This window comes from Triticum urartu, chromosome 7A (genome assembly GCF_056163025.1).
Source record: "Triticum urartu cultivar PI428250 chromosome 7A, HENAU_Tu73, whole genome shotgun sequence".
Classification (NCBI taxonomy): domain Eukaryota; kingdom Viridiplantae; phylum Streptophyta; class Magnoliopsida; order Poales; family Poaceae; genus Triticum; species Triticum urartu.
Window position 1 is genome coordinate 709,718,980 of NC_141879.1, and position 71,522 is coordinate 709,790,501.

The window sequence follows — 71,522 nt, forward strand, 5'->3', positions numbered from 1 at the left end:
TTGTTTTAGTGTCTTGAACACTTCATTTCGGTTCTAAAGTCACACATGTGAATGATACACCGTGAATTGGTGTCTTTGAAGTTCTGCTTCGTGTTCTAGTACGAATTAGTTCTTGATGATGCTCGACTCCTAGTTCCGATTCACAGCACACCTCCTGTTCAAAGCTCACCAGTTAAATTCTCAGCAGAAATAACCGAAATGATGGATGCTATGGACCACGATAACTATCGTGGCAGTCATACAAACTACAGAAAAATAGCACCATAAGTCAGTTAAAATCTTCAGTGCGATGACAAGCACACATATTGTGTCACAAAGCGGGCAGCAGTACATCACACATAACATGTACTTATAATAATTGTCATAAAAGGTCCACGATAACACAAAATGAGAAAGACATGGACACCTCTTGAGCACACTGAATCCAGTCGCGGCATCGACGGCTCAACGCACAAAGGGATCTGTCAGATCCAAATCACGAACGTGGCGGATATCCCAAATATCCCGAAGACATCTATCGTCCGTGAAGTGAAATTCAGCACCCCTTGATGCCCTGTTCTCTACCTGAAGCAACCTCCGCTGTTTCGCGATGAACTCCTCGTCGATGGTTTTCACCTGAAACGTCATCGACTCTAGCACTCTCGCGTTCAGTACGAAGAATGCGGCGAAGTTAACTTCCGGCAGAACCCCCCGATAGGATTCCAGTACTATTGTCTTGAGATGAGTATCAAGGCAATGTGATGTTTGCGACGCCAGTAATTCTTCGGCCCTTTCTTCCTTGGCATTGACCGGAAAAGAGCATTATACTCAGAAACAATTAACAAGTTCAAAAGTTAGAACAACCCAAGTATATCAAAGGCAATGCTGGACAATATGAATTGTCAATGAAGATTGCATTGTCACCTCATTCTGTATGTACAGCTTCTCCAGGCAGGGAAAGAGTCTCATGAAGTCGACAATCATATCCAAACTAAAAAAGCGCACTCTAAAAGCCAAGATCTTGACGTCGTCGGGCTATCAGCACCTACATGCTTTATGAAACGTGAAGCACAATATCAGGCCAACCGACATGCCATTAATTTCACTAAACAAAGCAAATGGAGCTCAGAAGTGCGTACCTCGACAATCCTGTCGAAGCTGAAACGATCGTTCTGAACGATGCAGAAGGTCTCCAGATTAGGCGCGTCGATCACCGATACTCGCAGGTCATCGCGTAGATTGAAATGGAGCAGCCTTTCAATTCTCGATTACGACTTCATCCAAGTTGGGCATGCCCATGGAGTTCCAACCAACTAGAGCGATAACGCCGATGCTTCTGATCCGAGGGGAGCTGATCCAGGCGCGACGGAGTCCGGAGATGTACCGAAGCAGCAAGCACTCCAGGGCGGGGCACCCGGCAATGAGGCTGCCCAGTGCGCCCTCCGAGATGACGGCCTTGACGAGTGCGAGGTGCTTGAGCTGGGGAAAATGAAGCGATTGGACGGCGTCACCGGGGGGGTGGCATAGTTCGATCCTGACAAGGCGGAGCGTGGCGGCGAACCGGGAGGCGGACGCCGGCAAGCGCGAGAGGATCCTGTTGGGTTGTTGAACTCGAGCTCCTCAAGGTTGTCGAGGGCGGGCGACCGGAGCCAGGATTCCAGCTTGCCGGCCTTGCGGCCGTTCCTCCAGGGCGCGCAGAGGCGGCGCCCCGGGCCCGTGTGGGCGGCGAGGATGCGCGAGACGAGGCGATCGAGATCGGAGTGGTGGGTTAGGATTGGGAGGAGGCCGCCGCAGTCGAGGTTGAGAGGGGCGGAGCGCCAGAGGTGGCGCCACCGGGACGCGAGGACCTGGGTGCGGGCGCCGTCCTTGGTGGGGAGGAGGGAGACGATCTCGCCCAGGACTGCGTCGGGGATCTGGCTGATGCGGTCCTCGGCGGCCCCTTCGTCTTCGTCTTCTCCCGCTCCGGGCTGCGGCCCTTGGTTGCCGGCGGCTCTGCCCCCTGCCGCCGCCTCGAGCAGCGCACGCTTCCTCTTCTTCCTGCCGGAACCAGGTCCGCGTCCGCCCGCCTCCGTCTCCATGGCCGTCGGGTAGCCTCGTCGGCGGCGGCAACCGCTAAATAGCCCGTGGAGGTGTCCATGTTGGCCTGGGCTCAGCCTGTGTGGTGGCCGGGTCGTGGGCCGTTTTCACGTGGTAGCAATGTGGCTCACCACAGCAAGTTTGACGTTTTTCTCAAAAAAAAAAGCAAGTGTGACGCAGTTGCTAAAAAAAAGCAAGTGTGACGCATTGCGCTAAAAAAAGCTAGTGTGGCACATTCTCTAAAAAACCAAAAAAAGAAAGATGCAATATAGTATGATCATGGTCTTCAGTTATTTTCTGTTTTGTCTCAAAAAACATTGTTTTCTGTTTCTACAAAAAATAGTTGCTTTCTTTTTTCCCTCAACAAAAAAAATAGTTTTTTTTAAGAAAGACATCAAAGGCATCTTAGATATGATAATAATCAAGGAAAACATCCAGTACCATGGAAAGACACCTGGACTAAAATGACCAGTAAAAAAAGAGAATTACATTAAAAACACACTAGCCTTCTTCCTCCAATTGATTGCGGCCCGCCGAAAACTGAAAATTACACTGAACCAACAGTAAGCGAAAGAGACACATGTAAACTTCCCTGCCATAATCGAGAAGCATTAACATACGCATCAAGGGCGTAGCCTCGCGATGTCCACGTCGACACAGGTACGACAAGAAAATCGGATGGAGCTAGCGAATGGGTTGGGCAGCAGCGCGAATAGTTTGACTTTTTAATCCCACACGCATCCTCTCTCCTTCTTTCCACCCACCTGCTAGGGTTTCCGTCGTCCCGGCCACCGCCGCCGCCGGCGGCGCCCGGCGCCGCCATCATCCCGGCTCAAAGGTCAGTACCGCCGCTATCTATCTTGCTCACGCTTGTAGCTTCACCATCTCCCTCCCTTTGAATCAGACTCTGCCTCCTCTTTCCCCCTTCCCCACAGCCTAATGTTCCCTCTGCCTCCATCCCCACGCTTGCAGCGGCGACCCAAGGAGGAGCTCCGGACTCGGCTGGAGGAGCTCGAGCAGCGGTGGTGGTCCACAACGCCATCAACGTCTTCCTCGGCAGACCAACGTAGGCCGTACATACGTCCGGCTCCGTCCTGCTCTAGTGGCGCCGCCTGTCCACCCAACGAACAAGAGAGGATTAAGGAGGAGATGCACGACGGAGGTGCACACGCTCTTCCCTGTGGGATGACGGTGGTGTTCTTGCTCTAACCAAATTCCACCCCCTCGATCCCAAGTCAGATTCAGGTTCGCTTTTCATCAGTCAGATGACAAATATTCCTGTTTGGTTGACGGTGGTGATCAAGGGGTGGAATTAGTTCATGCGTACAATTTATTAGCACAGCACCACACCAGAGTACTTATGGCGACGATGATGACGAAGCAAGCTGACTTCTACTTCCGGCATACTGTTGGCTGATGCTTCGTACAGCAGCAATGCGTACTCGACCTCCGATTCGAATTTTGATCATTGCACAGAGCTGGCTCCAATAACTTGGATACTCACGAACACAATAGCCTCTGCCGATCGTTTTTGTGGCCGGCCATAAACGCTATGGGCGCAAACAAAATCAATTGGACACAATAGCCTCTGCCACAGGTGCTTGCTGTTTGCTTTATTACTAAATTCATTCATGGTATGCAGGGTACATGCATATATGAATCCATACTTGGATGGTTGGACTGTTGACAGAATAGGTTTGTATGTGAAAATAACATTAAGCATTAGAGCATTATACTTATTCAGATTTGGTCAGAACATACATATACCAGCTAGGCCAATTGCTTTCTTCATGCTACTGTTAGCACGAACTGATGTAGCAATATTCTAAAGGAATGTAAGAAGTGTCTTGCTTGACATCCTCTTTTTGTTACAAGGAAAAGTGGTTATTGATGTAAACTTGGCATCAAGACTATTTAAGTATATTTAGTTCAGGGGATGTTAAATATATTGCTATTTGTGATTTAAGTACAGTATCTTTTTTGCTAAGGTTCTCTTTGTGGTTTTTCATGTAGCAATGGCATGGTTCATTAAATCTTTGGCACACAATGAAGTGTTTAGGAAACTCGATCCAGTAAAGCGGAGTGTTAATTTATCTAAATACGTCCAGTAAGTTCATGATGTAGCAAAACTTACATGGTAATGCCCAATCTTTTGCATTGCATATGTTAGATAAGGAGACTCACATAATATGAAGGAAATTACACCATAAAGTTTGTCATGATAGTATACTTTATCAGCATTATTTTCATATATACATTATTATATGCTAGACATTTTTGTTCAGCTAACTGAGAAAAACATCAACTGAGAAGACTACATAACTCAATAGTTAATCCAGTGTTTATCCAACAGAAAAAATAGGCCACCTGTAGAAGTAGACTCGTTACAGAATCTTTCCAACAATCTGACAAGTACATCATGTATCTAACTCAGCCAAGTAAATTACACACTCATATCTTGGGTTTTAGGTACATTTATGTTTAAAATCGAGGCAACAATAGCTAACCCAGTATTTAATCTCTTTTATCAAATTGTGCAGAAGCATTCTACTCCCTCCGGTCCTTTTTACTCTGCACGTTGGATTTGCTGAAAGTCAAACTTTGCTAAGTTTGACCAAATTTATATTAGAAATTATTAGCATTTATAATATCTAATAAGTATAATATGAAAATATATTCCAAGATGAATCTAATGATATTGGTGTTGTTATGTGAATGTCTACAATTTTTTATATAAACTTGGTCAAAGTTGGATGAGATTGACTTCAGACAAACCTAATATGCAGAGTAAAAAGGATTGGAGAGAGTATATAGGTTTATCTGTACCATAGCTGATATATTAAAGTGAGTAGCTTGAACTACATCACTTGTAAAGACTCCCTAAATTATAGACATATCCAAAACAAACTGCAGTACTCCTTCCTTCCCTATAGTATTTTATAAGTATATAGTATCATAAATGCTTCTTACTATTTTGGTTACCGATTTAATCAATTCGTTTGATGTACTTTAGTAATAGCTGAAAGTTTTGGTGTCACCTCTATTGTAAGGGGAGAAAGAACTATAGGTCAAAGCCTCCTCATATCTGATGCTGATATATTTAGCTTTAGAATTATGGATTTAGATGTCTTCCTGATTCCCCTCCTCTTTCAGTGCCCTACTTTTAGAGCTTCTCTTCTTTGTTTGTGCAGATTTTGTTTCTCTATGTCTTCCTGATTCCCCCCTATTTCAGTGCTCTACTTTTAGAGCTTCTCTTCTTTGTTTGTGCAGATTTTGTTTCTCTAAGCCTACAAGACGATCGCAGAAAATCCAAGAAGATTGACATGAGTGACCCCGGACCCGGAGGCTGTACCAATCATGTTTATAGCACTACAAACTTGGAATACGTCCAGTATTTATTATCTTGGTAATTCACTGCACATGAAGAAAGGACAACCGTTCATGGGTATGTATGCCCTCATCTATTTCAGGCCACATGATACGACATATGCCTTTAGAAACATTTGTTGAATATCCATTGGGATTACCAATTTGGTCTTTAATCCCATAATTGGATATTTTTAACAGTTTTGTTATGGTCTTTTCCATTGCAGACCCATCCCAAGAGGTATCGATCTGCAGAAACTTACATCTGGGTGTTTGTCCTGAACATATATGCATAGGAGGTGATGGTTACATTTAAGGTAGAGAGATTCTTAGAGCTATGCACTTGTTCACAAAAGCTGAGAAAAGTCAGGCGATATTCTCTATCTTGTCACAGCTGTGATGATTTTGCTTAGGAATTTTTTGTTAATTGACAGACATTTTTGTTAATTCGTAGGCACTTTTGTATGTCGTTCATTATGATAATTTTGCTTAGGAAGTTTGGAATGAAAGTTCTGGCACTTTCAATATTCACTGTATTCATAATCGGAAAGTATTTAGTCTACACGTACTGTTCATGTTCATGGTGATATATTGTAAATATTAGTGCTTAGTTCATGTCCTTGATGAACTTTTTTGAATTTTTGGTCCTGGTGGTGGTCGAGCTCATCTGGTGGTGGTTGTTGCCACTCCTTCTCTCCACGGCGTAGACCTTGTCGTCGAGCTCATCTTCTATCCTAAGGTGTGTGTTGTCTTCCTCTCTGTTGTAGTTACTTCCACATTATTATATGATCTAAGGCACACATGATATATTGAACGTCATGAAGTCAGATTTATTTCCATTTCTTCAGTTTGTGACACAAAGTTCCGTCCAGTAATTGGAAAGATTATTTTTTGACGGTTGTTCTCTGGAGCTCATTATTTTAGTCCTTTTCTCTTAGATTTTGACTAATCTGGCTGCTCTGGTGCTCCACTTTTTTATTTGCAGGTGATGATCTTTCTGCAAGTTGCTGCCTGGGTTTATAGGTTGGTGATTCTTCTATCCCTTGATCTTCTTCTGTGCATGTGTCATATGTGCTTACATCTATGTTGGGTGCTACTGCAGTCCCGTTCGTTTCTTTACAAGACACAGATGACAGAAATGCCGCAATGGGACCAGGTCGTTACCTTTTTCCGTCTCTGTCCACATGTATCCATACAATTGTTTGTTCGTCGTTTGCCCACTTATATGTGTATATATGCTTCTTTCTAACAATGGTCGTTTGGATGCATATGCCCATATTGCCATTTTTTGTGAAGTATGTAGTATAACCACTGGTTATTCCTTGTAATATCCAAATGGTATAAGAGATTTTGTTAGTGCACCATTAGCATATTCTTTGTTACTGGATCACTTTAGAGTTTAGACCAAATATTATTGACAAAATGTTACTTTGGTTTTTGTTCTAGAGCACTTTGCATAATGTCTGAACTAATAGGAGATTTGTTTTACGAAAGAGTTCAAATTAGGATGAAGAGGTGTTCTTCCATGGTGGCCAAAGGTGAGGCGCTTCTCCGGCCAGATCCATGGCCACCATGTTGCCATCGACGTCCACCGTCCTTGACAGATCGATCGAGCGTGCATCATTGAGCTGCATGGCTTCCCCCATCACTGAGCTGCATGGCTTCCCCATCTCCCAGTTATCAGAGGATGTCATGTAACCTTTAAGAATACATTCTCTAAGCGTGTTGATTTTGCACATCTATATCTTAAAGTTTTACATACTTGCACGTACCAGTACTAAATATGCATGTATTTTGAGTGTGATGGAATAACACACCTTGGTACAAACAAGAAATTGGAAAGGGCACTTCCCAACCTGGCACCGCCCCAACTTCGTCTCAGGCGGCGCCACCGGGTGGCGCCCCAACAACTAGTAGGCTTTAAAGACCGCAATAGCCACTTGCCGTTTGAGACAAGATCTAGAAATTGTTGAAGAAACATCAGCTGGCCCATCACTCTCTGTGAAGTACAAGCTTACAATAATATCAAATGCCTTGATAACATTCTTCGAGCCAGAACCAGGTCTGGGTCCGCCCGCCTCCCTCTCCATGGTTGTTGATATGTGCAGGAAGGGGAGAAGACAAGGGTAGCCTCGGCGGCGGCGGCAACCGCTGAAGTTGTTTCACCGGTTGCTCGCCAGCATGTTATGAATTGGTGTATTATGGGCTTGGAAGTTGCTTCAAGGCCATGGCAGGCTTTGGTTACAAATCTTTATAGGACAAGTACATTACCATGGTTGAGCGGAGCTAATACCCTCGACAAATCTTTATAGGACAAGAACGCGATTTGAGGTTCATCATGGTCGTATGGCTTCCTTCTGCCTCGGCACGTGGAGTGGGGACGAACCATTCAGTACTAGGTTTCCTGACTCTTTGTGATTTTGGAGGAGCCCAAGGCTTAAGTCTCCCATGTATGGGGCGCAGGGGCGGAGCCAGGGGGGACGAGCAGGGGCCTGCCCCCCCCCCCCCCCCCCCCCCCCAATGATCGACAATTTTAGTAGCAGCGATGAGTAATTACCAACGAGATTAGATCAATATATGTACTCAGCCCCCTCTATACTCGAATCCTGGCTCCGCCACTGATGGGGCGGGGGCAGATGACCGCTCGTTTTAAGCTTCGTTGGACTTGGCGGAAGGGGATGAGTTGGTCAGAACTGGCAGGGATAAACATCTTCGGCGGCTAGGATGCAACTAGTTGGAAACTCGAGACCATTTATCTACGAGCTCCTTGTACAAAGAGATTTTCAAGAAGTTTGGGTTTTGTGACAGTATGAATATTTGGAAAGCGTGTATCCAGCTAAAATCATAATTTTTCTCTAGCAGATTGCTAGAGATCGCATCCTAGTGGGAATCAAGTCCTTATGCGGCATCGGCCGACCGATGGAAAGTGTGTGTGGTGTGGTCGGGATGAAACCTACGATCACATTTTATTTCGATGTGTTGTGGCTTAGTTTGTGTGGAGTGCGGTTCAGGAAGCAACTGGTGCTATTTAAAAGTCGACTGACTTTACTGACTTCGACACTCTTGTTATGGAAACCTAGGGCAGTGATCACAAATTAGCAACGAAAGCGTTTGCCGCACTTTCTTGGACGGCGATGGAAAGCTATGTACAGCCTGTTAGGCTATTATATGGGCTCGGGCATGCACTACATTTACAAGCCTGGGGCTGGACCTCTTTAAGTTGATAAATACTGGAAAAAAATAACTGGATGTACAACTAATTTTTGGGCCATGCCTGGGGCTATAGCCCCAGTTGCCCCAGGCCCAATTCCGCCCCCGTTCTTGGTTCTTATGAACTGTTAGGAGCAAAACACCTTCTCAGGGGATAGATTTTAGGGAGCTCCTATGCGCCGCATTTTGCGGCGAGTAGCCGCACGACGCACAGAGGCAGCTAACTGGGCCGGCCCAACAGCGGAAGTGCATGTGGAAAATCCAAAAAATAAAGCGCTATGTCGGGTTCGAACACAAGACAACACAGACTAAGTGCGGGCTGATCACCAGGGCAGCTGAAGAGAGTTGTTGTTCAACATCTAGTATTATTAGATCGAACGTCTGCTGAAAATTCAAACACGATTTTTTTGGAGGAAGTAAATACTTTTTGAAAAGCGAAATATGCAAAAAAGAAAAATCAAACAAAATTTTAGAAATCTGAACATTCTGCCATTTTTTGATTTTTTTTGAAAATGTAAAATATTTTTTGGAATTCAGAATAAAATAAGAAACACAGACATTTTTTAAACTCCAAATATTTTTGAAAACATGAACATTTTTTGAAGTATGTGAACAAAATTATAAAATACAAACATTTTTGAATCTATGAACAATTTTTAAAAACACGAACAATTTTTTGAAAAAGCTAGCAATTTTATGAATTTTTTTTGAAAATACGAACATTTTTTACATCCACGAACATTTTTTAATTTGTGATTTTTTTTGAGAATGGGAACATTTTTTCAATTCTCGATCATTTTTTGTTAAGCGCAAACTTTTTTTGAATCTGTGAACGTATTTGGATGGGAAAAGTTTTCTGAAACTCCGAACAATTTAGAAAAAGAAGTTATTTTTTGAATTTCGAAAAAATATTTGAAATTCTCAAACCTATTTTGAAGAAAAAAGGAAAAAAGAAAATAAAACAGATAAAACGGAAAAGAAAAAGTAAAAAAGAAATAGAAACAGAAAAGGAAAATAAATAACCAAAATAGATAAAAACCGGCTGGGAAACTTCTAGAAAGGTCCCAAAACTGGCACTGCCTACAGCAGGAGATGGGCCGGCCCAGTTGATGGCACTACTGTGCGATCGCTCGACTATTTGACGCAAAGGGCGTCAAATAGGGTTTTCCTAGATTTCAACCATCCAGGTGATCTTATCTACAATATGCTCTCTCTCTTTTTACAATTTTGGAGGGCATTAGAGTGACGCGGGGAGTTACCACCACTTGATCGGTTCCTCGCCAGTATGCGCACAAGGGTGGCAGCCTTGTGAAGGGCATGCTTCAGGGTGACATTGGCTAGGGGAGCCTTGGGGAACGAGATACCTCTACTTGTGTTTTGCTGCTCAGTACCTTGTATTGTTCTACATCGCTACGTCACTGTTTGGTCTTCGTGACCTTGTATCAAACCATTGCATTCCTTGTCTACATGCGCTGCGCTACGTCGCATGTGTTTGGCCCTTTGACCTTTTATCAAACCTTTGTCTCAAACCTAAGGGCTTCATCTTAATGTTGGGAAACATCCTTCTCTTCTAAAAAAACGATAGGGTCCCCAAGCCCGTGAAGCAGCCTCGAGGCGCCAGTGTCGAGCCCCTGCAGGAGCCGACCACCACCATGCCCGCCATGTTCAAATCCATGGTCCGCCGCCGTGACGAGCCGGAGACGGTGTTCGACGGCCTCGTCTGGGTGACATTACCTAGGGTTTTAGCCGTCCATCTTTATTTGTGTACTTCTTTTTCTAGTACTATCATGCTCTGAATTTTGGCACCAACTACTCATAATTGTTTTTTTACGTAAAGATCAGATCTATCATAAAGATTCACCGAAAGTACAAAATACATCAAACATAATAAAAATTACATCGAGGTCCATGGACCACCGAACAACCATTGCCGCCGCCAGAACGAGCCGCCGATACGCTGCTGTTGCCGCTCCCGTACTAGAGCCGGCCTGACCTTGTTGATGACAGCCAAGAAGTCTTCATGCATGTACTCCCTAAAGACAGCGTTCTGGAGCCACAGTCGTCGTCGTTCAATCCTCGAATTGATCTAAAGAATTAGACATTAAATATGGCCGCTGCATACGTACGGCGAGAAACCTTAACCTTAGCTCGGCCTTATCCGTCCTAGTGGACAAACTTGAGGATGATCGGAGCCCAGAAGATCGACTCGAAGAAGAAGTGTCGCTATTCGTCTAAACGCCGCCCTGCGAGAACTAGAACCCTACCTATTTACTAGCCTGGGACAAGGCACCAGAAGTCCCCTCTCCGCTACCAGCCGCCGGAGCAGCAGGCAGAGGGAGGCAAGTTCACGGGCTAGCCAGTGGAGATCGAGGGAAGGAAGGCTTTCCCAGGAGCAGAAAGATTAAATACTCATAATTGTTTATGTTTAACTAATAAGAAAAGAAAAGAAAGGAACTCTGATTTGTTTTGGAGGGAGCTATACTGAATTGTTCTTTTTTCTGGTTTGCTATTTTTCAATCGACCAACAAATTAGTCAAATATCAATTGACACTAAGCATCATCGATCTGTATTCTGGAGTAAAAATCCATGCAAGATTTGTCTTTTCAGAGTTTTGCTTTGAAAACAAAAACACTATAATTTATTTCACTAGATGATCAATTTTTTATAATCCAGTGTACTCTTTTTTAATGTACGAATAATTTTTTTAAATCGTAAATTATAGTGTTTACCTTTTTATCCATGATTCTGCTCTAATTTAGCCATTGATAGGATAGAGATAGAGATCCAAGGATATTTAATACGTGAAAAAAATTAACTAAGAACTCAATAACAAGATAATAGTCGATCGAGTACACTTGTTTAAAAACCGAACATTGTAGTATTTGTATACCACACAAAACATATCGCAAAAAGCAAGCCGACGAACGAAAGGAAAGTCTACAAATATGTTGAAGCAAAGCTATACATCGTCTAGCTAGCACTACTTCAACGAAGGGAACTCGTTGATGTCATATAGGCTTGGTGGCGACGGCGGAGCAGCCGGTTGGGGAGCCGGCGGCGCCTCCACGACTTGTGCAGGGGCCGCGGCCGCCGGGTAACGCGACATGTTGCGCTGCTGCCTCTTTGGAACTTCGAACCTACCCGGCATGTCGGGTTGCTGGCTCTTGTCACCACCAGAAACTCCATTGTTTGCCTTCGCTCTTGCCTCCGCCTCGGCCCTGGCCTTGAACTTGGTCTGTCTCTCCAGCTGGTTTTTCCTGATTACGTAATCCCGTGCGGTAGGGTATGCCTGGGCCAATAGATCCTTGGTAAGACTGGCAGCCGGCGCCGCCGTCTTCTTGTGCTTGGCCGCCGGCGCGTCTTGTTTGGCATGGGCGTCGTCGAGGTCGATCACGAGTTTGTCGCCCGGATCGTTGCTGTCGAGGAGCGCGAAGAGGTTGACGCTGGGCTTCAGTCCCGCCATGTCGATGGATCGAGCGAGGACTTTCTCGTTGCTTGTTGATGTGCGATTCGTGACTTGGAGGCTGCGCAGGAGGCTTGCATATATATAGATAGCTTGATTGACGCGCTCGTATAATCCGAGTCCAATTAGATAGTTGCTTCATTACGGGAAGAGCTAGGGCTGGGTCCGCACATTGTACGAAGTGGAGATGGAGAAGGACTAGGACACAATCCTCCGACTTGGTTGCAACAGTCCGGCCGGGCTTCAACTTCCGGTGTACGTGCAATTTTTTGTTAGGAATCATGCCTGGAAACTCTCTTTTTTCAAATGTTCTACGCCCCACTAGCCAGGCACTGTTCTTTAGGTCTTCGATTTGACGGATAAAATATGTATAATATGCCACAAAAATTATATAGTTAGAAACTTTATTTGATGACAAATCTAAAGACATATTTTTTAAAATTATAATACATATTTCCTTATCATTTGTTAAAATGAAGAGCTAAAAACTTGTGCTTGACTTATAAACTTACCGGAGGGAGTATTCTATGAAACCACTAAAAATCCGACGTCAGATTTTTAGTGGTCATGGAGCGAATCCGTGGACAACTATCAGATGATCTGCATGGATCTCAATGCAATGCCTAATGCCACATCATAAAAAACATTTGATTTGGGGCGAACGAAGCGGCCTTATCCACCTGACCCCCGCAACCCCTCTTGAACTCGTGTTCCCCCTCCACCCCATTTCCTCCTCCCATCCCGCCTGACCCACACAACACATCTCGCACTCGTATCGACAAGGATCAAGTCCTTAAGACACATGGCGCGGCTGATGGTAAGTGTGTGTGGTATGGTCAGGATGAACCCTGCGACCACATTTTGTGTAGATGTGTGATGGCTTAGTTTGTGGAGTTTGGTTCGGGACTTGAACAGTGCTACTTGGAAGCCATCCGACTTCTTGCTATGGGAACCTAGGTTGGTGATCCCAAATTAGCATGGAAAGCGTTCACCGCACTTTCTTGGTCCTTATCGACTGCCAGGAACAAAACATTGTTTGAAGGGATAGATTTCAACCATCCATCTGACCTTATCTACAAAATGCTTTCTCTTTTAAAACTTCGGAGGCTGCTGGGGAGACATTGAGAGTTACCACCGCTTGATCGGTTCCTCGCCTGCATGTGCGCAAGGGCGGCAGCCTTGCGAACCGCGATGCTTCAGGATGACATTGTTTAGGGAGCCTTTGTGGACCAGATGCCTCTACTTGTGTTTTGCTTCTTACATTAGTAGAAAAAGGGTCAAACGTGAAGCACATTAGTGCCGGTTTGATTTAGGCCCGGTACTAATGGTACCATTAGTGCCGGTTCGAACGGATTTGCATTAATGCCGGTTCGTGTTGAACCTTTGGCAGGCTGGCGTCAGGCCGGGGCCCCACGATCACCTTTAGTACCGGTTCCTGGCACGAACCGGTACTAAAGGTCGCACGAACCGGTACTAAAGGTCGCACGAACCGGTACTAAAGGGGTCTGACCTATAGTATCGGTTTGTGACACAAACCGGCACTATAGGGCAATTTTCAAACTCTACCCCCCCCCCACCCGTGTGCGCCATTTCAGTTCTGAAAAAATCAAAAGAAAATGATAAAAACTTCAAAAAATAAAATCCTTCGAGAGGTAGTTATATTACTACATCTACTAGTTAGGAAAATTTGAAAACTACAATTTGGACATGTTTTGCAAAAAGTGTAGTGAAAATGTAAAACGGCTATAACTTTTGCATACGATGTCGAAAAAAAATATATAATATATCAAAAAATTCAGCACGAAAATCCGCATCCGTTGGAGACCGCCTACGGCCTGTTTGGAATTTTTTAGAATCCTCAAATTCCAAAAGGAAAAAAAATATGGTCAAATTTCAGTTTTTTTAAAAAAAATTGGTTAAATCTGGTCAAACTAATTATTCAAGAAGTATTAATGTTACTACATAATTATTCAAGAATATTAGTGTTACTAAATAATTATTTCAATTTTTTGAATTTTGGTCAAATCTGGTCAAACTATGGTCAAACTATGGTCAAACTTATTCAAGAAATATTAGCGTTACTAAATAATTATTGTTTTTTTAGAATAATAGTTTCAAACTCAAACGGTGAAATGTGTGACTTCATGCTCAAGCTAAACTCCTGAGGGTTAATAGGATTAACATCTTACTATTGTTAGAAAAACAACAAGTGCAGACTTGAAAATGAAGGAGAATAGAACCCGAAAGTTAAGCGTGCTCGGGCTGGAGTAGTGAGAGGGATGGGTGACCGGTCGGGAAGTTAGATGATTTGGAATGAGTGATCCACACTTGAGCAGTTAAGAGAGGTGATTAGAGACTAAATCATGAAATAATTCAGAAAAACTAAAAATTGAAAAAAAAATCATTTTTTTCCAAAATTTTCAAAAAAAAACCTTTAGTACCGGTTGGTAACACCAACCGGTACTAAAGGTCCCCCATATCAGGGCGTGAGCTCACGCCACGTGGTGGCACTTTAGCGCCGGTTCGTGCCGAACCGGTACTAAAGGGGAGGGCCTTTAGTGTCCACACTTTAGTGCCGGTTATGGAACCGGCACTAAAGGCCCTTACAAACCGGTTTTAAAACTCCGTTTTCTACTAGTGTCAGTACCCTTTTTTGTTCTACAACGCTATGTCGCTTGTATTTGGTCTCCGTGACATTGTATCAAACCTTGTTTCCTTGTCTATATGCGCTCAATCGCTTAATTAACTCATATCGAACATTTGTCTCAAACCTAAGGGCCTCATATTAAGGTCGGGTGACTTCATTCTAAATAAATCAATAGGGTCCGCAACCCTGGGGAGTTGCCCCGCTACCGACAAATGAGGCGCCAACAACAAGCCCACATGAAGAGCCGACCACTACCACGGTTGCCACGCATTGCCACCGTGACGAGCCCAAGACGACCTCACCGCCATCGTCCGCTGCACGGGCTTTGCTCAGCGGCCTCATCCGGCAGCAGGGGGAGGGAGAGAAGGGGTGGGGGGAGGTGATGCTGGCTAGGGTTTTAGCCATCCACCTTTAATATTGGTGCACCTCTTTTCCTACCATGCTTTGAATTTTGTCACCAACTACTCATAATTGTTTATAACTAAGCAAAAAAGAATAGGAACTCCAATTTGTTTTGAGAGGAGAAAACCCGTACTTAATTGTTCCTTTTGTGCATTTGCTAATCTTCAATTGTCCAATAAATTAGTCAAATAGCAATCGCGTGACACTAAGTACCATCGATCTGAATTCTGAAGTTATAACCCATGCAAGATTTTTTTTGTAGAGTTTTTGAAAAAACACCTTAATTTATTTCACCATCGATCAATTTTAATAATGCAATGAACTTTTTTAAATATGTATGAACAAATTTGTAAAAGCATCGTTGAATAATTAGTTGACAAAGCGATAAATGTTTCATTTTTCCCATGAGAATAGTTAGATTTACTTTTTAAACCATTATTTACTCATGTTTATCCATTGATAGAAAAACAGGAAAATAACAAGATAATAGCCGATCAAGTACTCCCTAGACACTTGTTTAGAATGCGGTCATTATATACCACAGAAAGATGTCGTAAAAAGCAAGCGAACGAACAAATAATTGAAAGCCTACAAATATGTTGAAGGACATTTATCATCTAGCTAGCAATGCTTCAGTGAAGGGAACACATTGATGTCATATAGGCTTGGTGGCAGAGGAGGAGCCCGTTTGGGAGCCGGCGGCGCATCCACGCCTTCTGTAGGGGCCGCCTCGTTCAGAGACATGTTGGGTTGCTCCCTCTTTGGATCTTCAAATCTACCTGACACGCCGGGTAGCGGCGTCCTTGACGCTCCGTTGTGGTAGTAGTTGTAATATCTTCCTCGCTTTGCTCCGTCCTCCCGGACCTTGCTGTCATCAGCCTCACCGTCATTGTCCGCCGCACGGGCTTTGTTCGATGGTCTCCTCCGTATGACAGTGGCTAGGGTTTTAGCCATCCATCTTTATTTGTGTACTGCTTTTCCTAGTACCATGCTCTGAATTTTGGCACCAACTACTCATAATTGTTGCGAGAGTGGATGTTTTACTCTCGCGTGTACTATAACCGAGTTTGCAAAAAATATATATGAAAAAACGTGATCAAGCAAAATCCGAGACATCAACTTTATCAAATGCTCGAGCATTTTGCAAAATTTCAGCCAAAAATAACATCCATCGAGCACTCACTACCAAAACAAAATCAATGGTCAAAGTTTTGTGCACTTTTTGAGCATTGATTTTATTTTATTTTAGTTCGAGGTAAAAGCTCGAACCTTTGATAAGGTTTGATATCTCAAAATTTCTGATTTTTCGGATGTTGTTTAATTTGATCACATTTTTCATTTATTTGTTTTGCAAACTGGGGTGTAGTACACCCGAGAGTAGTGGATACTTTTCGATTGTTTAACTAAGAAAAGGAACTCTAATTTGTTATGAGGTAAGCTCTACTGGATTGTTCTTTTTTGGTTTTGCTATTTTTCAATCAACCAATAAATTAGTCAAATATCAATCCACACTAAGTACCATCTATCTGTATTCTGAAGTTAAAAGCCATGCAAGATTTCTTTTTTCAGAGTTTCAAAAACAAAAGCACTATAATGCAATGTGCTCTCTTTTTTATTGTTGAATAGTTAGTCGACTAAGCCCTTACTAAATTTTACCTTTTTATCCATTATCTACTCTAATTTATCCATTGATATATAGGATAGAGATCCAATGATATTTTATTCGTGAAAATTTAATTAAGAACTCAATAACAAGATAATAGTCGATCGAGTACACTTGTTTAAAAACTAAACATTTTATACTAGACAAATATGTTGAAGGACAGCTATCGTCTAGAGCTAGCACTACTTCAACGAAGGGAACTCGTTGGTGTCATCTAGGCTCGGTGGCGGCGGCGCCTCCACGCCTTCTGCAGGGGGCGCCCCGTTCAGCGGCATGTTGGGTAGCTGCCTCTGTGGAGCTCCAAACTTCCCCGGCATGCCGGGTTGCTGCTTCCTCGATGCTCCGTTGTTGTAGTAGTTATTGCTGTATCTGATGCCTCGCCTTGCTCCATCTTGTACCTTGCTGCTGTCGGCCGAAGCCCCCGCGCTCTTATCACCGCCGGAAACTCCGATGTTCGTCTTTGCCCTTGCCGCCGCCTCGGCCTCGGCCCTGGCCCTGGCCCGGGCCTGTCTCTCCAGCTGATTTTTCCTGATCACGTAATCCCGTGCGGTAGGGTATGCCTGGGCCAATAGATCCTTGGTAAGACTGGCAGCCGGCGCCGCCGTCTTCTTGTGCTTGGCCGCCGCCGTCGCATCTTGTTTGGCATTGGCGTCGTCGAGGTCGGTCACTAGTTTGTCGCCGGGATCGTTGCGGTCGAGGAGCGCGAAGAGGTTGACGCTGGGCTTCACTCCCGCCATGTCGATGGATTCGTGACTTGGAGGCTGCCCAGCAGGCGTGTAGGTATATATAGCTTGATTGACGCGCTCTCCTTCAATCCGAGTCCAATTAGATACGGTAGATATTAGTTAGGGGACGAACTAGGGCTGGGTCCGCACATTGTACGAAGTGGAGATGGAGAAGAACTCGGACACAACCTACTAACGGGACTCCGACTTGGTTGCAACACTCCGGCGGGGCTTCAAGTTCCGGTGTCAACGTATAAGAGTACGTGATGATAGCTTGGCACCAAAACGTGGGAATCATGCATGGAAACTCTCCATTTTCAAATGTTGTATCCTATTTTCTGTCACAAGGCACACGCACGGACACGAAGGCACATGCATGAAAAGCATCCGCGAAATCAAAAATATTCATGAATTTAGAAATTAAAATAAGTAGCATAAAAAAGATATAGAAAACGTAAAAAGCTGGTCGGAAAAACCCTGGGTTAGGCGAATGCATGGGTATTCTTGATCTGGAGAGGTTCTAAAACCAGTCGAAGATAGACACGTAAAAAAAGCCACAATGCGCCAGGCCAAGTTGCGTGCGGTGTGCTGGGGGTATGCGTTTGCCTATCCACCGCACGTGACACGACGAATAGGAAATGACGCGGAAGAGACCTCCTAATCGGCGCTTTAAGGCGCTGAAACAGTGCATGGCACATATGCGTCGTGCGACCTAGGCCGGCACGGTAAGCCCCATTCGCTCAATCAACCATCCTTTTTTATTGCTTTTTTTTCTGTTCGCTTGTCGTTAGCTGGTTCCTTGTATAGAAGAGAAAACGAAATGTTTTTATAGTTTTGAAAATTTGCTGGACTGAAAAGAGCCCATGAATTATAAAAAAATCCGCATATTTGAAAATGTTCCTGCATTTGCAAAAATTCACTAATTAAAAAAAGGCCATGAATATGGAAAAGATTCATGAATTTTAAAAAAGTTCATGATTTGAAAATAGTTAGAAAATTTGAAAATACTCACGAATTTCAAAAAATGATGGATTTTAAAAAGTATGTAATTTTTTTAAATTTTGTGGCTTTTGAAAAACTAAGTGAATTTGAAAATGTTCATGAATTTGGAAAAACTTCATGAATTTAGAAAAAAAGAAAAAAGTAAAAGGAAAAAAGAAAAAAAAGAACAAAACAGCACAACCCATGGAGCCTTCTAGAAGGTTCTCAAAACATATGAGAGAAAACATGATATGGACAGGCCGTATAGGAACTAGTGTTGTGGACATGTGTCGTCATACTGACGTCGTGCTCTTGTCACTCAAATTTCATATTTTTCCCTTTTTAAGTTTATTGATATTTCAAATGCATATATTTCAAAAAAATGAAAACCATGAGTTGAAAAAAAATTCTTAACACAGTATAAACAAATTGTTATCACTGTTTTAGAACACATTGATAATTTCAAGAAAAATGTTCATGAAAATGAAAAATGTTCACGTGTTTCACAGAAATGTGTGTGGAATGTTTATAAAATGTGTATACAATGTAAAAAAAATAGTACTATTAAAATTTTTATGTGACATCTTAAAGAAATACTCCCTGTTTCAAAATATGTTTCACGATCGTTAGAAAAATGTTTATAAAATGTGAAAAATGTTCGCGTAGGTTAATTTTTAATTTCCAACAAAAATGTAAGTTACATTTTAAAGAAATGTCCATGTATTTCCAGATTCCAGGAATAATGTTCATGAAATTTTGAATAACGTTTATAAAATATAAAATAAATGTTCACGTACTTATCAAACATATTTATTGCCACTATAAAAATGTAGAACATGAATTTGGGAAATGTTACCTTGTATTCAAAAAAGTGTTCAAAACATGTATTTGAAGAAAATGTAAATCATGTACCTGAAAAAAATTCGTACCACTAAAAGAATCTACATAACACTTTAAGAAATATGCCCGCATCTGGATAATGATCGTGACATTTTAAAAAAATGTTGATACAATGTAAAAGAAAATGTATGTATGGGTCAAAAAAGTGCAAGTGGCATTTTAAAGAAATATTCCTGCATTTCGATAAAATGTTCATGAAGTTTAAAAAATGTTAATACAATGCAAGAAAATGTTTGTGTGGGTGAAAACAAATGCACTGGACATTCTACAGGAATATTCATGCATTTCTAAAAAATGCATGTGAAATTTTTTAAAATTTTTATACCATGTTAATAAAATTGCATAGTTCTGAAAAATATTTATTTCATTCAAAAATGTACAAATTTTATTTGAAAAAAAAGTTATCATGTATTCGGAAAAGTGTTCAAAACATGTGTTTTCTTAAATGCCCAACGTGTATCATAAAGATATTTCACGTGTGTGCTAAAAAAGTACATTGTGTACTGTGAAAAAAAGGGTAAACATGTGTTAGAAGAAAGATAACCTATCAAAACCAACAAAGAAACAAAAAGAGCAGAGAAAAAAACATAGTATAACGAAGAAAGAAAGAAAACTGAAGAAAACCAGTGAAAAACAAAGAAAACCGAAGTGTGACTAAGAAAGACAGAAAACCCAAAGAAAAGCAATGGAAAAACAAAAAAAATAAAAGAAAACGGAAAACAAAAAAAGAAAACCGAAGTAGAGCGAACCTACATCGACACGAGTGACAGTGAACAACCTGTGCTAATGGACCGGCCCCATAGTCACCCACCCGTGGGCGATTCCTAATATGAATCGGTACGGAGAAGACATAGCTCTTGTGGGCGCGGAATAGGGAGCATTGTAGAGAAGTAATGACGAGTTAATGGGTATAGGATTCATGACATTTTTTTGGATTGTTAATGAAATGCCAGAAGTTAGTGCGCATTAACTTTGTGTACATACATGGTTACTTCAACTGCTGGCTATAAGAAAATGCCATGTCATTTATAGCCAACCTTATAGCCAACATGTATAACAATTAGCTATAAGCATGTGGTACTTTATTAATATATGGCCCACCTTTCACTCTCACATAATGCCTAGAAGCATGTGCTGCAGCTGGCTCTTGCATGAGAGCCCGCTTACATTCTCTCTCCTATCCTCTCTCCTTCAACTAAGTATAAAAATATTAATTTACTTCTTACAGCCTGTTGATTGTATCTTATTGCACTTGCTCTCATGCATGTTTGCAGAGGAAGAACGTTAGACACCATAATAAATGAGTTGGAGCTCATATTGGTGTTAATTCACCATTGTTGGACCATAAAGATAAACGGTTAGATGTTGCTGCACTGATAAATCAATAGGCAACGCGAGTAATAGCATAGCTTCTTTACAGGAGAAGAAGCCTCGAGTTTAGTATAAGTAATTTTTTCTGGTCACGAAGTTCTCAGTTTTTCACTAAACATAAAGAAAAGTAGAAAGGCATAATTTCGTGGAATTTGTACCGTGGATTTTCCAGGAAGTAGAACATTGAATTTTTCATTCCTTTTTTTTCTATTTTAAATTTTAACACTCATGAAGCCCACTGTTTATTTTAATTTTCCTAGGATGAGATTCTTCATTTTTGTACAGTAGAAGACACATAACTGCATGGAAATATTACACACTACTCAATGCTAAATTTGTCACCTTATTTCACAAGCACTGATACTTCCCCACTTCCCACAGCCAGCAGTGATCCTATGCGCATTTTCGGAGAAGTCGAGATAGTTTCCTGCCTATACATAACACAGGCCAGCTTAATGGGCTCACTTAATCGGCGGTGGCCACCTTTACGGGCCTAGCCTCGCGCCAGCCCGGCCCGCTGGCTCCGGCACCCCCCACCCGCGCCGCCTCCGCACTGCGGCCCTCACTTGCCCCCATCCCCTTCTCCCTCTCCCCCGACCCCTCCTGCCCCGCCCCACCTCGCCGCCGCCGCCGCCGCCCCTCCTCGCCGCCGCGGCCCCTCCCAGATCCCGCCGCCGCAGAGCACGGAGCGTTGGTATCCTCTCCCCACGTAGCTGCCCCGGGGACCCCAGATCCGCGGCGTAGGCGCTGCTGGCGGTGCGCGCCTAGGGTTAGCGCCCCCACGCACGCGGCTGGTGCCGTCGCGGGGCGAAGGCGGCCATGAGCGACGGCGAGCGCCGCGACGAGGACGTCGCGACCACCAGCGCCGCAGGTGAGCCCGCCGCCCTCCCATTCCGGGGCTGATCGATCGGTGATTGACCGGGTGGTAGGTATCGAGCTGGTTTTATTCGCCTTATTATCTCTCGCTCATCTGCCATCTTTCCAGATGACGACGACGATGAGGACTACGAGGAGCCTGGCGGAGAGAACCATTTCCTGGGGTTCATGTTTGGCAACGTCGACGATGCCGGCGACCTGGACGCCGACTATCTCGACGAGGTGAATACCGTGCTCGCTGTCTATGCTAGCCTGCAGAAACTCCTGTTTCTGTTCTTTGTGCTTTTCTTTTTCCATCTGTCTGCATCTAGCAGACGATACACACCTATGCAGGTTTTAGTTGTGCAAGCAGTAGCGTCATATGTCTCCTGAATGATGCAAAAAGATCGATGCTTTTTTTACCCAGTGTGTGATATGGTTGTCGTGACGCGAATGCACAAGTTCTATCTTTTATATCTCTCCCCAATGGTGCTGATCCATTCCTGATAATTCGATACGCCTTAAATTTATGTTGGATAGAAATGCTTTAGTATTATCACTGAAGGAGTGGATAGACTTTACAAGGTCAAAGACTCTTGTTTTTCCTTGTTCTATTGGGTGAATGGAAATACTGTACTCTCTCCGTCCCATAATATAAGAGCGTTTTGGACACTAGACTAGTGTCAAAAACGCTCTTATAATATGGGACGGAGGGAGTATCTTTTATTGATGATGTCAAATATGAGCAGGAATAGTAGTTCCATCTTTCTGCAGATAGCCACTAGACAACTGTGTAGAGTTTTGAATTGAATCAAGTTCAGAAATTTAAAAAACAGCACAAGTTGGTTTGGATGTGGATAGGAGGATTGCCATCAAAATGGCGGTTAAAACCCGACGAATCCACTGATGGTTCCTCTCTCCATCTCCATCTTCGGCTTTTCCCTAGTAGGTCTTCACGATTTGACCAGAAGAAGTCAATTCTGTAACATGGACTTACCTCTGTTGTTTGCTTTTCGCTGGAACTTTTGACAACAGGAGTTTATTTAGTTTCTTTGTATTGTAATGATGCTTGTGCTCAGTAGCAACGGCAGGACTCAGCCATGACCCAGGCAGCCTATAGGCACTGTAGATGTAGCTTAAGTACTTTGCTAAAATCTACAAAGGAAATGGCCGCACGCCCCAATCAGTGGCCCGGTCTGCCTGGGGTCTGGCGCCACACTGCTTGTGCTTCATTTCTTACTACATCTGTTTTTTTTTTTTTGAGTTATCAGGATGCGAAGGAACATCTTTTTGCGCTAGCAGACAAGCTTGGTGCATCCCTGAAAGACATTGATGTATGGTATCCAATGATAATTACAATATTAATTTGATGAAAGCTTTTCTTGTTTTCTACACATTAATGCTGTGCTGTTTGCTTATAGCTGACTAAGTCTTCTCCAGCAACAGCCGATCCTTCTGAGCAAGGTAAGTGGCATCTCTGTAATTCCGTATAAGAATGAACCAATTTTAATGGGTTCTTCATCAAGTCCAATTTGTGAACTATTCATTATTCTGCCCTTTTCTGACAGCTTTGGTATCCTGTTTTCCATCTAATCATATATTTGTATGGAATAGTTGATGTATGATATTTGTTCTGTTCTGTAGATTATGATGAGAAAGCAGAGGATGCTGTTGACTATGAAGATATTGATGAACAATATGATGGACCTGAAGTTGAAGCAGCTACAGAGGAAGACCATTTGCTATCCAAGAAAGATTACTTCTCCTCAAACACAATGTTTGCTTCAGTCAGTAGTAAAGTTTCAGTGTTTGATGAGGAGAACTATGATGAGGATGAAGAACCACCCAATGATATCGAGTTACCTGGTGATAATGTTATACAAGGTTTGGCATATCTGTACGCATAATGTGCTTGTGTTTATTGTTAAGTTTTTTTGTTTGGTCTGGCGAGTGTTGCTCATAGTGGTTCATCTGATTATCTGAGAAAATCAGCAGTATTTTTATTTACGCAAGGCACCAACGTTATTGTTTTCATGAATGGTGTTCATTTTGAACTTCTGAAAACACCATACAACTTGTTTTTATGCATTTCTTATTACTCCGTGATTAGTTTATGGAGAATAGTTTGGAAGCAAAACAAGCCAATTTCATCTGTTGAAGTCAACACCCCTTGTAATTTATGTTTGAATATTTATGTCTATGCATTTCAGCTTTATATAGTTTGTATTTAATTCTATTTATATGGATATCATCTTGCTTTTGACGTAAGTCTCCTTTGCTTTTATCAATTTAGATGTCATTTCAGCCGAGCAGACGGAAATATCACCCTCTAATGATAATCCTGCCATCGGAAAGGTATCTAGCCCGTTGCCACAATCTCAGGAAACTATGGATGTTGAATATGAAGTTTGTCAGGTACACATTATTTATATTGGCTCACCCACTCAAATGAATTCTGAATCTCATGACACCTTTAGTTTGACTTATTGTTCATTCAGAATCTGGTTCACTTTCAATTAAGTACGTCTGAGTTAGGACCGAGGAATCTGGATGAGAGTCAAATTTACTTCATAGGTTGGGTCATGCTTATTTTTGGGGGAAATTAGCCAGGGGACACTATATAATCCTTTCATTGTTAAAAATCACTGGATCCTTTTTTTTAGACCAAAAAATCACTGGATCCTTGATGTCAAGTGGGACCTGGATCCACAAATAAGTGATACAGCAGTTCCATGAAAAAAAACATACATTTTCTCATGCCCTGTAGTTAATTTCCTCAACATATTTCTACTCATAAATCTGCATTTCCTTTGTGATGATGTATGTACCTGTCTCACTGGACTGCTTGTTTCTAACAATTGTCAGGAAGAAATTGACACTGAGGAAGATCAACTCGAGTCTAAATCTGCGACTACCCTCCCTGTTTTATGCATAGAGGATGGGAGTGTGATCTTGAAGTTCTCTGAAATTTTTGGTGCACAGGAGCCTGTAAGAAAGGCCAAGACAGATCAGCATAAGCGGCCAGTGAATAAAGGTATTCAACAGGCTTACTATAAGACACAAATCTAAGAAGATTGTTATGAACCCCTTGACAGTGTGGCATATATAGCTGGGTTGTGATTTGAGGCATATTAACCTGAAAGTAATGGTAACACATAATTATTTACTGTTTCTGCTTAGGCTCTATATTCTGAACATAAACAAATTTAGTTAGCACAGACCATGCGGAGGGTATATGCTCACTACTGCTTGTATGGTCTCCAATCTTAGATTATTTAATCTGTCCACCACCACCACCCCCCTCCCAAATCATATGCATGGAAAATATGACCAATTTAATAGGAATTAGTTTTAAAGGCCTTTCTCTGGTATTAATTGCTTCCAGAGCTCCGTATCACAAACATCAGTGACATTGTTGAGGATGACGAGGAAGTATTTCTAAGGAGTACTATTCAAGATGTCCCATCTTTGAAGCATATCAAGACAAATGAAGATTTTATCGAGAGTGACAGTGATGAGTTAATTTCTAGTGATACTTTTGGGTTTAAAGATTTGTGTCTTTCTGAACAACCAATGAAGGATGTACACAAAGAGTTCCCTACTGCTAAACAAACTCTAGTTTGTCCTGATGTTTATCCACTTGAGCATGAAGACTGGGAAAATGGTATCATTTGGGGCAATTCACCAGCAAGTGAAAGTCAGTCTTGTTTAAAAAGCTGTGTCATATCTGAAGAGAGCTCTGATGCTCACAGTGAAGATGAGGCTAAGGATTATGGTTATGTATCCGGGCGTTGTGATGTACAGGATAAAAATAATGGTTCTCCAGTAATAAGAGAGCCTTTTGGCTGTACAGAAATGCCTGCTTCAGCTAGTTATCATTCCCCTGAGAATAGTTACCCTCCATTGATAAAGGAGACTCCTCAAGAGAAGAATGACTTAGACCATGCGGAACCAAATAACATAAATGGAACAGTTAAAATCAATACGATGAAGTGTTTAAGCAACCTCTCTCTTCTGAACAAGGAACTGTTGGAAGGATCTTGGTTGGACAACGTAATTTGGGATCCCAGTGAGGATACTCCTAAGCCTAAGTTAATCTTGGATCTGAAAGATGACCAGATGCTTTTCGAGATTTTAGATGAGAAGAATGGGGATCACCTCCGCTCACATGCTCGTGCGATGATTGTTAGTCGGCCAATGAAGACTGCAACAGTGGAAAATGTTGGCCATAACAACCAAGCAATTACATTGGATGCCCAATTCAACATTTCCAATGACAAATTTTATTCCAACAGGAAGATGTCGCAACAAGCTAAATCTCATACTAAAAAGCGTTCTTCAATGGGCATAAAGGTGGTACATTCTGTTCCTGGTCAAAAATTGCAGACCATGAAGCCAAAGCTAAGCACGTATGAGTCTCTCATCCCTTGCCATAAAATTCCACATCTATTATTAGTTGATTACTTGTCTTGTTTTGGATTAATGAACTTGTATCTGATGAATCTTGCAATCTTTATATGCTTACTATGATAATTATTGTACATGGGGTGACATGTTTTAAAAAAAAAACTGGGTGTCAGATCATTTCAAATAATTCAACTGAAATGTGTGACATCTATTTGTCTCCAATTCTTCATCGTTAATGTATAGTCAAGTGAGCAACCAGCAGTTTTGTTGTCCTGTGGAAATATTTCTGTAACAATGGATTTGGGCACCATATGTATCTGTATGCATATATAATTATATAGTTTACCACTGTTTCATTGGACTTCTGGTTTCCGTAACTGGGCTTATTCTACCGAACTCTATTCTTGTCTGTATTTGTATAGCATATATATCTTACCAGTTTTGGGTAAATATTTCTGTAACAATGGATTCTATTTGTGAGGCTTGGCTCCTTATGATTCACATGTTTACACTCTTGTTCTTAGCTATATTTAGCAAGTGTACTTCTGGGGCTTTAGTTGTCAACTTATCATGTGTAGCTCATCTACTGAACTCTATTCTTGCCTGCTCTTTGCTGATTTCATCTCTAATAAGTTTTATCAACTTTCAATGCAGTAACGAAATTGCAAATTTCCATAGACCAAAAGCTAAGTGGTACCCCCATGAAAATAAACTTGCTGCTGAGTTGCAAGGAGCTGCTTGCAGTCATGGGTCAATGACTGTTATAGTAATGACGTTAGCAGGAAAAGGAGTGAAACTTCTCGTCAATGCAGAGGAAACTCCACTATCAGTAAAATCAAAAGCTTCCAAGAAATTAGGCTAGTCCTCAATCATTATCCTGCTCTATTCTGTTATTTTTCTTAGTTTAGAAAGCCATCAATAGTTATTTTATGATGCCTTAACTTTACTCCATGCAGAATTTAGACCATCTGAAAAGATCAAATTGTTTGGTTATGGAAAAGAACTCCAGGATGACATCTCCTTGGCCATGCAAAACGTGCGACCAAACTCTATTTTGCATGTTGTTCGCACTGAAGTACATCTATGGCCAAAAGCACAGAAGTTACCTGGAGAGGACAAGGCTCTACGTCCTCCTGGGGCATTCAGGAAAAAAGCTGACTTGTCTGTTAAGGATGGACATGTATTTTTGATGGAGTAAGTCCAATCATAATATTTCTCTTCATACCACACGTGTTGTAATTTTCACATATGCAAATTCTTGTATGTGAAAGTCATATTGAAACTTTTACTGCTATACTTTGGTCAAGTGGTGAATATGATGATACTATGAGCAAAAATTGCTATTGATCATCTAAATGGCCATATGCTGTGCTTGTTGTTTTGATCATGTATGTTTTTGTTCATTAGTTAATGTGCTGCCATGTTTTTATTGCTTTCGATGCAGATATTGTGAGGAAAGACCTTTACTGCTTGCAAATGCAGGAATGGGTGCTCGACTCTGTACTTACTACCAGAAAACTTCACCCACTGATCAGACAGCTATATCCCTGCGAAGCAACAATGACGGACTGGGTACAGTGCTTGCTATTGAGCCTGCTGATAAATCTCCTTTCCTGGGAGATGTACGTTCTGGGTCCCAGCAATCATGTCTTGAGACAAACATGTACAGAGCACCTGCATTTCCTCATAAATTGGCATCGACTGATTATCTTTTAGTTCGTTCGCCGAAAGGGATGCTTTCTGTACGCCGCATTGACAAGCTATATGCTGTTGGCCAACAAGTAAGCTCTTGTACTGAAATACTCTATTCTATATCTGCAGGATGTTCATAATATTGTCACTCCTTTTCTTTTAATTTTTGGAATTTTCACTTGGAAGGGAACTAGTTTCGGATTAGTTTGCTGGGGTTATTTATTTATTTGTTGTTCTGCAAGTGTGTAATGCTGGAAAATCTTCAACTAAGCATTGTTATATTTTATACTGCATCAAAAATACATGCTGTGGTATTCATCAATAAATGATAGATTTGTGCTCTCCTGGCAGGAACCACACATGGAAGTATTTTCACCAGGAACGAAAAATCTGCAGAATCATCTTTTGAATCGAATGCTCGTATACGTATATCGTGAATTCCGTCTTAGGGAGAGGCCTGGTGTTCTTTCTCAGATTCGAGCTGATGAAGTACCTATTCAGCATCCTCTGACAGAAGCTATTGTGAGAAAACGATTGAAGCATTGTGCAGACCTGAAGGTAGATATATCACCCATGTTATTATTACTTCTATAGTTGTACTGTAATCTCATTTGATTTTCCAGCCATGGACTTCTGTTTTACCATAATTAACGCTCGCATGCATTCATTTAAACAGAAAGGACCCAACGGACATTATTTCTGGACACAGAGACCTGACTTCCGGATTCCGTCAGAGGAGGAGCTTAGAAGATTGGTGTCACCAGAAAGTGTGAGTTTCTAAAAAATACCTTTGTCACTTGTGATAAGCAACTACTTGTTGATGAAAATTTTCAAAGACTCCTCTCGTAAAGAAATGTGTATGCTGGTCAGTCATAACACACATGATATATGAGAATAACCAGGTTGATCGGTCACTCAGTTCCTCCGTTCCAAAGCCCCAAACTCTCATGCGTGAATTAAAGTATAAAATCAAGGACAAATAGTAGAAAATTTGTACCGATTTTTTCTGTTTATTGGAATAATCAATTACTTAAATCACTCCCTCTTGACATCAATACAAGTGGTTGGAGTGGAAAAGCACAACTCTTGGTTTCGAAACAAGACCAACTGAAAAGCAGGCCTTATATTTTTAATTCTAGTATAAGAGATGACTGTCAGTTTCAGCACTCTTACTAATTTCAGAGTAATATCAATAAGTGGTGTGTAGTAAATTGCATTTTTCGAAGTAACTAGTAAGCTGTATTATAGGTTTCGTAGAGAGACTGGTAGTTCTAGGGAGTGCTTAAGAAGGAATGGATGGCCATGACTTGCTCAAGATTAGCGGCTAGGTTGATAATCAATTTTTCGCACATCTCAAGTTAATAAAGATCCTCACGAAACTGGCCATGATTTGTTTGTGGTAGTGTAACCACTAACCACCCTTGTTCTTTTGTAGTTTAATTTTCGCTTTGAAAGGGGGTCTTGTCTTGCTATTGAGTTTATGGTAACTGAAAGTCTGAAACTTCCAATTCTCCAGGTCTGCTGTCATGAGAGTATGCAAGCTGGTCTGCATCGTCTCAATCGTTTAGGAATCGAGAAGCTTACTCAACCTGTGGGACTTGCTTCTGCAATGAATCAGCTTCCCGATGAAGCAATTGAGCTCGCTGCTGCAGCACATATTGAGAGGGAGTTGCAAATCACTAGCTGGAACCTTACCAGCAATTTTGTTGCTTGTACCAACCAGGTACTTCACTATATATATTTTCAATTGATGCACTCATTTAACCAGAACAATTTATTTGCTTATTAAATGATAGCATGTGGGCTAAAACCACGGTTGGTGCAAAGGACATAGTAATCTTTGATGTGTTCTAGAGAGACCATGGATAATCTTCATCTATCATTTGTTGCTGAATATATATTGAGAGAATATGGACACCGCTTTACCAAATACTATTCTAAGATGGAAATGACAGGCTAGTAAGTGACCAAGTACATGAATATCTAGTGCATGTGCACCTCACCTCGGTTGACCTATCTGTAAGTGTATAAAAAAACCCAAACTCAATGTAGCATGGGAAACAAAGATGACAAATCCAGTGCTGCCAGTGAAAATGAGCCGAGCACACCCAATTTTGTTTTGTGTGTTGGGTTTGGAATCTTCCAGCGATTGACAGGCAACAAGTTGTGCCGCTAGCTAGCTTGTGCATGGATATGGGTTGCAGACGACGAGGGATTGAGGTCTAAGGACACATGCAGTAAGGCAAGAACGCACTGCATGGTGGTACTGATATGGCGTCTTTATTTTCTTTGTAACCATGCAATTCTCGTCATGAAGATCATCGTGCATGTCCAAGGCGATCAAACCTGACTTTGATACCTGTTGTGTACCTCCGGCCAGCAGGGCCGACGTCATCCCACTCACCGTGCTCCATAATGCCAACTATGTTTCTAGGATCTATGTGTTCTGCCGGCTGGCGCCGCCCAACGCCATCGTCGAGGCAGTGCTGACGAGGGTGCCAGTCGAATCGCCGTGGACGTTGCCAGCGGCAACCACACGATCGTGCTCACTGAGGCCGGCGCGGGGTTCATGGAGGTGATGGTTGATTATGTGTCCACTAAGAGGATCAACGAGCGGATCGCCTAGCGCCTTGCGCAAGCATTCAGGCCTCGCACATTCCAAATCACAATTTTGGTGTGATACATTGGTCAGGGGGGCGACGGGAGAGGCGGCGCCGCAAGACCTAGGACGCCGTGAGGCCCATGGCCGGCGCCGGCATGCATGGAGGCGGGGTAGGATCATCCGACAGTTCTCGGTGGTTGCCAGCATGTCGCGGGAAAGGGGCGCGGCGAGTAGTCCATCGTAGGCGCGCATCTCCGCTGTAGTGATTGTCTGAACAAGCCCGACGATGCCCAGCGTGCGCAGGATTTGCACCTGGGCGCGTAGCTCATCAGTGGGGGGGGGGGGGGGTGCCGAGGCGTTGGTGGCCTTGGTTCTCGCTGAACGGACATGGTGGTACAAGAAGTTGATGCCAGGGCGGCGCACTCGCTTGACGTGGTTTGGGAGGGTTGCGCAGAGGTTGCGGGTGGCTGCCATCAGAAACTCGCCAAGCGTCTAGGTTGGAGGCTGCGGGTTGCGCGAGTTGGGTTGACAAAGGATCACAGGTGGTGTGGTGAAATGGCTCGCGGGCCGGAAAGCACGCGAGGTGGTCGGGGGCAGCATGCTGTCGCACGGGCCCTGATGTGGCTCCGCGGGCCGTGAGACTGGGCCACGGGCTGAATTGGAGGTGCGGGCCTTGGGGTGGAATTGGCGGGAGAAGCAGCGGCAGGGGTGGGCCTTGGGGTGGAATTGGCGGGAGAAGCAGCGGCAGGGGTGGGTGTTGAACTCCAAGCACATCCACACTGCTGACAATCATCGGGTCCGCATTGTCGATGGGGGCCATCACAACAGCTGTTCCAGAGCGGCGATCCTCCTCGGGCGCGCCAAGCACAGGAGATGGCTGCGAATTAGGCACTTGGTTGGCATCACAGGTGCTTTGGCTGCCTGCAAAGCTGCTTTGTCCCCCTCCAGCATCTTGATCCCGACAGGACGTGGCTAGGGAACTAGGCTTGGGATCAGTGCCACTCGGCACGTGAGAGGGCGAGGAGGGTGCATGACTCTCGAGGCGGGCAGCGCTCAGGCAGTTGGTTGCCATGGCCAGTTCAACTTGACTGGTCTCGTGCGCGGAAGGTGACAACGGGTAGGGTACCACAGGGGGGTCCAAGCCAGGGCCGATCAGGGCATCAGCCAGAGGGCTAGCGCCAGCTGTTGCAAGCGGGTGGACGACTGGTCCAGGGGCATGCAAGGGCCTGACCACGGCCGTGGCAATGGTAGGAGTGGTGGGCCCAGAGGCGCCATGTAGAACCTTCTTTTTATGTTGGCGCTTGCGCCTTTTGGCAAAGCGACTATGGAGGCGGGACCCGCCTTGACCAGGCCACGAAGTCATCTGTCGCAGGGCAGACGGGGTGGGGGTGTGGCATGCCGACTGTCGTGAAGGGAGGCGTGACAGCAAGGTCTCAACGATTTCCAGGATGCCGCGGCAGGGGTGAGCTTGCACCATGGCCGCAACAAGAGGGTGAAGTTCGCGCCTTGGATCAAATGATCACCGGAGACGCGGTCCATGAGCTGGCGAAGATGAGCAAGAAGTCCTCGGGGTGGCGAAGGTGGATCGAGAAGTCGCCGGGCTAGAGCTCGAGGGTCTCATGAAGAAGAGCTTCCACTTCGCCAGCGGACATGCCGGTGATGGTGGTCACCAAGGCGCGCTAGCACCTCCTCTGTTTCCTCCATCTCGATAGAGCGGGAGATAATGACGCGCTCTGGAGCGGGCTCTTCAGCGGGTGTGGCCGCGCGGGAAGCAGGCGATAGCGGGAGAGCCAGGGAGTCCGCACGGCGGGACGCCTACCTTGGCTCATCGACCAACGCAGGACGCCCATGGGTGATGCGCGAAGGGAGAGGCTAAGGCGGCGCGCTGGGCCGCGCGGGAACGAGCGTGATTGGCGCGGCACTCTTGGCAGCCCTTGGCCTCATGGCCGGATAGGAGGCACCAATGGCAGCGGACTTGGTTGGTGCACTCCCGCACAGGATGGCCAGGGTCGAGGCAACGGGAGCACATACCGGCAGCCACTTCCGGGAAAGGAAGTTGATAGGGCGAATGGGGGGAGGCCACGCCAGAGCGATGGGGGCACCGGCGCTGATTCTTGTGTCATGACTGTTGGAAGCCGTCAGCGTCGATCTTTGTGGGCCCGCAGGCGCGGTGGGACTCAGAGCGCAGGCCAAGGCAGGCGGAGGCAGGGACACACGCGACGGGGGGGGGGGGGGGGGGCGCCATGCTCATGGGAGGAGGCAAGGGAGCTGCTCACCACGTCGCGATATGAGCGCGCACTGGAGCTCTCGTCGTCTGTCTCCAGCCAACGGTGCCCGCTGGGAATTCGTGCCAGAGGTCGACATGGGGAGGAGGAGGGAGGGCGGGCTACCGGCGAGGAGTTCGATGGCGGCGGGAGCTAGGTCAGGCTAGGAGCAGGGGCGGGCGCCCCACTTAAAGTCAAGCACTAACAGATCTCTAGAACTTGATAGAGGAGGCTGTGGGATGTATTCGGTATGTATGTTTTGAGATGCATTAAATTTGTGTATGCGCAGAGCCAGCCATTTCACATTACTTGATTTTGATGGTGTAAGATTCATCAAATTAGTGGCCAGTATCAGAGATTTTGATTCTAGGTATACAAGTTATTTTGTGTGCAAGCATATAGTCTTCCACTGCTGCATGTTATTCAGATTTGCCCACTAAAGCTGTTATGCTGAGCGGGTACAGTCATACCTAGTGGGTACAGGGTAGAGTTGAAAAGAGATGGTGAGGGCATAAAAAGGGAAATAAGGAGATGGGAGAGTGGGATGGAGGGATGGAGGGATCAGACTTCTCCCCTGTGACCTCGAGCGGTATACACCACAGCAACACCATGACAAACTCTATCCTTACAGATGGGTGTTCAGAGAGTTTTTCTTTTATGATCTGGGTGCTACAGATGAGTATTATATTTCTTGCCTGTACCAGTGGCAGCTCTAGTTAGATGGTTCATGTATGTATGTTTAAGTGCAAGTTTGTCTGCTCCTTCTTTTAATAAATGAAAGTATAGTACATTATTAGTGTTCCTTGTCTATTGCTGTGTGAATTCAACTGTTCTAATCTAATTTTCTTGGGTGTATGCAGGACAGAGAGAATATTGAAAGACTAGAAATTACTGGTGTTGGTGATCCATCTGGCCGTGGACTAGGATTTAGCTATGTGCGAGTAACTCCAAAAGCACCTGTCTCCAATTCATCTCATAAGAAAAAGTCAGCTGCAGCCAAAGGTACCACTGTTACTGGAACAGATGCTGACCTCCGCAGGTTAAGCATGGATGCCGCCCGAGAGGTACCATCAAACCCAATGATTTAGCAGCACTACACACACTAACATTGCCAGGGGGTCCAGACGTTAACATGATTTAGGATCGTGGAACATGTATCAGTGAGAACATAAATGTGCATTGGCAGCCTTTCAAAGGGTTATTTTATTGACTGGTTTATGAAGAAAGTTACATGTCGATCCCTGCAGAGAAAGGAATAATTACCTCCATACATTAACATAAGAAATATAGTTGGCCCAAAATGCCATTGGCTATGGCAGACAAGTGAGACGTACCTCTCTCATGTGATTGAACATAAATGAAAATCTGACCTATTTTTATATATGTGTCATGCCTTTTTTTTCTGTCTTTTTTACACTGATCACTAATGCTTGCCATTGATATTGTTGTAAATAGTTGCTTCTCAAATTCGGAGTTCCAGACGAGCAAATTGATAAATTAACAAGGTGGCATCGTATTGCTATGGTGAGGAAGCTTTCAAGTGAGCAAGCAGCGTCAGGAATTACAATTGATGAAATTCCAGTTAGCAAGTTTGCACGTGGACAAAGGATGTCTTTCATGCAGCTTCAACAGCAAACTAAAGAGAAATGTCAGGAAATTTGGGACAGACAAATTCAGTCGCTTTCTGCTATAGACGGTGATGACAATGGCAGTGATACAGAAGCCCATAGTGATTTGGACTCGTTTGCCGGGGATCTTGAGAACTTGCTGGATGCTGAAGAATTTGACGATGAAGATGTTGGTACTGCAGACCTGAGAAGCGATAAAGCAGACGGAATGAGAGGGCTCAAAATGAGAAGGTGCCCTACCCAAGCTCAGTTTAACGAGGAAATTCAAGATGATCAAGCAGAAGCTGCTCTAGTAAAAAAATTGCTCGAAGGTTGTTGATTGCTACTTCCATAACTTTGCTTTCCACATACCAAGTTAGTAATTTTGATTAACGGACTATTATGTGCAGAGAGTGGCAATGACCCGAAGAGGAAGAAACAACCTGTGGATACGACGAATCAGGGTGCCAATAAAACGAAGCAGTTTAAGGCATTGACGCCAAAGGAGAGCACGCCAAGAGGAGCGAAAGAGGTATCAGAAGCTCATCTGAAGTTCAAAATCTAGTCATGGTTGTTGCTGATTCATTTTTGCTGCCATACTAGCAGAAACGAGCTCTAATAGACTCATATGACTGCGTGCAGGTTGACAGTTCTTTTACTGAAGGTGGCTTATCCTCCAAACTGAAAACCAAGCTGGCAGTTGATGCAAACGATATCATTCTGGTTAAAAAGAAAAATGTTCAAGGAAAGGATGGTTTAAAGGTAAGTTTAGAGCATGATTGTTATTTATGAACTGGTATTATATCCCAGCTGGAGAGCATTGACTTTCACATGTGTAGTTCCTACTGAGATTTTGTGGCAAGTTGTATTTAAATGTACATTATTTTGTCTTCTGTTATTAGTTTTCCTTTTTTTTTGCCTCTTTGCATATTTGATTATTGATACTGTGCATGATCTCGCACACCAAGGAACTTGCACCGACAACATATGTTGTTGTAGTGGCTCTAATATGGTTGATATTGTCACTCTAGCATAACAGTCGACAATCCAGACTGCCAATTATACTGTGAAAACAGCAGCATGTTTTTTTTTTGCCAGAGTTTGTTGGTTTATAAATTGGGCTTGTTCCTAAACAAAATATAGAGCATGTTACAACTATTGGGGTCGATTTTGCACAGAGCACCTACTCTACTGGTTTGTTGCATAAAACACCACCTATTTGTGTAATCTATTGCAGCTAGCTCTAATCCAACGTTTGGCTCAGTTGACATGAATCCTGACGGGTGTGTACCGCTTGTAAGTGCACACCGGTTTGGTTGAAATTGTTAGTATGTGTTGGCTCATTCAAGTTTTTGGTTCAAAATTCGAATTTAAATTTAAATAAGATACAAAAGAATCCAGTTAGTAATACATGTACTCAGTACTGACCTGGAACTTTTTTAGCTCATTTGAACCACAGGTTTGCGGGATATTGGCAGATTTAGTTGGCCCATTAAAAAAATTGACCAGCTGATGTGGCCTTTTCCTTGCCACATGCACACTTACAAGCGGGACCGACCTACCAGGAATCTTGTCACCCAAGCCAAAACGATGGATTAGAACTAGCTGCAACAGATTACACCGATAGGTGGTGTCTTGTGCAACAAACCTGTAGAGTAGGTGTTCTGTGCAAAACGGACCCCAATAGTTGGTGGTTTCTGCAATTTTCTCACAAAATATATAACAAAATTTGGAATGAAATATGGTAAATTATTGAAAAGTTAGATATTTTGGGAAGCTTGTCTTCTTATTTTAGTCAATTACAAATTTGCTTCTTTTTCCAAATGTTTTTTAAAGACTCGAGGTACTTTTGATGCCTTTACATCATAAGCAAACTTCACAATGGATACCAAACCAATGTTTGAAATCCGGTTTACCTTTATTAACCTGGTCAATTTTTCAGAGCTATCCTATTTAGTACTGTAAATTCATCCACACACTAAGTAAATATTAATGGGTCTGGATCAGTTCATTTTGCTAGGCAGACAGGCAGTGACATCTAAAGGTGCAGTAAGTTTATACTGATGATGTTCTATTTACTAGACTGCACAATGACTAGCTGATGAGTTAGTGCGGTGCCATGTTTGTATTCTTGTGACTATTTAGTGACGGTAATACTGTTGTAGGGTTTTTTTTTTGGCTTCCAGATAGCTACTTAGACTAACCAAATTGAATTCTTGTGTCAAGGAACCTATGGTTCATGTTTTCAACTTATTGACTTGAAATAAGAGTCGCATTTATAGCAATGATCATATCTCCTCTTCTTTATTCTTATGTGGCTTGTCTTTTCTTATTTTAAGGAGAAGAGGCAGGGAGCAAGGGGGGACAGTCTTGTATGCGGAGCTTGCGGTCAGGTAAGGCATCATACTACATTCAGTTACTCACATGTTCTGAATTCCCTCCTGACTTTGTGTGTCAAATTGCTATTATAGCTTGGACATATGCGGACCAACAAATTGTGCCCCAAGTATGGGGAGGATCCAGAAACCTCGGAAATGGATGCGATTTCCTACAGACCTAATCCTCTTGATGTAGCAAGTCATGGTCAAACGAAGACACTGGGCAGGAGGTTGGTAGCCAAGGTTTCTTCTGATGTTCCTGAAACTGAAGGGCAAGAAAGCATTGAAAAGATCAAACCAGTAAAATTCAGATGTGGGGCACCTGAGAAGTCCTTGGAACGGAATATGTCAGTGGCAGGTTCTTTGGTTTCTGATAAACTTACAACGGATTCTACAGATTTGAGATCTACTGGAAAGGTTAGCAAGATTAAAATATACAGTAAGCCTAAGACTGAAGATTATCCTCCTGATACTCCTAAGCCATCAGTTGTGATACGGCCTCCTGCTGAAGTAGAGAAGGATGTACCTCGTAAGAAGGTCATCATCAAGCAGCCTAAAGGACATGTAGACCAGCTAAGAGCTATTGAAGTTAGGAGTGGTCAGGAGCCTAGAAAGATAAGGAAAATTGCTGAATTGTCAAGTTTTGAGAAGAACAGCAGAGATGATGATGGTTGGTATGCTGGAGAGCCCAGCCAGATGAATTCCTCACATGATAGGTTGGGTCGGGATGGTAACAGGAAAAGCAAAGAAGTAATGGGAGGTGATGAATCCTGGAGAGCGTTTAAAGAGCAGCGAGAGAGACAGGAACAGAGGCTAATTGAAGCTAGGATTTATAGCCGGGAGGAAGAGCTCCAGAAGGCAAAGAAGAAAAGCAAGAAAAAGAAAAAACATGATTTTCGAGATGCTGACATTCTTGATCACAGGCCATACAGAAATGACAGAAAGGTACCTGAAAGAGATCGAGCATCAAAAAGACGTACTCCAGCTGATATGACAGATTATGCTCCATCAGCGAAGCGACGCAGAGGAGGAGAGGTACTTGTTTTCACTCATGTTTTGTGAAATGTTCATTGTTTTAATGTTTGTCTACGACCATTTTACCGATTCCGCTTTATGAGTTACTTGTAGCCACACTTCAATTAATTACAGAAATATAAGGGATTACCAATAATTGTATGGAAGTCCTTGTGTTTTCTTCTTCTGGCAATTATTAATATCTTTCTCAACGAAACAGTCTCACTCAAATGTATGACCTCAACTCATTAACATGTTTATCTGTGAAGAGATGAAACCACAGTAGTATAGAAAATCACTTGGATCATCATACGTCATCTATTTTATTTTATATTCTCAATTTTCTCATTTTAATCATTGCCTTCAACATCGTACATCATTTAGTTTTTCAACCAGTTCCTAGTAGCATTCTCTACACACACCAGATAGGGATGCCACAGCTTGTTTGAAAGACCAAACAGAGCCAATTGATGTTTGTTTCTTTGCTAGACTAGGAATTTGAAATTTGAACTGAACTTGTTTTATCTGTTGAAAGGTGAACTGAACTTGTTTGCATCCTGATGCAGGTTGAGCTCTCCAACATATTGGAAAAGATAGTTGATCACTTGCGGAACCAGACTGCTATATCATTGCTGTTTCTTAAACCAGTGACAAAGAAAGTCGCTCCCGATTACTACGACGTAATCCAGCGCCCAATGGATCTGGGTACCATCAGGGACAAGGCGAGGAAGATGGAGTACAAAAACAGGTATGAATTCAGGAATGACGTGGCGCAGATAGCAGACAATGCGCACATGTACAACGAGACGCGGCATCCTCACATCCCTCCGCTGGCCGACGAGCTCCTGGAGTTGTGCGACAACCTTCTTGATGAAAGCGCGGACGTGCTCGACGACGCCGAGAGCGCAATGGAGAGCTAGCTAGCACAATAACAAAGATACGGCGATGGCCGTGTCCTAACATAGATTGCTGCACCTGCTGATCGGTAGCGAGGTTGGGGAGGAAAGCGCACCTGTACATGTGGTTTAGGTTCTGGCGATCGCATTGAGGCACATGTGATCCCAGTCCCAGCTGTTTTGCCTGGTTGTTGCTACCAGGCATCGGGAGTCGGAGTGTACACAAGCTCTAGGTTAGTCATTGAGTGCCCGCTGTAACTATTCGGCCTCCTGTTGTAAAAATGTAGCTGTGTAACTTTGTCAATATTCAGCTGTTGTAGTCGTGCATCCTGTGCGAATGATATTGGTCCAGATGGGTATAGATGCAACAAAGCAACTATTCTTTGGGGGTCCTCTGTTGCTAATTTTATTGGTATAAAGGTTGTTGAACTAGTATTAATTTGATCCAAACCCAAAATACATGTGCTCACTGAGGTTTGAATCAGTAGCAGTTGGTGAAGGTTATTTGTCTGATGGCAGGTTACACTGTACAACTACAAAATGTCCTAAGCCAAAGCATGTGGGATTGGGTTGTAGTACAAGTTGCTTTCCTGCCTGTTTGTGCTTTCAACATGATTTGAGGTGTTGAATGATGTGTTTACTTTCCTTCAAAAGAAAATGATGTACTTTGAGTGGAGACCTCCCCTCAGTGTCATTGCTTCTCCAGATAGAACATCGTATGCATCAACGATTTTTGAGTTTCTGGCAGCAATGAATCTCCGCTTGCTGTCTCTGATCACTGCACCAGCAGTACCCTGGAGATTGTCAGTACCCTGGAGATTGTCCTCATCGAATGAGGCATCAACATTTATACTTTGAAAAATTCCTGTAAAGGTGGAACCCAGTTTTCTTTCCTTGCCCTGGGGTGTGCACTTGAGGCCGCCATGAGGTTTGCGGCAAGTGCTCGTATAGCCACTGCAGACTGCTCCAGGGGCTGAGCGACACTGTCATCAGTAGGGTAAAACTAACATATCTCACGACGGTCTAAACCGAGCTCATGCTCCTCATTACAATGTTTCCTATGCTCCAACCATAGTACCAGCAAGTTACAACCAAGATCTTTGTTGATGGTCGAAGCCCAAACACGGGCGAGTGAGTAGGTTTCAACTATAGCAAAGTACCCAAAAGTATGTTGACCTTCCTAGAACCGTGAGCACACTTCCTGCATCAATGCATCTAGGCCCAGTTCAGACAAGCTTGCTCACAAGTAAGCTTACTCGTCATGCATACAATGTGCATTCCTACATCTACACTTATACAGGATGCCATCATCATTAATTCAGACAACAAACAAACACTCCTCTGAATTACTATCAGCAACTTAAGACAACAAAGCATACAGCGGCGCTTACCAACAGACGCCGATGATCGGGTCGATGGCGTGCTTGCAGGTGCTGATACTACTGCAAGTCTTTATTCAAGCTTGTCTACACAGATGGATAGAGACTTCACTAATGATACTACTACTGCAACAACAGGATTATTTCTTATTCGATTTGTGTCCAACATGGGGTAGATGGTCCCTAGAGATTTATCAAACAACAATAATGCTGATGTCCAGGCCAGGAGGAAAGAAGCGACATCGATTGGGCTCAATCAACGCTTCCTCCTGTTGGCTCGCCACTGTCTCAGGACCACCTGGACAGCTTCCTTGAGAGACGCCTTCCGTTCTTCCCTGAAGTTCCACAGCTCTCCTACGGGATACCTGGTGCTGTTAACATTGTACTCACGCAGCGCCTTGGTCACCAACGAATATATTTCTTCGCCATGCTCATCTTTTAATTCTCGAAGCTTTGCGTCGTCAGCATTGATTCTTTCCTAAAACGCAGCAAGCATGCACCATTAATTGTTACAAGTAAAACAAGATAACCCAGTTAATGAGACTCTAAACATGTATAATCAAATGGCTGCTATATGAAACAGTATATATATAGTAAGCTACCCAAGCATGTACTACCTCCGTCCTGGTTTATAGGTCCCCTTAGTAATTTGTGCCAAATTTTGACCAAAGATTTCACTAACAAAATGTTAATGCATGTCAACACAAATTATATCGTTGGATTCATATTTGAACATAGTTTTCAATGATATAATTTTTGGTGACATGCATGAACATTTTATTCGTTTAATCTATGGTCAAAATTTGAAACGGAATACAAAGGGGACCAATAAACCAGGACGGAGGTAGTACAAGCAGTGGTTTCTTACAATGAAGATCCATACCATTTCCTTTCCATCAACCATGACAGCCCTAAAAGGGTGCCATTCTGGATTCTTTATTTCGGCTTCCCACTTTGAACAAAGGATGGCAGCAGTAACTTCTGCATCCTCTTTCGACAACTTCTGTCCGAGAACATTTGAAACTGCTTTCAGATCAAGCTCGCCCATTCTCTTGATCCCTATATGTGCTCGGCCACCTGGAAGATTAAGCAAGCCCTGTGGAACATGCAGTAGATGAAAAGATGAATAATCCATAAGATCTGAAGAATTAAATAGGTAAATCACATCGCTGAAGCAACATAGCACTGTACGCATCGCAGTTTGATGACTTTTTAAAATAAACATACATTTTCCAGCTCCTTCCGAGCTTCTTGCATCTCAGTATTGCTTTTGCTTTCTTTAATAACCAGAGTTTGGTTAAGTGACTCCATAGCATCCAGTTCATCCATCTTATCTTGCAGCTCCTCACTAAGTTCATTGATTTTATCCTTCGAGACTGAATCTTCATGACCTGGCATATGCTTCATCACTTCCAATTTGCCCTTCAGCTGCTGTATTTCCAATTCAAGCGTTTGTTTTGCTTCCAACTGCTGTTCTAACTCCAGGATCTTGTTTAAAGCAGCAACTTTCTCTCTCTGCAGTTTCCATAGAGTAAGACTAACATACAAGACATGTTGTTCAAAAAACCGAACCATCACAGCACACAAAAAGAACAAGGACGCGTATACCTTCTGATCTCTCACAAGCTTCACCACATCCTCATCAGCTCTCTGTTGTTCCGCTGTTGCCAACTTAAGATGGTTTGATTTAATAGCATTCTGAATTCAAGCAAAAAAAATACATAAGTTGCACGCATATTTCTAAGCAACAGGGCCTAATCTTGTACACTTTCATGCCTTAGTATAGTATGTAAAATGATGTCAGACCGATAATCTTGTGAACTAGTATTATGAGTGATCTTCATGAATTCATATTTATTGGTCTGATGCACCCACTAAAAGCTCAACACTGCATATCGGGGTTACTGGGGCCACTTGAGTCTACTTCAAGAGATTTAAAGATGGTGCAAAAATAGATGAGACGCAGGGCCAAGAAAATCGCAGACCTTCTGCTTCTCCTGCTCAAGATTACTTTTGTCATGAGAACTTTTTGCAGCAAGGTCATCAAGCTCTTTGGATCTTGCATTTAGTTCACTCATCTTCGACTCCAGTTCTGAACGCAGATTTTGGTTCTCATCGATGATCTTTTCAGAATGTCTGCGAGCTAGCTGCTGCATCTTCCGAATTTCTAGTAGTAACAAGTTTTGGTGAATAATTATAATAACTGAAAACATGAAGATGCTGATGACAGAAGAACATGCATCTTGACACATGTACAATATAAAAAAGATAACCATCCAAAATTAACACAAACCTTCATTATATGCCTGGAGACGTTGTTCCCTTTGCCCCATCATTTTCTCAAGTGACACAGTTGTCTCATTGTATCTAAGTTCAAGCTCCTGTAAATACTTATTCTTGACCTCAATTTGGTTAGCTAAATTAGCTACAAGTTTATTATTTTTACGCGTTCCTTCATTCTCAAGATCATCGATAGTTTTCAAGTCAGCATTTTTCCTTAAGTGGTCCCCAATTAGCCCCGGAAAATTGTAATCTTCAGCCCTTGCGACCCATCCACAAAGCTTTGACCCTTGATTCATGTTTTGCTTCCAGTCCCTTCTGCCACAACCTCCTGCCTCAAAGTACTTTTCAAACGCAAGTGCATTTCTGAAACCATTCCAGTTTTTTGCAAACTCAACAATAGCATTCCCTGTATGACCTCGAAAATTCCATAATGGAATAACCTTCAGTGGGCAAAATTGCGATAATTCCCCCTTCAAACGATTTCCACTTTCTCCGACTTGACGCCCGTCCTTCCATTCAGTAGGTACATTAACTAGAACTCCCATCCAGGGCCACACAAACTTCTCATGTCTGTTTGGAAGAGGCTGCGGCTCTACAGCAATTTGCTGCGGCTGCTGCGGCTCTACAGCAATTTGCTGTGCCTGCTGTGGGTCAGAAGGTTTAGCAACGCCATTCTTCAAATGCTTGGCAAGGGCACGGTGCGATGCTTTATCTTTTGCTGGTCGATTAGGTGCTGCACCTACTCCTGAGGAATGCTGAAGAAGGCTTTGCATGTTGTAATCTTTATTCTTCCTGCCAGTACAGAATGGGCAGCTGTAACTATCACCATTCCTGAACTTTAAATCTCCTGAAAGCAGGCGGGCCTGAATTTTGGCTCCATACTCGTCAATCTCAGAATCGCTAATATCCGAATCGTCATCTGAACTGTATTCCATTTCCGAGAAGGGTTTTTTGATAACCTACAGGAAACAGAATCATAAATGTATTTTTACTTCAGTCAACATCATGGAACACTAAAAAGGATATCAGGACTTGTAGTAGTAGAGAAGAATAATACCCTTGCCCAAGTAACAATGGAGTACAATTACACTACCAACAAAACATGAACTTGGACATGTCGACACAACTCTGAAAATAAGATTTTAATATATTGTATATAGTGATTTAGTCGATTAGCATAGAGAACTAAAAAAGTAAGTAGCAAACAACAAGCTTGCAAGCAATGTCAGCCACTACTCAGTTATTCTAAAAACAGAACAGTTCTTAAAACAAAATTACGTCCCTAATCAAACTTCCAATACAATTAGATAAATCTTTACAATAAATAATGTCAAAAATCATCATTTCAAATTTGAACCAGTACTACGGAAATAGCAGAACATCAAGAGCTGATAATCCTAATTTACAACTACAAGAAGCATATAAGGAATTTGGAGGGGGAAACCAGATCACGAACTTCTAGATCTTAGGCATCTTCACATGCTTAGACCATTAAGACAAGAAGCAATACCAAGTGTTCAATTCACCAAGAAATCCCCGTCTCTAAAATGCGGGTTAGAGGCCTATGCAGCTGAGACACATCATTCAATACTCGGAAGATCTGCCTAACAACCACGTCCACCAGCGCATGCTCACCTTTGGGTCGCCGAGGCAGAGGACGAGCTCGTGTTCGGGGAGGCAGAGAAGGAACACGGGGTCGGGGAGGAAGAGAAGAAGCCTGGCTGGTGGGGGCGGCGGAGGGCGTCGCAGGCGTGGCGGCGGCTAGGGTCCTGTGGGAGGGAGGGGAATGGTGGTGGATCTGGATGTGTTGTTGTTGCTCGGGAGGGGACTAGGGTTAGCTACTCGAACCGGAGAACTGATGCACCGAATGCACCCATGGGATCTGAGCCACCGGATAGAGAATAGAGGGATCAGATGCTACCAGGAGATGGGCTGCAGGTACATTTTGCATAGGCCTCGCAAACCGATCATCCCTTTCCTTTTCCGTTACACCAGTAATTGTGTGTGTGCAATGCACATTAATATTAGGTAAGATATTAATTGTATTGCACATTAGTATTGTGCAAGAATTAAATTACACATTAATATTAGGTAGGATATAATTACTTGATTAATGTTGGCGTTGATATTAGACATGATATCAACTAGTAGAGGGTGCTAAACATGTTAAACACCAGCGCGGCGTAGACCGTTGGATATATGTGGTTGAATGAGTGAGATTTACTGGATCTCCGCGACTCACTCTTTTTACATTAGCAAGCATAGATATAGATATAGACGTGTATATATAGATGTATGCACGAGGCGATCCAAAAGCTCTTAGTTATCCCCTCAAAAATAAACTCTTTGAGTTAGGGTCATAGATAATGATATCAGGATTTGTAGTGCTCCTAGTAGAGAAGAATAATACCCTTGCCTAAGTAACAATGGAGTGCAATTATAGTACCAATCAAATAACAAAACATGAACTTAGACGTGTCGACACAACTCTGAAAATAAGATTTTAATATATCGTATATACTATATAGCAATTTACTCGATTAGCATAGAAAACTGAAAAAAAGTACTTCCGCCGTTCCTAAATATAAGGTGTTTTAGCTTTTCTCTATCTATTTTCTCAGATTCGTATGCATCGTAGACGCGTTTTAGCGTGTATATTCACTCATTTTAATCCGTGTGTAGTCAAAACTGCAATATCCAAAACATCTTATAGTTAGAAACGGAGGTAATACGTAATCCGTCCGTCTTATAATATAAGAGCATTTTTTACACTAGCGTGGTGTCAAAAACGCTTTTACATTATGGGACGGAGGGCGTAACAAACGACAAGCTTGCAAACAATATAAGCCACCACTAAAGTCATCCTAAGAGAAAACAATTCTTAATACAAATTACGTCCCCGGCTTGCCATTAAAAACCAATCGAACTTCCAGGACAGTCAGATAAAATCCTAACGACAAAATACATGCCAAAATCGTCATTTCAAATCTGAACGAATACTACGGAAAATAGCAGGACACCAAGAGCTGGCAATCATATTTCACAACTACAAGAAGCGCAAAGGGAATCTGGAGGGGGGAACCACACCACGAACTTCCAGATCTTAGGCATCACGTGCTGAGACCATTACGACAGGAAGCAACACCAGGTGTTCGATGCACCAGGAAATCCCCGTGTCTAAAATGCGGGTTAGAGGCCTATGCAGGCGAGTGATATCATTCGGTAATCCGAAGATCTGCCTAACCACCACATCCACCAGCGCATGCATGCTCACCTTTGGGTCGCCGAGGCAGAGGACGAGCTCGTGTTCGGGGAGGAGCTCGGGGTTGTGGGGGAGGGGGAGAGGCCCGACTCGGCTGGTGGGGGGTGGTGGAGGGCGAGGGCGGGTCGCAGGCGCGGCGGCGGCGGCGAGGTCGGGAGGGAGGGAGGGGAGTGATGGTGGAGCTGGATGTGTCGCTCGGGAGGGGACTAGACTGGGATTAGCTGCTACTGCTCGAACAACCGGAGAGCTGATAAACCGAATGCACCCGTGGGATCTGAGCCGTCGGATGGAGAACAGAGGGGTCAGATGCTACCGAATAAACCGAATGCACCCGTTTTGCATAGGCCTCGCAGACCCATCGTCCCTTTCCTTTTGAGTTACACCGTTGCACATTAATATCGGGCAAACGTAAATTACGCACACCCCTAAAATAAGTAAATTATGCACTAATATTAGGTAGGATATAATTGCTTGATTAATGTTTTTATTAAATACAGTATAGATGTAGATGACCATACTTTTTTTTTTACGAAAAATGATCTAGATCTATTATCAAATTTCAGCGGAAGTACAAAGCATCTCGAATATAGTAAAAATTACATTGAGATTCCAATACCCCAAACAATCGAACGAGCCGCCGACACGCCGCTGTCGCCGCTCCCCTTCGGAGCCGGTTTGACCTTGTCGATTATAGCCGGGAAGTCTTCGTGCACGTGCCCCTAGTACCAACGCCCTGGAGCCGCTGTCGTCACCGTTGAAACCCTTGCATAGATCTGAGGCACCTGACATCAAATATCGCCACAAACAAAGAGAAGGCATGAATCTACGTCAGAGCTCCGTCGACTACGTCCAGATGAACAAACACGAGAAGGATCAATGCCCGGAAGACAAACTCGAAGAAGTAGTGCAGCCATCCGCCCGAGCACCGCACCTGCGAGGACTAAGAAACCCTAACCTAAACTACAAACCGGAGCAAAGGCACCAGTGAAAGGACATGCGGTGCCCCCATGTGTGGTTTTGGTAATTGATGACATTCTCTATGGACTAATGGTTGCATTGAGTTATATTTGAAGGATTTTTCCATAGGCATTTCTTGAAGTCCATGTGTTGGTTTCAAGGAGTTTATGGGTTGATCAATGTGCTATTAAGGAATTATCCAATGATTGGTCATGTGAGTGTTGAGCTTATTGCAAGCATGTCTTTAAGAAAAAGATTGTGTGATCATTCATGTTTACCTCCAAGACATCATCCAAACGAAGGGAGTTGGAAAGATTCAAGGTTGATCAAGACTAAGTCAAGAGTGAATCAAGTTGATCAACTCACAAAGAGTAGAAGATGTATCGAGAGGGATCAAGTGATCCCATGGTATGGTACGTGTCCATGGGCTTGCGTCAAGAGGATGATATCATACAACCCATGGGAAGGATGACATCAAGTGGTGATCGTCATCAAGATTGCCGTGTGCAAGTTCAAGTGGAGAATCACGAAGAGATCCAGTGCTTGAAGCTTGCCATCCATTGTGGTGTCAATGGACTTGTGAAGATGTATCGAAGAGTGGCTCACCCATAGTGGAGTATGGGGGAGCAATCATCTAGTCTCCTGTAACACTTTCGATGCGGCTATATCTCCCACGTATCGTAGCACGACTTAGAGGCATAACCGCATTGAAAGCAATGTCGCAAGTGAGGTAATCTTCACACAACCCATGTAATACATAAGGGAAAAAGATACATAGTTGGCTTACAATCGCCACTTCACACAATTACATGAATAAAGCATTACATCATCCAAATACAATCAAGGTCCGACTACGGAACCAAAATAAAAGAAGACTACCCCAAATGCTACACAGATCCCCGATCGACCCCAACTGGGCTCCACTACTGATCAACTAGTACGAAACAACATAAAGGACAAGATCTTCAACGAGCTCCTCCTTAAGCTTGGTTGCGTCATCTGCACGGTATCATCGGCACCTGCAAACTGGTTTTGGAAGTATCTGTGAGTCACGGGGACTCAGCAATCTTACACCCTCGCGATCAAGACTATTTAAGCTTATAGGAAGGGTAAAAGGTATGAGGTGGAGCTGCAGCAAGCGACTAGCATATATGATGGCTAACATACGCAAATGAGAGCGGGAAGAGAAGGCAAAGCATGGTCGAACAACTATGATCAAGAAGCGATCCTAGAACAACCTACGTCAAGCATAACTCCAACGCCGTGTTCACTTTCCGGACTCCGCCGGAAAGAGACCATCACGGTTACACACGCGGTTGATGTATTTTAATTAAGATCAACTTTAGGTTTTCTACAACCGGACATTAACAAATTCCCATCTGCCCATAACCGCGGGCACGGCTTTCGAAAGTTCAAATCCCTGCAGGGGTGTCCCAACTTAGCCCATCACAAGCTCTCACGGTCAACGAAGGATATTCCTTCTAGCGGGAAGACCCGATCAGGCTCGGAATCCCGGTTACAAGACATCCTCGACAATGGTAAAACAAGTCCAGCAACACCGCCCGAATGTGCCGACAAATCCCAATAGGAGCTGCACATATCTCGTTCTCAGGGCACACTCAGATAGGTCAAGCTACGAGTAAAACCAACCCTCGAGTTTCCCCGAGGTGGCCCCGCAGGCTGCCCAGTTCGGACCAACACTCAGAGGAGCACTGGCCCGGGGGGGAGGGTTAAAATAAAGATGACCCTTGAGTCTGCAAAACCCAAGGGAAAGAAAAGGCTAGGTGGCAAATGGTAAAACCAATGTTGGTCATTGCTGGAGGAGTTTTATTCAAGGCGAACTGTCAAGGGGTTCCCATTATAACTCAACCGCGTAAGGAACGCAAAATCCGGGAACATAACACCGATATGACGGAAACTAGGGCGGCAAGAGTGGAACAAAACACCAGGCATAAGGCCGAGCCTTCCACCCTTTACCAAGTATATAGATGCATTAATTAAATAAGAGATATTGTGATATCCCAACATATCCATGTTCCAACATGGAACAAACTCCAATCTTCACCTGCAACTAACAACGCTATAAGAGGGGCTGAGCAAAGCGGTAACATAGCCAAACAATGGTTTGCTAGGACAAGGTGGGTTAGAGGCTTGGTTTAACAATATGGGAGGCATGATAAGCAAGTGGTAGGTATCGCAACATAGACATAGCAAAAGAGCGAGCAACTAGCAAGCAAAGATAGAAGTGATTTCGAGGGTATGGTCATCTTGCCTGAGATCCGCAAGGAAGAAGAACGAGTCCATGAAGAAGACAAACGGACGTAGTCGAACGGATCCTCACAAACGCGACGTTATCGGAACTAACTCGAAGAAGCAACGCCGGAAAAGAAGCAAACAACATAGTAAACAACCAACACATAAGCATGTCACGGGGCGCAAACAAGTATGATGCATGTCCGGATTAAAGAGGCATGGCATGGCAAAGAGTACAAACAATCCTACAAATTAAGTGGAGCTCAATATGCAATGAGTTGCATATTGACGGAACACCACATTAATTATTTAGTTCTCTCCCGGTTAGGTACTCAACAAATTTAAATGTTGGTTAACATGGCAAGAGGTGAAGCATAACAAAACTATACTATCTAAACAATTTAAATAGGGCCGGATATAACAAATAACGAATCCGGTAAATCCCCATATGCATTAGCAATTTGGTGCAACAACAAAGTTAACATTTAAATGTTATTATCATGATGCGGAGGACATGTTCAAGATTATGCAATTTTTATTAAAAGTTGACAAGAGCATTATGAAGCAGTTGTCACCATGGTGGAAAGGAAAGGGGCCACGACGATGATTCCGAAAATGGTACCAGGGCAACATATCGGTTCCGGTAGCTCACGGAGATACCGGTGCAAAGGAAGCAAGGGTGCGGATGCGTGCAAAAGACGGTGGGGCGCTCCCGGATACCGGGTGTCCCATGAGTCGACGATGGTCACAAGGCAAAAGAGGGGCAACGTGCACCGACAATTCGAGCACAGAGCAAGCACGAGCATCTCATACATCACACATGCATTAGTTCATGGGCGGTCGTCTCGAGGTTATACCTTCAAAGCGTGCGTTATCGAAGGGGTTCAAGTTCGATGCGGTGTAAGGGAAGTAGACGTTCTCGGGACGTTCGGTAGTAGAAGTAGGGGTACATGACGATGGTAGAGGTACTCGTGATCTTGGCGGCGGTAGTCGTTCACGTTCTTAGTTGCACAATTTCCGTAGATGCTTGGGATCACGGCGAGGGACTTGACGTCCACGGAGGCTTTGAGGGTTGACGGTAGTTGTTCTCGTATCGTCGTGGTACTTGGTGATTTCGGAGACGGCGGAAGACGAACTTGGCGGTTTTCGTTGACTTAGTACTTGGCGTTATCTCCGGTTCGGTGATCGTTTTAGGCGTTGGACATCGAGGTCTCCGGCCGTAGTGGTACTTGGTGAATCCCGAAACGGTCTTGGCGTCTTCGCGCGTAGGGGTACTTGTTCGTTTACTCCACGGTCTTGGCGGATCCACGCGATGGTAGTGGTACTCGCGAAGAGGTACTTTATAGTCTCGACAACGGGCATACACATTTTTGTAGATGAACTTGACTGATCCGAGGGATCTGAGTGTCGCGGTACTTGGCAAAAAAAACACGTCGAGGTACTTGGTGATGTTCCCTGTTCAGTGGTCGTTGGACTTGGCGTCCCGGCCTGTAGTCATCCGGTATATGTTGTAAAGAGAATCACCATGTGAATTCCCTCGGTTTAAATGGACCGAAGATCCATGCAACTTATTTAGTTGAGCTTTAGAACGGGTTGCATGATGACATGATGCAATGCACATGAAGCAATGATGAATGCAACGAACCAAACAAATCACACGATGAATCACAGAAACCCTCGAATGAATCTGAAGCTCCGGCCTTGGGGCGTCACAACACTCCACCACTACGAGATCTAGAATGGCACCGGAGGGAAAACGGAAGAGAAAGAGGAGAGGTAAAGCTAAGTTGCTTCTTTGACAAGTGAGTGAGACCAAAGAACCTTGAAAAGGTTGGACAAATTAAAAGAAAGAATACAACGAAGAAGAACAATGTTGAAAGCACTCTGGTTAAAAGAGATGAAAGACTTGATAAAATGAAAGAACTTGAGCAGCGGGCACACACTTCGGTTAAATGGATAGGCATGAAAAGAACATGATCTTTGACAAAACAAGATGATGGGTTTAAAAGAGCAACATGACAATGCCTCCGGAACAGAAGAATAGAAGATAGATAATTGAAATAGGATAATGGAGAAGAAAAATGCCAACATCTGCCACAAAAGAGCTTGAAAAGGCATCTTAGGAGAAGGGTCGAACGGAGTTGTTGGAAACACAACAACGAAAAGATAAGCTTGATATGGTCATATGGAATACAACTCAAAATATGAGGCGACAACCTGCCAAACAAGATTGGATTGATATGAACAAGAAGACGAGAAACTATTTCACCGGGAGGATAAATGAAGAACTTGGGTCAATTATGTTGGGGAACGTTGCAGAAAACAAAAATTTTCCTACGATTTCACGAAGATCCATCTAGGAGTTCATCTAGCAACGAGTGATCGGATTGCATCTACATACCTTTGTAGATTACGCGCGGAAGCATTCAAAGAACGGGGATGAGGAAGGCGTACTCGAAGTGATCCAAATCACCGGAGATCCTAGCGCCGAACGGACGACACCTCCGCGTTCAACACACGTACGGTCAGCGTAACGTCTCCTCCTTCTTGATCCAGCAAGGGGGAAGGAGAGGTTGAGGAAGATGGCTCCAGCAGCAGCACGATGGCGTGGTGGTGATGGAGCTGCAGTACTCCGGCAGGGCTTTGCCAAGCACTATGGAGGAGGAGGAGGTGTTGGAGAGGGAGAGGGAGGCACCAAAGGCAAAGGTGAGAGGTCCTCCCTTCCCCCCACTATATATAGGGGGCCTAGGGGGGGCGCCGGCCCTAGGAGATCCAATCTCCTAGGGGGGGCGGCGGCCAAGGGAGGAATCCCTCCTCCCCAAGGCACCTAGGAGGTGCCTTCCCCTTCTAGGACTCTTCCTTTAGGGTTTCCCCCACCCTAGGCGCATGGGCCCTAGGGGGAAGTGGCGCCCCAGCCCACTTTGGGCTGGATCCCTTCCCACTTCAGCCCATGGGGCCCTCCGGGATAGGTGGCCCCACCCGGTGGACCCCCGGGACCCTTCCGGTGGTCCCGGTACAATACCGGTGACCCCGAAACTTGTCCCGATGGCCGAAATAGCACTTCCTATATATAATTCTTTACCTCCGGACCATTCTGGAACTCCTCGTGACATCCGGGATCTCATTCGGGACTCCGAACAACATTCGGGTTACTGCATATACATATCCCTACAACCCTAGCGTCACCGAACCTTAAGTGTGTAGACCCTACGGGTTCGGGAGACACGTAGACATGACCGAGACGACTCTCCGGCCAATAACCAACAGCACGATCTGGATACCCATGTTGGCTCCCACATGTTCCTCGATGATCTCATCGGGTGAACCACGATGTCGAGGATTCAAGCAACCCCGTATACAATTCCCTTTGTCAATCGGTATGTTACTTGCCCGAGATTCGATCGTCGGTATCCCAATACCTCGTTCAATCTCGTTACCGGCAAGTCACTTTAATCGTACCGTAATGCATGATGCCGTGACTAGACACTTGGTCACTTTGAGCTCATTATGATGATGCATTACCGAGTGGGCCCAGTGATACCTCTCCGTCATACGGAGTGACAAATTCCAGTCTTGATCCGTGTCAACCCAACAGACACTTTCGGAGATACCCGTAGTATACCTTTATAGTCACCCAGTTACGTTGTGACGTTTGGTATACCCAAAGCACTCCTACGGTATCCGGGAGTTACACGATCTCATGGTCTAAGGAAAGGATACTTGACATTGGAAAACTCTAGCAAACGAACTATACGATCTTGTGCTATGTTTAGGATTGGGTCTTGTCCATCACATCATTCTCCTAATGATGTGATCTCGTTATCAATGACATCCAATGTCCATAGTCAGGAAACCATGACTATCTATTGATCAACGAGCTAGTCAACTAGAGGCTTACTAGGGACATGTTGGTGTCTATTATTCACACATGTATTACGATTTCCGGATAACACAATTATAGCATGAATAAAGACAATTATCATGAACAAGGAAATATAATAATAATGCTTTTATTATTGCCTCTAGGGCATATTTCCAACAGTCTCCCACTTGCACTAGAGTCAATAATCTAGTTACATTGTGATGAATCGAACACCCATGGAATTCTGGTGTTGATCATGTTTTGCTCTAGGGAGAGGTTTAGTCAACGGATCTGCTACGTTCAGGTCCGTATGTACTTTACAAATATCTATGTCTCCATCTTGAACATTTTCACGAATGGAGTTGAAGCGACGCTTGATGTGCCTTGTCTTCTTGTGAAACCTGGGCTCCTTGGCAAGTGCAATAGCTCCAGTGTTGTCACAGAAGAGCTTGATCGGCCCCGACGCATTGGGTATGACTCCTAGGTCGGTGATGAACTCCTTCACCCAAATTGCTTCATGCGCTGCCTCCGAGGCTGCCATGTACTCCGCTTCACATGTAGATCCCGCCACGACGCTCTGCTTGCAACTGCACCAGCTTACTGCCCCACCATTCAAAATATACACGTATCTGGTTTGTGACTTTGAGTCATCCAGATCTGTGTCGAAGCTAGCGTCGACGTAACCCTTTACGATGAGCTCTTCGTCACCTCCATAAACGAGAAACATTTCCTTAGTCCTTTTCAGGTACTTCAGGATATTCTTGACCGCTGTCTAGTGTTCCTTGCCGGGATTACTTTGGTACCTTCCTACCAAACTTACGGCAAGGTTTACATCAGGTCTGGTACACAGCATGGCATACATAATAGAACCTATGGCTGAGGCATAGGGGATGACACTCATCTCTTCTATATCTTCTGCTGTGGTCGGACATTGAGCTAAGCTCAATTTCACACCTTGCAACACAGGCAAAAACCCCTTCTTAGACTGATCCATATTGAACTTCTTCAATATCTTATCAAGGTATGTGCTTTGTGAAAGACCTATGAGGCGTCTTGATCTATCTCTATAGATCTTGATGCCTAATATATAAGCAGCTTCTCCAAGGTCCTTCATTGAAAAACTCTTATTCAAGTAGGCCTTAATGCTGTCCAAGAGTTCTATATCATTTCCCATCAAAAGTATGTCATCTACATATAATATGAGAAATGCTACAGAGCTCCCACTCACTTTCTTGTAAACGCAGGCTTCTCCATAAGTCTGCGTAAACCCAAACGCCTTGATCATCTCATCAAAGCGAATGTTCCAACTCCGAGATGCTTGCACCAGCCCATAAATCGAGCGTTGGAGCTTGCATACCTTGTCAGCATTCTTAGGATCGACAAAACCTTCCGGCTGCATCATATACAATTCTTCCTTAAGAAAACCATTAAGGAATGGCGTTTTGACGTCCATTTGCCATATCTCATAATCATAGAATGCGGCAATTGCTAACATGATTCGGACGGACTTTAGCTTCGCTACCGGTGAGAAAGTCTCATCGTAGTCAACCCCTTGAACTTGTCGATAACCCTTAGCGACAAGCCGAGCTTTATAGATGGTCACATTACCATCCGCGTCTGTCTTCTTCTTAAAGATCCATTTATTTTCTATGGCTCGCCGCTCAACGGGCAAGTCAGTCAAAGTCCATACTTCGTTTTCATACATGGATCCTATCTCGGATTTCATGGCTTCTAGCCATTTGTCGGAATCCGGGCCTGCCATCGCTTCTTCATAGTTCGAAGGTTCACCGTTGTCTAACAACATGATTTCCATGACAGGGTTGCCGTACCACTCTGGTGCGGAACGTGTCCTTGTGGACCTTCGAATTTCAGTAGGAGCTTGATCAGAAGTATCTTGATCATCATCATTAACTTCCTCTCTAGTCGGTGTAGGCACCTCAGGAACATTTTCTTGAGTTGCGCCATTTTCCGGTTCAAGAGGTAATACTTCATCAAGTTCTACTTTCCTCCCACTTACTTCTTTCGAGAGAAACTCTTTCTCTAGAAAGGATCCATTCTTGGCAACAAAGATCTTGCCTTCGGATCTGAGGTAGAAGGTATACCCAATAGTTTCTTTAGGGTATCCTATGAAGACGCATTTTTCTGACTTGGGTTCGAGCTTTTCAGGTTGAAGTTTCTTGACATAAGCATCGCATCCCCAAACTTTTAGAAACGACAGCTTAGGTTTCTTCCCAAACCATAATTCATACGGTGTCGTCTCAACGGATTTCGACGGAGCCCTATTTAAAGTGAATGCGGCAGTCTCTCAAGCATACCCCCAAAAAGATAGCGGTAAATCGGCAAGAGACATCATAGATCGCACCATATCTAATAGAGTGCGATTACGACATTCGGACACACCATTACGCTGAGGTGTTCCAGGCGGCGTGAGCTGTGAAACTATTCCACATTTTCTTAAGTGTGTGCCAAACTCATGACTCAAGTATTCTCCTCCACGATCTGATCGCAGGAACTTGATTTTCCTGTCACGTTGATTCTCAACCTCACTCTGAAATTCCTTGAACTTTTCAAAGGTCTCAGACTTGTGTTTCATTAAATAGATATACCCATATCTACTCAAGTCATCAGTGAGGGTGAGAACGTAATGATAGCCACCGCGAGCCTCAACACTCATTGGACCGCACACATCAGTATGTATGATTTCCAATAAGTTGGTTGCTCGCTCCATTGTTCCTGAGAACGGAGTCTTGGTCATTTTACCCATGAGGCATGGTTCGCACGTGTCAAATGATTCGTAACCAAGAGACTCTAAAAGTCCATCAGCATGGAGCTTCTTCATGCATTTGACACCTATGTGACCAAGGCGGCAGTGCCACAAGCATGTGGGACTATCATTATCAATCTTACATCTTTTGGTACTCACACTATGAACATGTGTAGCATTACGCTCGAGATTCATTAAGAATAAACCATTCACCATCGGAGCATGACCATAAAACATATCTCTCATATAAATAGAACAACCATTATTCTCGGATTTAAATGAGTAGCCATCTCGAATTAAACGAGATCCTGATACAATGTTCATGCTCAAAGCTGGCACTAAATAACAATTATTAAGGTTTAAAACTAATCCCGAAGGTAAATGTAGAGGTAGCGTGCCGACGGCGATCACATTGACCTTGGAACCATTCCCGACGTGCATCGTCACCTCGTCCTTCGCCAGTCTCCGCTTATTCCGCAGCTCCTGTTTTGAGTTACAAATGTGAGCAACTGCACCGGTATCAAATACCCAGGAGCTACTACGAGTAATGGTAAGGTACACATCAATTACATGTATATCACATATACCTTTCGTTTTGCCGGCCTTCTTGTCCGCTAAGTATTTGGGGCAGTTCCGCTTCCAGTGACCACTTTCCTTGCAATAAAAGCACTCAGTCTCGGGCTTGGGTCCATTCTTTGGCTTCTTCCCGGTAGCTTGCTTGCCGGGTGCGGCAACTCCCTTGCCGTCCTTCTTGAAAGCTTTGTTTCCCTTGCCCTTCTTGAACTTAGTGGTTTTATTCACCATCAACACTTGATGTTCCTTTTTGACTTCTACCTCTGCTGATTTCAGCATTGCAAATACTTCAGGAATGGTCTTTTCCATCCCCTGCATATTGAAGTTCATCACAAAGCTCTTGTAGCTCGGTGGAAGCGACTGAAGGATTCTGTCAATGACCGCGTCATCTGGGAGATTAACTCCCAGCTGAGTCAAGCGGTTATGCAACCCAGACATAGTGAGTATGTGCTCACTGATAGAACTGTTTTCCTCCATCTTACAGCTGAAGAACTTGTCGGAGACTTGATATCTCTCGACCCGGGCATGAGCTTGGAAAACCATTTTCAGCTCTTCGAACATCTCATATGCTCCGTGTCTCTCAAAACGCTTTTGGAGCCCCAGCTCTAAGCTGTAAAGCATGCCGCACTGAACGAGGGAGTAGTCATCGGTACGTGCCTGCCAAGCGTTCATAACGTCTTGTTTTGCAGGGAGAACAGGTGCGTCACCCAGCGGTGCTTGTAGGACATAATCTTTCTTGGCAGTTATGAGGATGATCCTCAGGTTCCGGACCCAGTCCGTGTAGTTGCTGCCATCGTCTTTCAGCTTGGTTTTCTCTAGGAACGCGTTGAGGACTACGTTGGCCATTTGATCTACAAGACATATTGTAAAAAATTTAGAATAAGTTCATGATAATTAAGTTCATCTAATCAAATTATTCAATGAACTCCCACTTAGATAGACATCCCTCCTGTAATCTAAGTATAACATGATCCGAGTTAACTAGGCCGTGTCCGATCATCACGTGAGACGGACTAGTCAACATCGGTGAACATCTTCATGTTGATCGTATCTTCTATACGACTCATGCTCGACCTTTCGATCTTCTGTGTTCCGAGGCCATGTCTGTACATGCTAGGCTCGTCAAGTCAACCTAAGTGTTTGCATGTGTAAATCTGTCTTACACCCGTTGTATGTGAACGTTAGAATCTAACACCCGATCATCACGTGGTGCTTCGAAACAACAAACTGTCGCAACGGTGCACAGTTAGGGGGAACACTTTCTTGAAATTATTATGAGGGATCATCTTATTTACTACCGTCGTTCTAAGTAAACAAGATGCAGAAACATGATAAACATCACATGCAATCAAACAATAATAGTGACATGATATGGCCAATATCACATAGCTCCTTTGATCTCCATCTTGGGGCTCCATGATCATCTTGTCACCGGCATGACACCATGATCTCCATCATCATGTCTCCATGAAGTTGCTCGCCAACTATTACTTCTACTACTATGGCTAACGCGTTTAGCAATAAAGTAAAGTAATTTACATGGCATTTCTCAATGACACGCAGGTCATACAAAAAATAAAGACAACTCCTATGGCTCCTGCCGGTTGTCATACTCATCGACATGCAAGTCGTGATTCCTATTACAATAGCATGAAAATCTCATACATCACATATATACCATTCATCATTCATCACAACTTTGGCCATATCATATCACAAAGCACTTGCTGCAAAAACAAGTTAGACGTCCTCTAATTGTTGTTGCATGTTTTACGTGGCTGAAGTAGGGTTCTAGCAAGAACGTTTTCTTACCTACGTGAAAGCCACAACGTGATTTGTCAACTTCTATTTACCCTTCATAAGGACCCTTTTCATCGAATCCGCTCCACTAAAGTGGGAGAGACAGACACCTGCCAGCCACCTTATGCAACTTGTGCATGTTCGTCGGTGGAACCGGTCTCACGTAAGCGTACGTGTAAGGTTGGTCCGGGCCGCTTCATCCCACAATACCGTTGAAGCAAGATAAGACTAGTAGCGGCAAGAAAGTTGACAACATCAACGCCCACAAAAAATTGTGTTCTACTCGTGCAAGAGAACTACGCATAGACCTAGCTCATGATGCCACTGTTGGGGAACGTTGCAGAGAACAAAAATTTTCCTACGGTTTCACCAAGATCCATCTAGGAGTTCATCTAGCAACGAGTGATCGGATTGCATCTACATACCTTTGTAGATTACGCGCGGAAGCGTTCAAAGAACGGGGATGAGGAAGGCGTACTCGACGTGATCCAAATCACCGGAGATCCTAGCGCCGAACGGACGACACCTCCGCTTTCAACACATGTACGGTCAGCGTAACGTCTCCTCCTTCTTGATCCAGCAAGGGGGAAGGAGAGGTTGAGGAAGATGGCTCCAGCAGCAGCACGACGGCGTGGTGGTGATGGAGCTGCAGTACTCCGGCAGGGCTTCGCCAAGCACTATGGAGGAGGAGGAGGTGTTGGAGAGGGAGAGGGAGGCACCAAAGGCAAAGGTGAGAGGTCCTCCCTTTCCCCCACTATATATAGGGGGCCTAGGGGGGGCGCCGGCCCTAGGAGATCCAATCTCCTAGGGGGGGGGGCGGCGGCCAAGGGAGGAATCCCTCCTCCCCAAGTCACCTAGGAGGTGCCTTCCCCTTCTAGGACTCTTCCTTTAGGGTTTCCCCCACCCTAGGCGCATGGGCCCTAGGGGGAAGTGGCGCCCCAGCCCACTTTGGGCTGGATACCTTCCCACTTCAGCCCATGGGGCCCTCCGGGATAGGTGGCCCCACCTGGTGGACTCCCGGGACCCTTCTGGTGGTCCCGGTACAATACCGGTGACCCCGAAACTTGTCCCGATGGCCGAAATAGCACTTCCTATATATAATTCTTTACCTCCGGACCATTCCGGAACTCCTCGTGATGTCCGGGATCTCATCCGGGACTCCGAACAACATTCGGGTTACTGCATATACATATCCCTACAACCCTAGCGTCACCGAACCTTAAGTGTGTAGACCCTACGGGTTCGGGAGACACGTAGACATGACCGAGACGACTCTCCGGCCAATAACCAACAGCGGGATCTGGATACCCATGTTGGCTCCCACATGTTCCTCGATGATCTCATCGGATGAACCACGATGTCGAGGATTCAAGCAACCCCGTATACAATTCCCTTTGTCAATCGGTATGTTACTTGCCCGAGATTCGATCGTCCGTATCCCAATACCTCGTTCAATCTCGTTACCGGCAAGTCACTTTAATCGTACCGTAATGCATGATCCCGTGACCAGACACTTGGTCACTTTGAGCTCATTATGATGATGCATTACCGAGTGGGCCCAGTGATACCTCTCCGTCATACGGAGTGACAAATTCCAGTCTTGATCCGTGTCAACCCAACAGACACTTTCGGAGATACCCGTAGTATACCTTTATAGTCACCCAGTTACGTTGTGACGTTTGGTATACCCAAAGCACTCCTACGGTATCCGGGAGTTACACGATCTCATGGTCTAAGGAAAGGATACTTGACATTGGAAATCTCTAGCAAACGAACTATACGATCTTGTGCTATGTTTAGGATTGGGTCTTGTCCATCACATCATTCTCCTAATGATGTGATCTCGTTATCAATGACATCCAATGTCCATAGTCAGGAAACCATGACTATCTGTTGATCAACGAGCTAGTCAACTAGAGGCTTACTAGGGACATGTTGGTGTCTATTATTCACACATGTATTACGATTTCCGGATAACACAATTATAGCATGAATAAAGACAATTATCATGAACAAGGAAATATAATAATAATGCTTTTATTATTGCCTCTAGGGCATATTTCCAACAAATTATACTCCTCACAATAGCAAAATCCTTAGGGAAGGCTTTAGGTGAAATATAACCCAAGATAACTCCAATGACGAGATTGATGGATTTAAGATACCTCACTCTTAACAACATGTGAATCATGAAACATGAACTCAAATTATCAAGAATGACATAATACCACCTCCAATGATACGGAAAAAAAATTGCACTCCGGATTGCAAGATGAAGAATGCTTGAGCTCCTTAGAAAAGAATCTTGATAAGCACTCCGAGAAGGAATTAAATCCTTGAAGAACCAACATGTAGAACCTCCATGAAGAACTCCGGTAAACAAAAGATAACGAAGAGAAGTTGAAAACTGAAGGTGAAACCTTGCAATGATTAGATGGATCTTCGTGATGAGATAAAGCAGAAAAACTAGAAATGTGGAAAAAAAGAACAAATGAGATCAAGAATTTGATGAACCTCCGGAATAAGGAATTAATCACTTGGATGGAACAAGAATAAGAATTACGTTATGTGTATCCTTCACCAATTTTAATTGATGACAAGCAACGGATAGCATACAACTTATTCCGGTAGAAAGGATTAAGAGAGATATAAATCAAACTTGAGAAAAGGCTTCAACGAACCACCGTTAGGATTTGAAAGAACGAATGAATTGATATGATAACCAAGGAAGAGAACTCTTGAACGAACCACCGTAAGAATTGAAAAAGAACGAATAAAAGATAACGAATCACCGGGAAGAATTTGCAAATGAACGAAGATGCTTGAGAGAATCTAGATACATGAGAACGAAGGGATCACGAACTGATTAGAGATCACTTGAACGAAGCACCGGTAAGATTTGGAGAACCATAGCTGAAAGCCGAGAATGAATAAATCTCAGATGATGGGCTCCGGATAATCAAACTGAACAGAATCTTGAATTGCTCCGGATAGGTGAAAAGAATTCTCGCAATCAAAAACAATTATGAGAGGATGGCAACAAGCTAGAATCATGAATCTTGAAGAGAACGGACCAAGATTGAGAGGAAAAATCTTCTTCGGTCTTGAAATGTTGAGCGTGATGACGAGAAAACACCACCAAGAATTGTTGAGATACTCCGGGATGAAAATTAGAAAGGTTGAGCCAACGGTGAAAAGAATTGAAAGATCTTGGAGAAAAGCATATGACTGATGATGAATCATTCTTACGTCAAACTTTAAAAGATTAGAGAAAAGCTCCGGTTAAATTAGAAGAGTCAGGTAAGATCCTGGGAAAAAACCTGTGGGTTAGGGCCCACTCAAGAGAAAACACCGTTAGAATGATTAAAAAGAGAGATTGCACCGGTTGAATTAAAAGGCTTGAATGAGATAACATCCTCAAAATAGCTTGAACAGATTAAGAGTGGAAACACGAATCTTCTGAGATATCTTTAGCACTCCGGAACAAAAGAATAGCAAGCGGGGAATGATTAAGAGGTGCACTGTCATGAGAAAACATTTGAAACGAGGAAAGGATATGATCAACAAAGCTTGAATTGGATCCACCGGAGAAGAAAAGAATGATGAATGATGAACTTGAATCTCTGTTAGAATCTTCATGAGAATCACCGGATAAGAATATTGTTAGAAAAGAATGGAGAGACTTCATAACCAATAAGATGGATACTTGATTAAGAATTCCGAGTCCTCGAAGAAAAAGGGAGGGTGGCGGGAAAACAAAGGCAACTTGGAGACGAATGAAACAAACACCATTGAGAAGACTTGAGTTGATCTTGCGGATGTTGAAATGATCGGATCCACTTGAAGAGAGACACGCCGGTTGAAACGGATTGACATGACAATCTCGATGATCATGAAGGATTGGTATTCACATAGGAACATGAGAACACCGCAGGAAAGGTATGGAATCAACATTTGACTTCGAAGCAACTCGAATACCACAACTCAAAAACAAAACAAGGATTGGCTTGCAGAATGAGCCAGAACAAACATATGATAGAGATTTCGTCTGAAGTTTTCGTGGTGGGGCCTACACGGGCTCGATCGTACAGCACCATCATGTACAAGGCAGTGCACATGACATATGAAGCGTCCCCGAGTCGACATAGCCAAGGACTCTTTAAGACACAACGAGACCACTGTAAAACCAACCGTGAATAGGCAGACCACTAGACGTCGAACCCCAATTTCATATCATACATCTGTCGGAAAGATATCCTAAGAGCTACTTGAATTCCCACTTATAAACTCCCAAAATTTTCCAGTTATGCAATCAGGTGTTGGGGATACAGGGGAAGCATAATATCTCACCCAAAACTAACAAATCCTACATCAAGCTGTATCCATCCTTCAACACATAACCAAGAAACCTTCGGAAATCGTTTACCTCAACCTTCGAAAAGCATCCATTATACAAGTTATGGCAATACTCCTGAACTCCCGCCCCGGTACTGGGTGGCGTCAAGGTTATCTCACCAACAACTGCATAAAAGAGATTTTGGATGTCGGCGAAAAAAAACTCAGGTATTCCAGAACTGCAACGATAAAATTGTGACGACAACACCTCGAAGCTCAACTCCCCGGGACACTGCCACAACCCCTAAATGACAGGAGGCACCAAGAACAATGTTCTCATCACAAAACCATTAGAATGATTCCAAGATACCCGCGTGATCCTAAATTTTTTTTAGTGAAATTTGAGAAGATAAGATTCAAAACTCTACGTCAGGATGCCTCACCAGAGCGACGAAGGGACTGGGGAGTAAAAAGAATTCCTAACACTCCGATATATATAATACTAAATGACTCAAAACATTTTTCTAGACTCAACAACGCCAACGATTCGATCAAGCAGGGGGCTCCTTGTAACACCCTCGATGCGACTATATCTCCCACGTGTCGAGGCACGACTTAGAGGCATAATCGCATTGAAGGCATATGTCGCAAGTTAGGCAATCTTCACAACATCCCATGTAATATAGATAATAAAAGGGGAGATAACATAGTTGGCTTACACTCGCCACGTCAATCAAGGCACATAAATAACATTACATCAACCAAACACTCATGGCCCGACTACGGCGCCAAATAAAAGATAACCCAACATGCGACACGGTCCCGATCACCCCAATTGGGCACCACTACTAATCATCAGGAAAGGGAACATAGTAACGTTGAGAGTCCTCGTCGAACTCCCACTGGAGCTCGAGCGCGTCACCTGGAGCGGAATCATCAGGCCCTGCATCTGGTGTAATAGTAATCTGTGAGCCACAGGGACTCAGCAATCTCGCACCCTCGCGATCAAGACTATTTAAGCTTATAAGTAAGGCAAGGTAAAATATAAGTGGAGCTGCAGCAAGCGACTAGCAAAAAATATGGTGGCTGTCCTGTACGCAAAAAGAGAGCGAGAAGAGGAGGCAAAGCGCGAGCGAGAAACTAGAGAACAACCTGCACAAACATTACTCCAACACCGTGTCCACCTCCCGAACTCCGCCGAGAAGAGGCCATCACGGTAACACACTCAGTTGATTCATTTTAATTAAGTTAAGGTTCAAGTTATCTACAACCGGACATTAACAAATTCCCATCTGCCCATAACCGCGGGCACGGCTTTCGAAAGTTCAAATCCCTACAGAGGAGTCCCAACTTAGCCCATGACAAGCTCTCACGGTCAATGAAGGAATAGACCTCCTCCCGAGACGTTCCGATCAGACTCGGTATCTCGGTTCTTCAAGACACTTCGACAGGTTAAAACAAGACCAGCAACACCGCCCGAACGTGCCGACAAATCCTGATAGGAGCTGCACATATCTCTTTCTCAGGGCACACTCAGATTGTCTAAACTTCCGGTAGGCCAGCCCAGAGTTGCCCCTGGTAGCCACCGGCGGCTGACAGTTTGGACCAACACTCAGAGGAGCACTGGCTCGGGGGGGGGGGGGGTTTAAATAAGATGATCCTCGGGCTCTGGAAACCCAAGGGAAAAGAGGCTAGGTGGCAAATGGTAAAACCAAGGTTGGGCATTGCTGGAAAAGCTTTAATCAAGGCGAACTATCAAGGGGTTCCCATTATAACCCAACCGCGTAAGGAACGCAAAAATCCGGGAACATAACACCGATATGACGGAAACTAGGGCGGCAAGAGTGGAACAAAACACTAGGCGAGAGGCCAAGCCTTCCACCCTTTACCAAGTATATAGATGCATTAAGATAACATGGCAATATAATGATATCCCAACAAGTAAATAAATGTTCCAACAAGGAACAGCCTTCAATCTTCACCTGCAACTAGCAACGCTATAAGAGGGGCTGAGCAAAGCGGTAACATAGCCAATCAACGATTTGCTAGGACAAGGTAGGTTAGAGGTTTGACATGGCAATTTGGGAGGCTGGAAAGCAAATGGTAGGCATCGTAGCATTGGCATAGCAAAAGAGCGAGCAATCTAGCATAGCAAAGATAGTAGTGATTTCGAGGGTATGATCATCTTGCCTGCAAAGTTGTCAGAGTTGACTGGATCCTCGAAAGCAAACTCAACGGGCTCCTCGTTAGCAAACTCGTCTCCCGGCTCTACCCAAACAAGACAAACAAGCAACAAGGACACAATCAACCACGTGCAAGGATCAAACAATATGATGCAAACATGGTATGCTATGCGGGATGCGATATGCAAGATGTGGCAGGAAAAGCAAGAATCTGGCCTCAACTTGGAAACCCAAGCATGCCACTGGAAAGATGAGATGAAATTGCTTGAAAAAGATATAAAGAACGCCGGAATCGGAGTTACGGTTTGGAAATGGCAAGCAATTCAAATATGACACCGGTCTGCGATTTACAGCAAGTAGCCATCTAAATGCAACACGATGAACATGTTACAGCACCCAAACATGACAAAAAAATACATGGCAGGGATGCATTCAAGATTCTTAACAAAAGCCTAGCACTGATCTATAGCCAATTCATCCATTAACAGGTTCAAACAAGCATGGCAAAAATGCATATGGTAAACAGATTTCAGACTTAGTGAAATTAACACTTGTCTGGAATTTCAGATCAGATAGCACTCTTCGGAGCAACAAAACTATATGCTACAGGACCTGAACATGGCAAAGTAGAGCATGGCATGGAGCTACTCAAAGAGCTTAACAAAAGTCCCTTACTGACCTTGAGCCAAAAGGGATCATAAAATACAATTGCAAGCATGTGAACATGGCAAAAACATAATCAGTTTTCAGACTTAGTGAAAACTGGCACATGCTGAAACATATCTCAAGTAGGCATGTTTACGAGCTCGATGCACTCACCACGGAGAAAGTCATGAAAATCTAAGCATACACCCATCAATAATACACAAAATGCAAGCTAGACAAGGCAAGAACAATAGCATAGCATGCACGGATCAACTACAACATCATTAGCAAAATTGCAAATAAGTTGACAATCTGCCCAGATTCACGAAGTAGCAAAAGTAGAGCTCGATTTACTCAAGCTAGGGTGCTCCATAATTGCAAACAAAGACATGGATGGATAGAGCACTACAAGATTAACAAAACATCCTTACTGATCATCCTCAAAAAAGGCACGGATCTCTAGGAAATAACATGAACATATGGCCATATGAGATAAACAGCTCAAGGACTTAGTGGAAATGCTAAGTCCCTGAAATCAGCATTACCAAGTGCACCACTTTGCAAGCTTGTACTAGTCACCACACACATCACAAAAATACATGGGTTGCACCTCTGGAAAGATGACAAAACCCTTAACAAAACATATGTAGAACTCATGGGCATAGCATGCACACAATAATCATGGCAAAAATGACAAAAAGCTAAATAGAGTAGCAGATCTCACAATTATCTCAAGTAGCCCTCTTCTAACAGCATTTCGGGCATTAAGATGAACTCAAATGAAAATGATGCAATGGAATGAAATGATGTACTCTCTGAGATGAACATTTTGATATGCTATATGCCAAAAACGGAGTTACGCATGCGGAGATACGACACGATGAACATGAGCATATGGATCTGGGATTTTAGGGACTTGGACGAATTTGACCTCCGGATCTAGGGTTTGACACGGGCACGCAAAACGAGGTGGCGGCGCTGCTCGCCGGAGATGACAAAGACGGCGGCCGGCGAGGTCGGGCTCGCCGGATCCGATCGCTCCTCGACCGGATCTGGCCAGAGGAGGGAGGCGGCGGCGGGGGCGGCGCGCTGCGGCGGCGGCGGCGAGGACCCGCCGTGGCGCGGCGGCCGGTGGACGCCGGGCGGCGGCGGCTCATGCGGCGGCGCGGAGAAGGAGGCAGCGGGCGGTGCGCTCGGGCGGTGGGGAGGCGCCCTGGCGCGGCGGCGGCGGCGGATGGGCCTCGGGGGCCCGGGGTGGGCTCCCCGGGCCGGCGGCGGAGGGAGTGGCGGCTGAGGCACGGGACCAATGGTGGCGTGCCACGTGGCGACGGCGGCGGGTCGGACACGTCCGGCCTGCGGGAAGATGTCCGACGGCGCGAGAGGAGGTAGGGAACTAGGGTTTCGTCCGGATTTGGACGGAAAGGCACTTATTTATAGGTAGAGGGAGCTAGGAGACTCAGAATGAGGTGCGGTTTTCGGCCACGCGATCGTGATCGAACGCTCTAGAAGATGGAGAGGGTTTTGGTGGGTTTTGGGCCAAATTGGAGGGGTGTTGGGCTGCAACACACACGAGGCCTTTTCGGTCCCTCGGTTAACCGTTGGAGTATCAAACGAAGTCCAAATGGTACAGAACTTGACAGGCGGTCTACCGGTAGTAAACCAAGGCCGCTTGGCAAGTCTCGGTCCAATCTGGAAATGTTTAATCCCCACACACGAAAGAACGCTAGAAATGACCACCGGAGGAGAACGAAGCGCCAGAATTCAAAACGGACAACGGGGAAAATGCTCGAATGCATGAGATGAACACGTATGCAAATGCAATGCACATGATGACATGATATGAGATGCATGACAACGACAACAACACACGGAGACAAAAAAACCCGAACCCGAGAAAATAAATTAACTTAAAGCCGGAAACGACAAGAGTTGGAGTACAAATTGGGTAAGTTACATCCGGGGTGTTACACTCCTAAGGTCGGGGAAGGCTCTGATTACCAACTTGTAACGCCCTCGATGCGGCTATATCTCCCACGTGTCATAGCACAACTTAGAGGCATAACCGCATTGAAAGCAAATGTCGCAAGTGAGGTAATCTTCACACAACCCATGTAATACATAAGGGAAAAAGATACATAGTTGGCTTACAATCGCCACTTCACACAATTACATGAATAAAGCATTACATCATCCAAATACAATCAAGGTCCGACTACAGAACCAAAATAAAAGAAGACTACCCCAAATGCTACACAGATCCCCGATCGACCCCAACTGGGCTCCACTACTGATCAACTAGTACGAAACAACATAAAGGACAAGATCTTCAACGAGCTCCTCCTTGAGCTTGGTTGCGTCATATGCACGGTATCATCGGCACCTGCAAACTGGTTTTGGAAGTATCTGTGAGTCACGGGGACTCAGCAATCTTACACCCTCGCGATCAAGACTATTTAAGCTTATAGGAAGGGTAAAAGGTATGAGGTGGAGCTGCAGCAAGCGACTAGCATATATGGTGGCTAACATACGCAAATGAGAGCGGGAAGAGAAGGTGAAGCACGGTCGAACAACTATGATCAAGAAGTGATCCTAGAACAACCTACGTCAAGCATAACTCCAACACCGTGTTCACTTTCCGGACTCCGCCGAAAAGAGACCATCACGGTTACACACGCGGTTGATGTATTTTAATTAAGATCAACTTCAGGTTTTCTACAACCGGACATTAACAAATTCCCATCTGCCCATAACCGTGGGCACGGCTTTCGAAAGTTCAAATCCCTGCAGGGGTGTTCCAACTTAGCCCATCACAAGCTCTCACGGTCAACGAAGGATATTCCTTCTAGCGGGAAGACCCGATCAGGCTCGGAATCCCGGTTACAAGACATTCTCGACAATGGTAAAACAAGTCCAGCAACACCGCCCAATGTGTCGACAAATCCCGATAGGAGCTGCACATATCTCGTTCTCAGGGCACACTCAGATAGGTCATGCTGCGAGTAAAACCAACCCTCGAGTTTCCCCGAGGTGGCCCCGCAGGCTGCCCAGTTCGGACCAACACTTAGAGGAGCACTGGCCCGGGTAAAAGTGCAACTATCCCTGGGTGGTTTTGGTAATTCCTAACAACATATAGCTCATTGAGCTAACATTATTCCAAGATTAATATTTCAGGAAAAGCTCAATGAATGGCATGGCATGGATGAGGAAAGTGGATCCCTCAAAATTCTAAGGACAAAAAGTTTGGCTCAAGCTTGAAGTTCAAGACTCTACATTTTATATTTTAGTGATCCAAGATCACATTGAGTCTATAGGAAAAGCCAATACTATCAAGGAGGGATGAGGTGTTGCTTAATGGCTTGCTTGCTCAAAATGCTTAGTGATATGCTCCAAAATCCTCAACTACCTTCCCACATCCACATATGACCTAAACCAAAAGTCAAACTCGGCCCCACCGATTCTTTCTATCTGGCGCCACCGAGTTTCAAATGTCATAGCCACTGCCACAAACCCTAGGCAAATCGGTCTCACCGATAGGGATCTCGGTCTCACCGAGATGGGATTGTAATCTCTCTGTTTCCCTTCATAACGTTTTGGTCTTACCGAGATGAGCGATCGGTCCCACCAAGATTGCAATGTAAACTCTCTGTTTCCCTTTTGTAACACTTCGGTCTCACCGAGATGAGCGAATCGGTCCCACCGAGTTTACCTGGCCAACTCTCTGGTTAGCTTATTACCAAAATCGGTCCCACCGAGTTTGGCAAATTGTGTGTAACGGTTAGATTTTGTGTGGAGGCTATATATACCCCTCCACCCACTCTTCATTCGTGGAGAGAGCCATCAGAACATATCTACACTTCCAATACACATTTTCTGAGAGAGAACCACCTACACTTGTGTTGAGGTCAAGATATTCCATTCCAACCATATGAATCTTGATCTCTAGCCTTCCCCAAGTTGCTTTCCACTCAAATCTTCTTTCCACCAAATCCAAATCTTGTGAGAGAGAGTTGAGTGTTGGGGAGACTATCATTTGAAGCACAAGAGCAAGGAGTTCATCATCAACACACCATTTGTTACTTCTTGAAGAGTGGTGTCTCCTAGATTGGCTAGGTGTCACTTGGGAGCCTCCGACAAGATTGTGGAATTGAACCAAGGAGTTTGTAAGGGCAAGGAGATCGCCTACTTCGTGAAGATCTACCGCTAGTGAGGCAAGTCCTTCGTGGGCGACGGCCATGATGGAATAGACAAGGTTGCTTCTTCGTGGACCCTTCGTGGGTGGAGCCCTCCGTGGACTCGCGCAACCGTTACCCTCCGTGGGTTGAAGTCTCCATCAACGTGGATGTACGATAGCACCACCTATCGGAACCACGACAAAAATATCCGTGTCTCCAATTGCGTTTGAATCCTCCAAACCCTTCCCTTTACATTCTTGCAAGTTGCATGCTTTACTTTTCGCTGCTCATATACTCTTTTGCATGCTTGCTTGAATTGTGTGGAGATTGCTTGACTTGTGCTAAGATAGCTAAAATCTGCCAAGAACTAAAATTGGGAAAGGCTAGATTTTTATTTGGTCAAGTAGTCTAACCACCCCCCCTCTAGACATACTTTCGATCCTACACCGGAGGGGGGGGGGGTTAAAATAAAGATGACCCTTGAGTCTGCAGAACCCAAGGGAAAGAAAAGGCTAGGTGGCAAATGGTAAAACCAATGTTGGGCATTGCTAGAGGAGTTTTATTCAAGGCGAACTGTCAAGGGGTTCCCATTATAACCCAACCGCGTAAGGAATGCAAAATCCGGGAACATAACACCGATATGACGGAAACTAGGGTGGCAAGAGTGGAGCAAAACACCAGGCATAAGGACGAGCCTTCCACCCTTTACCAAGTATATAGATGCATTAATTAAATAAGAGATATTGTGATATCCCAACATATCCATGTTCCAACATGGAACAAACTCCAATCTTCACCTGCAACTAACAATGCTATAAGAGGGGCTGAGCAAAGCGGTAACATAGCCAAACAACGGTTTGCTAGGACAAGGTGGGTTAGAGGCTTGGTTTAACAATATGGGAGGCATGATAAGCAAGTGGTATGTATCGCAGTATAGGCATAGCAAAAGAGCGAGCAACTAGCAAGCAAAGATAGAAGTGATTTCGAGGGTATGGTCATCTTGCCTGAGATCCGCAAGGAAGAAGAACGAGTCCATGAAGAAGACAAACGGACGTAGTCGAACGGATCCTCACAAACGCGACGTTATCGGAACTAACCCGAAAAAGCAACACCAGAAAAGAAGCAAACAACATAGTAAACAACCAACACATAAGCATGGCACGGGGCGCAAACAAGTATGATGCATGTCCGGATTAAAGAGGCATGGCATGGCAAAGAGCATAAACAATCCTACAAATTAAGTGGAGCTCAATATGCAACGAGTTGCATATTGACGGAACACCACATTAATTATTTAGTTCTCTCCCGGTTAGGTACTCAACAAATTTAAATGTTGGTTAACATGGCAAGAGGTGAAGCATAACAAAGCTATACTATCTAAACAATTTAAATAGGGCCGGATATAACAAATAACGAATCCGGTAAATCCCCATATGCATTAGCAATTTGGTGCAACAACAAAGTTAACATTTAAATGTTATTATCATGATGCGGAGGACATGTTCAAGATTATGCAATTTTTATTAAAAGTTGACAAGAGCATTATGAAGCAGTTGTCACCGTGGTGGAAAGGAAAGGGGCCATGACGATGATTCCGAAAATGGTACCAGGGCAACATATCGGTTCCGGTAGCTCACGAGATACCGGTGCAAAGGAAGCAAGGGTGCGGATGCATGCAAAAGACGATGGGGCGCTCCCGGATACCGGGTGTCCCATGAGTCGACGATGGTGACAAGGCAAAAGAGGGGTAACGTGCACCGACAATTCGAGCACAGAGCAAGCACGAGCATCTCATACATCACACATGCATTAGTTCATGGGCGATCGTCTCGAGGTTATACCTTCGAAGCGTGTGTTATCGGAGGGGTTCAAGTTCGATGCGGTGTAAGGGAAGTAGACGTTCTCGAGACGTTCGGTAGTGGAAGTAGGGGTACATGACGACGATAGAGGTACTCGTGATCTTGGTGGCGGTAGTCGTTCACGTTCTTAGTTGCACAATTTCCGTAGATGCTCGGGATCACGGCGAGGGACTTGACGTCCACAGAGGCTTCGAGGGTCGACGGTAGTTGTTCTTGTATCATCGTGGTACTTGGCAATTTCGGAGATGGCGGAAGACGAACTTGACGGTTTTCGTTGACCTAGTACTTGGCGTTATCTCCGGTTCGGTGATCGTTTTAGGCGTCGGACGTCGAAGTCTCCGGCCGTAGTGGTACTTGGTGAATCCCGAAACGGTCTTGGCGTCTTCGCGCGTAGGGGTACTTGTTCGTTTACTCCACGGTCTTGGCAGATCCACGCGATGGTAGTGGTACTCGCGAAGAGGTACTTTGTAGTCTCGATGACGGGCATACACGTTTTCGTAGATGAACTTGACTGATCCGAGGGATTTGAGTGTCGTGGTACTTGGCAAAAAAACACGTCGAGGTACTTGGTGATGTTCCCTGTTCAGTGGTCGTTGGACTTGGCGTCCCGGCCTGTAGTCATCCGGGCTTCGTGGAAGAACTTGACGCTCACGGGGTCTCGGTCATGCCTTCGTCTTGCGGGCAGCGAGGGAAGGA

The 71,522-nt window shown here is 44.2% G+C and overlaps 4 protein-coding genes, 1 long non-coding RNA gene and 1 pseudogene across 16 annotated transcripts; 2 read left to right on the plus strand and 4 right to left on the minus strand.

Moving 5' to 3' along the window:
• Window positions 1-246: 246 nt before the first annotated feature.
• LOC125522183 (F-box/FBD/LRR-repeat protein At3g26920-like) lies at window positions 247-2,162 on the minus strand (annotated as a pseudogene).
• A 573-nt stretch (window positions 2,163-2,735) lies between these two features.
• On the plus strand, window positions 2,736-7,205 carry LOC125529498 (uncharacterized). 11 transcript variants are annotated; one of them, XR_015610501.1, is made up of 8 exons: window positions 2,736-2,893; window positions 3,028-3,300; window positions 3,698-3,750; window positions 4,069-5,500; window positions 5,649-6,160; window positions 6,407-6,444; window positions 6,524-6,577; window positions 6,916-7,205. It is a non-coding gene; the product is annotated as an uncharacterized LOC125529498 (long non-coding RNA). The 11 variants fall into 11 exon arrangements; XR_007292641.2 differs by having other exon boundaries at window positions 3,028-4,192; window positions 5,326-5,500; XR_007292639.2 differs by having other exon boundaries at window positions 3,028-3,750.
• A 4,407-nt stretch (window positions 7,206-11,612) lies between these two features.
• Window positions 11,613-12,095, minus strand: LOC147961904 (uncharacterized). The gene has a single exon (XM_087536281.1). The coding sequence runs from the start codon at window positions 12,093-12,095 to the stop codon at window positions 11,613-11,615; it is 483 nt and encodes a 160-aa protein (XP_087392407.1).
• Window positions 12,096-15,765: 3,670 nt separating this feature from the next.
• On the minus strand, window positions 15,766-17,544 carry LOC147961905 (uncharacterized). The gene is made up of 2 exons (XM_087533982.1): window positions 17,096-17,544; window positions 15,766-15,901 (listed from the first exon to the last, which is right to left on the minus strand). The coding sequence occupies exons 1-2, from the start codon at window positions 17,542-17,544 to the stop codon at window positions 15,766-15,768; spliced, it is 585 nt and encodes a 194-aa protein (XP_087390108.1).
• A 3,814-nt stretch (window positions 17,545-21,358) lies between these two features.
• LOC125522946 (transcription initiation factor TFIID subunit 1) lies at window positions 21,359-38,934 on the plus strand. Its single transcript, XM_087532216.1, has 21 exons — window positions 21,359-21,655; window positions 21,770-21,882; window positions 22,911-22,973; window positions 23,061-23,103; window positions 23,284-23,523; window positions 23,933-24,054; window positions 24,505-24,673; window positions 25,025-26,048; window positions 26,701-26,903; window positions 27,003-27,240; window positions 27,491-27,827; window positions 28,090-28,296; window positions 28,415-28,507; window positions 29,255-29,461; window positions 33,465-33,668; window positions 34,060-34,543; window positions 34,622-34,743; window positions 34,854-34,973; window positions 36,551-36,604; window positions 36,683-37,624; window positions 38,170-38,934. Exons 1-21 carry the CDS (start codon window positions 21,604-21,606, stop codon window positions 38,521-38,523), a joined length of 5,391 nt encoding a protein of 1,796 aa, XP_087388342.1. The 5' UTR covers window positions 21,359-21,603; the 3' UTR covers window positions 38,524-38,934.
• Window positions 38,935-39,816: 882 nt separating this feature from the next.
• Window positions 39,817-45,609, minus strand: LOC125522948 (protein INVOLVED IN DE NOVO 2). Of its 2 annotated transcripts, none has more exons than XM_048687988.2 (7): window positions 45,436-45,609; window positions 42,172-43,120; window positions 41,864-42,045; window positions 41,487-41,576; window positions 41,106-41,393; window positions 40,762-40,974; window positions 39,817-40,356 (listed from the first exon to the last, which is right to left on the minus strand). In XM_048687988.2, exons 2-7 carry the CDS (start codon window positions 43,094-43,096, stop codon window positions 40,135-40,137), a joined length of 1,920 nt encoding a protein of 639 aa, XP_048543945.1. In that variant the 5' UTR covers window positions 43,097-43,120; window positions 45,436-45,609; the 3' UTR covers window positions 39,817-40,134. The 2 variants fall into 2 exon arrangements, with proteins under 2 accessions (XP_048543945.1, XP_087388343.1); XM_087532217.1 differs by lacking the exon at window positions 45,436-45,609 and adding an exon at window positions 43,797-44,029.
• Between the last annotated feature and the right edge of the window lie 25,913 nt (window positions 45,610-71,522).

Coding starts and splice junctions, on each gene's coding strand:
- LOC125522948 (XM_048687988.2), bottom strand. CDS start 43,096: ATGGAATACAGTTCAGATGACGATTCGGATATTAGCGATTCTGAGATT. Junction 41,394..41,486: donor AGCTTGTGAGAGATCAGAAG/GTATACGCGTCC, acceptor TGGAAACTGCAG/AGAGAGAAAGTTGCTGCTTT. Junction 40,975..41,105: donor CTCGGAAGGAGCTGGAAAAT/GTATGTTTATTT, acceptor CATGTTCCACAG/GGCTTGCTTAATCTTCCAGG.
- LOC125522946 (XM_087532216.1), top strand. CDS start 21,604: ATGAGCGACGGCGAGCGCCGCGACGAGGACGTCGCGACCACCAGCGCC. Junction 23,104..23,283: donor AGCCGATCCTTCTGAGCAAG/GTAAGTGGCATC, acceptor TCTGTTCTGTAG/ATTATGATGAGAAAGCAGAG. Junction 27,828..28,089: donor TATATGCTGTTGGCCAACAA/GTAAGCTCTTGT, acceptor CTCTCCTGGCAG/GAACCACACATGGAAGTATT.
- LOC147961904 (XM_087536281.1), bottom strand. CDS start 12,095: ATGGCGGGACTGAAGCCCAGCGTCAACCTCTTCGCGCTCCTCGACAGC.
- LOC147961905 (XM_087533982.1), bottom strand. CDS start 17,544: ATGGCGGGAGTGAAGCCCAGCGTCAACCTCTTCGCGCTCCTCGACCGC. Junction 15,902..17,095: donor AAGTTTGGAGCTCCACAGAG/GCAGCTACCCAA, acceptor AGATCCAAAGAG/GGAGCAACCCAACATGTCTC.